Genomic DNA, 66,898 nt, shown 5'->3' on the forward strand with positions numbered 1-66,898 from the left:
TGCAACGAATTTGTTGCCGAAATGGTCGACATGCGTGTAGCAGGTGTACACTTGTCGCCTCAGGGATGACAGTTTGAACGATCCGTGTGTGCATGGTAGCACCACATGCATGCACGTACGCTACGTACTGCGTAGTACTTACATGCGTACGCTGGACATGCGATTATTCTAGCCGTGAGACCATTCTTCTTCTTCCAAGAATTCGCCACACGCAGACCAAGCTCAACCACTCAAAATGTGAGGACGACGCTGCGACACGGGCCGGATATGCACCGTACAGATGTAAATCCGGCCTCTTGCGTGTTCTCAGGAGAAGAAGAAAAAAATCCGTAGAAGAATAATAGTACAGCCTTTTGCGTGTCGTTCTCGAAAAAATATCTGACTCATGTATTTCTTTCTCTATGGGGGATTTTTATAATGTTTGAAAAAATGAGAGCCGTCCATTCAGGAAAAATCGTACGGTGGAAAGATAGAAGGTTTCAAGAAGTATTTAGAGATATCAAAAGGTAAAAAAAATTAGGTAGAAACAAATACCCAAAAATAGTGAGTTTCTATCCAATTTAATTTGATTTTTTAATTATCTTCCTAGCTCAGATCAATGTCCAATAAAAATTTAATAAAAAAATACCTGGAAGTACTACTACTAACTGATACCCTACCATCATTGTAACAAAGCTCCTATATCTATGACCTATATATCCCCGCGTCATGAAACCCACGGGGTACATTTCATTTGGACAGGATGTAGGCTCACAAAGAAAGAGACAACAGTAGTTTTGCCTTTTTAATTATCTGCATCGGTCCGTACTTCTAATTTGTGTGTAAGCCTGAGCTCTAGTTAAGTGCTGCTAGTCAGCTGGTATGTAGCAGTAATTCAAAGGCTTAGGAGAGAAAGGGATGGAAGAGAGGGTGGCGTTTGGTCAAGGCTTGAGATTTGAAGCAAGCCCAGCCAATAGCTATAGAGCCGTCATAGTCATGTCATTTAACACTACTGGAAAACTGAGCATTGGTCCTAGCCCTTAGTACCGGTTGATTTTTTATCCGGTAATAATGTGAGCATTAGTACCGGTCTAACGGCTAGTTTCCCATGAACTTAAAGGCACTCCTTTACTTCTTTTGCTATATTTTTCACTGCTAGACATTTCGTATGGATAGATTATTGAGCGGTGGGTGTTTATATCATGAATAGGAAAAGGTATACAATTGTATATGCATTTTTCGCTGTGAAGATCAATATGGTTTTTAGTTTTATTAAATTGTATATATATTGCTACTTGCGGGAATAAATTACCAAATTAATTTTATCATGCCGGGGAATAGTAGGGGAGCCGGTGCGAGTCGTGCGGCTGAGCTGAGAATATGGTTTTGAGTTGCTTTTGGAGGTATCGGCATAACCCACTCTCGGGCCGGTACGTCCGGTTAGTGGCCATCAGTCGGCCATGGCCTGAACAGCTGTTGATGGGGTGTGGCTAGGCCATGGTCATGGCCGGACGCCTCGCTTGGATGAGTGTTTGCGTGGTTTTGAACATTATTTAGCCTGATATAAATCCTTACTACTTTAATTTGTAGCTCTAGAGATTCCTAAAAATGTATAGTTTCCATGGAGATTCCTATAAAATATAGTTTCCTGGATGTTTCATCAAGAAAACACTTTATTGACCCAATTTGTTTGGTGAAGTGTCATTTTAACTCAAGTCGAAAGGAATTAGTCAATCAATCATGCAGTAACAATGTACTTTCAACTTTCTCTAGAATATAGAAACAAGTATGATGTGTTGTTTAGAATTTGTGCAATCAAACCAGCTCAATTAGCTTAAACTATTAATACTGTTAAATATAGTACTTCTCAAAAGCAATAGCACAAACATATTTATCTAAGATATTAATATAATAAAATTCAATATCTTTGATGTTATATAAATGTAGCTTAGTAGAAATTGATTGTCAAGGTAGTCAAATATGTTGCACATATAGTGTCCACTTATAAATGAAGAACAGTGTAGAAGTTAATAAGGTAATTTTGTTTGACACAATCAAGGTAAGAAAGGACTTATTACTACAGTTGACTCCAATTCACATGTCCTAGCATGCAAAACCCATATACTCCAATTTAGTGTCGGCAGCCGACTATCCAAATAGGTACAGTACATTACTACACTCCATATAAAAAACCGACGTGTCGATTGCTGAGATGGCATAGATCAGATGCATGCGATACGTAAGTGCACGAATTTTGGGGAATCAGATAAGGTAATTTTATCCGGTTGACGAAAACGACAGCACTGGCAAGAGAATTAAAACTCGATCAAGTACAGATAAGCAAGCCCTATCCTCAGCTAGCTAGTACTCCCTCCGTACCAAATTACTATTTATTTTGACTTTTCGCTTTTAACATGCACTTAGATATACATTATATCTAGATACATAATAATAAAATTATGTATCTAAAAAAGCTAAAATAAATAGTAATTTGAGACGGAGGAAGTAGCAGCTAGTAGCTGGGCAGTCCGTGCAAACACCTCACTCCTCACACCACACCATATCAAACCCTAATGTTATAAGCTAGACACACACTCTAATACGCTGCTAATTATTCAATCAGTTGTTAACCTCACATGGTTTCAGTGTGACAGCGGCCGCCGGCCATCATGCGCTTTTTCGCAAGGTCTGCTGTTGACGTGTACCGCAATTCTCTCCCGGGTTCGATGACTCGACAAACGATAATGCATCCGTCTATTATTGTATACAGGAACTTTCGCAAAGAAAAATGTGTATGTATAGCATGCAAATGTGTATGTATAGCATGCATGTCCTTTGCGATTGTCCAGTTCCTTGTAGAAACTTGTTGTGCATGGAAATCTGAAGATGGTCGATAGCTCGTGCACACACGTAACTTGATTCCACCTTTTTTTCTTTTTGAAGAAAGAAAGAAAGAAAGAAAGAAAGAAAGAATGAATGAATGAATGAATAGTGTATTATTTTTATGTGCACGTGCTGTGGTTGTGTGTTGCATCCGAATTCTCCCGATCTCACCTACCCGTGACTTTATCCCTGCCTAATCGGATGGAAAAAGGTTGTCCATGGCCCGAAAAGCCAAAAAGGGTTAGCTCCCAGTTAACCAAAGCTGAGGCCGTCGCGCGTGTGTGCAGTGCCGTGTACACGTACCCGCCGGCATCGTCGCACGGCTCCAAAAGGCCGCCTGCATTCTGCGGCGCCGGCGCCGCATGTGTCTGTGTAGGTATACATCCGTTTGAGCTAGTGATTGCCACCACTTGCTTATAGCACTCAAACATTCCAGCGCGTGATTCATATGGTTACTTGCAACAATTTTAGATTTGCTACAGTGTTTGTGCAGGAGCTGGCTGGCGAGAACTCTCTCTTCAAAGTCGTGTGCACACGTCTTTTTATCTCCTTCTAGAAACGCTGGAGTACGTAGTCAAAAAACAGCAAAAGGTACCTCGCGTGCTTTCGATCCTGACACCAACTGCGTTTACAGTTTACCGTTTCTTACCGCACGAACAGTTAGCAACAGTACGCGAGAATTGCCAGGAGATATATACGGATACTTGTTCTAGAAATCAAGAAATGATAGCCGGAGTCAGAACAAAAGCAAGAGACTGTGCCGTGTCCTTGCATATCCTGACATCAAATGCGTTTCCATTTTTACCATTTAGAGTAGTACCGTATGAACAGCGAATAACAGCAGTAAGTACTATTGAAAATAGCAGGACACGTACGGGAGGTAACGTTAACCACGGCAGGGGTATTTTTCAACGGCCAGCAGTGTGTGAAATTAGCAGCAGCAGCTAGCGACATGATCACTCCGTCCAAGCTTCTTCTTCCTAGAAATTATTGCCCTGGATCGATCTGCCGTTTACCGGAATTTGTCAAAGCAGCTACTGATCCTGTCGTGGTGGCTGCAGTCGGCACCAAAACTTCAAACCCAACTTGAACATTCGATCCCGGGGAGAGAACAGGCGAAGTCAACCGCCGTACGGCCGAAGCAACTGTTGAATTCTTCCTCTCTGAGAACGATCACCTTCTTCTTCACCTCTCGCCATCTGCCATCCAGATCGGCATTCATGGCGAGTTTAATTTTTCCTCCTCCCCGTGTTACTCGCATCGGCATGTGAAAGGGATTCTCCCAATTCTTCCTCTCCGTGGTTGACACTACGGATCGGGATTGGAATTCTTCTCCTTCCCCGGGTTGATCGATCCGGAAGGAGGCTCACGTTGTACGTACTGTGCCGCTCTGCGAGTGCGTGTCCGGAGCTCCAGATGCGCGAGGTCGCTGTCGGTCCCGGGAGATGGTGTGGAAGTAGAACACACTGCCAGTTCCTCTTACAATGTCGCCGACTGCGACGGACGGCGACGGCGACGTGCGCGTGGGCTTGTCCGGCCGGTGAGGTTGCAAGATGCCGGACACGCCCCGCCCGCCCTCTCGAGGTAACCGCGGGCCACCGCGCGCGCGGCCCCGCGGCTTAACTTAACGCGCGTGAAGAAGAAAGCCTTTTTCGTTCATTTGCTTGGCAGTAATTTCGTTCTCACGCGAACAAATGAACAATGAAATCCGTGACTGTGTGAGAGAGGCTACTGGTGTCGTCCCGGTCAGAGCCGGAGCGGGCGAGGTCAGCGAGCAATTAAGGCGTAGGAAGAGTTCAGGGGTCTCCGGCCTGTTCATGGAAGACGGGGTTTAGGGTTCAGTGTGGTTGCCGTAGAAAGATTGACGAGGAACAGAGCCGCGGCGGTGGAGCCGCGTGATCCACATGAAAACGCGACGGCGTCTGGCTGCGGCTGATGGCGATCCGCCGTGTGCTGCTAAGTTTTCTCCCTCTCGTGGCTCCGCTTGTCAAAGAGGCGGTGCCTAGCCAGAGTAGATTGTGCTTGTTGCAGGGAGCAGAGAACGGATTTCATTCGCTGGAAATTCGTGGCCGCTCCTGGAGATTTTTGTGACGCAGCGGCGAACTCTTCTTGCCGCCGGAATTACGGTGGCCTGTTGCCTCTTGCCGTCACGGCTCGTGAATGCGATTCCGATAGCGATTTGCCGGCTAGATGCCATGGCTCTCTGGTCAGATTTGATTGGAAGCAGAGGGAGGGAGGGAGAGTCCAAAAGGCCTAGGGACTCATCCCAGACTAAAATAAGAAGTTCGAAATGATTACAGGCCAGCTGCTTATGCCTTGCGTAATGGAGGCCCAAATAATAAAAATGCATAGCAAAAGGTCAGCCCATCAACGACGTCAGGGCAAGGCAACCAAAATATCAGCCCATGAACTCGCCGGAGCAAACCGAGCCCAGCCCATCAGCAACACCCATCGTAAAAATCAGCCCATGAACTCGCCGGGGCAAACCGAGCACAGCCCATCAGAAACAACCTTCGTAAAAATCAGGCAACGAACTCGCCGGAGCCCAGCCCACCAAAGCACCCTTCGTCTCCTCTCGCCTCCACGGCTTCCCGTTCCGTTTTCAAACGCTTCCCTTCACCTCGCCCCCGGCTCAACCCCAACCCGCCCGCCCGCGCAAGCGGCGCTGCAGCTAAACCCTAAGCCTCCCCGGCAGCGCAGCTCGCCGCGGGTGCTCCGTGATGTGCCGGTGCGCGGCGGTGGTGGCGTTCCTCGACGCCGTCCTCGTGGGCTGCCTCCTCTCCTGCTTCCGCCCGCGCCGCCGCCGCGGCTCCGGCTCCGGCCGCCGCGTAAGTCGAGCCCCCTGAACCTCTTCCCGATTCCTTGGCGCTGATCTCGTTACCCCGTGCTGATGACCATTTCGGTGTTCTCGTGCAGGATGCGCTCGTGCACAGGGATCGGGCCGTGGAGGTGCTCTGGGATGACGAGCGAGGTATTGCGTTTGATTTTTTTTTTTGGGGGTCGGATTGCGGTGAGGTTATGGTTATGTGGGTGTTTTATGTGCTTTGTTGTTGCATTGTGGAAGGATTAGGAAGGAGTGGGAAATCGCATGAGGACTTGACTGATGGTGGCGACATTGATGAGGAGGCGCTTAGGCAAGAGGTATGCGTGTCATTGCAGCTATATGAATTTTTTTCTATTGATGAAGTGGGATGAGACTGTGGTGTCTACTGAAAAATTCTAGGTCTAGGTTATCTCGAGAGTTACCGATTGTTCAGTTAACATTGCCTAGGGAAGTGTTCCCCAAATGTTATCTGTCAATACCTAGATGCTGATTAGCTGAACTTTTACATTGTGTGTTATGACAAGTCACCAGAGTGGTTCTGAACTTTTCTTGCACTGGGTGTGGTGGCAATCGTAATGGGGTTAGAGCAATCTTTTGATATGTTATCGTAAGGTCTGTCTTATAATAAAGGATATAATTGCTGTAAGCCTTTAGCTTATAACTACTCCCTTTGTCCCTTAATATATGTCGCCGTGGGAAGCGTGCTGGTCAAACTTTTTTAAGTTTGACTACGTTTGTAGAAAATATTAGCAACATTTATATTTTTAAATAAAGTATTATGAAAATAGATTCAACGATCTATCTAATGATACTAATTATGTATCATAAATATTAATATTTTTTTATATATTTGGTCAAAATTGATTACGATTCTCGGGAAATGAGAAAGACAGATAAAAAGGGACGGAGGGAGTATCTTTTAAAGGAGCAGTGGTTGTCAGTATTGTACTTTCTGATCATTCTTTTTTTTTTATGTTCTAACCTTTGCTCGTATGATAGGCCAAGTCTTCCATGCTAATTGATCTAAAATATTGCTGATGCTTTTGTATTTTCTGCATAAGATGTCTTTACAGATATCCATCCTCTGCGTTCTTTCCTTGATATTTTTCATTTGTTTGTTTAATCCCTTGAGACTTTGTGTAATATAACTCCCAATACATATTCTAGGGAATAAGTTTGTTTAACCTCTTTGAAATTTCATTTTCATGGCATTCTTAACTCTTCACAGGAAAATTACCTCAAGTTATGTGGCACTATATCTGAAACCCCAGCTGAACTTCAGAATGTGGTGCGAGTCCACTTCTGAGACCACCTTCGCTATTATTTCGCTTATCTGATACCTTCACTCTGGACTTGCAGTGTGATAACATGCCAACCAATGCACCAGCAACCAAACTTGCATCACTATTTGAAGCTAATTCATCTGAAGGGTACGAACTGCTCTCATTTCCACAAAAGTCTGAAATTCTGTTGCATTATCATGAAAACGCAATAAGTGCCTTCTTTTTATGCCATGCATGCGCAGGTGTGAGGAGCATCATGCACCATCTGAACTGGACATTGAAGATACTCAGCATCTTCTAGGAGTTGAATCAGTTGATCATTCAGCTTTCTTGGAAAAGAGCCCGTTTCAGAACATCCAACACAAGCTGCATGATTGCACTGGTTCACCCTTTGTGACTCCTTTAGTTCTCAGGGATGATATGCAGACCCCTGGAACAGTCTATACTTCACATAGAGGGGCTTCTATGTCTGGAAAGCGTGTGCAGACACGGAAACAATTCATCTACCCTGTCCTGAGACCCATCGAGAACAGAGTTAAGCAGATGGAACTGGCAGAAGATTCTTCACCATTGCTGTCATCCAATCCTCCAAAAAAGAGAAACTTGGAAGAAGATCATGTCATGAAGCCCAAGCAAACATCTTCAAATTCAGTGGCTAAATCAGGATTGTCCAAAACTCCACCAATTTCACGCCAAGTAAAAGAAGCACTCTCTCCTGAGGAGTTATTGGATGGTGGAGAACTATCAAAAACCAAGTCAGATGAAAGAAATGCTGCATTGAGCCTGTCTCACTGGGTGAAATCTTCCTCCAAAGATGTTGAGAATCAAGGTGATGTTAAGGTTGTCGCAGGGGATCAATCATATGATGAGTGCAGCTTTCCAGCCGAGAGACCTGTCTTCATGGCTTCTGATTTTAACTGGGATATCGAGAATCCTACTCCTAAGTTACACAAGACATTCAATGGCAACGGTATTCCCAACACCACCACCAGATACAAAGAGGTATGCATTTATCACTAACCCTTTTTCTTAAGTATGAGGTTATATGTGCTTTGGTTCTGATTACAACTGTTTTAGGATCGAAGGGTTAGTTGGCACACCACACCCTTCGAGGAAAGGCTACTGAAGGTGTTATCGGATGAGAAGCATTGCGCTCCAAGGTCGTCTTCTGCTTATCCAACCCTTTTTTTTCCTCATGCGCCATGGCACTATAATCATGCTACTTGACATGTGTTAGTCTAATGGCAATATCGTGTGTTGGACGACAGGAAAGTTTTTCGTGGAAAGTTGTTCCATCAAGAGGAGAAAGCCGAATAGGAGTGGTGGTGAGATTCCAGCCCAGCTATTCATGAACCTGTCGGCGATATCTGACGCTAACATCTAAAGCTGGTGTCCCGAGCTTTATTTGTTCTCCTTTTCTGTGGGATATCTTCCTGTGTATAAATGGTATAGGATATAATATAGTCTATGGCTGCTATGGACATCAATTGCTGCTGAACGATACCTGAATCTGATATAACGTTTCTTAGTTGCCCCTTTCTTGAACCCTTGGTGATGCAGCACAGCTGACTGAGGCTCTACAGAATCGTGTTGACTGCTCGCAGTCACCAAAATCCTTAGCGCACCGATTGCCTCCGGCACTATGTCATTGCCAAGTCACTGTATACCAAGTTTAGACTCTGGACATGTTCTTTTCTTACTCTTCCTAGTTACTTATCATTTTATCAAGTTTTCAATTCTCAAACCGTTATGATTCTGTTTTTTTTTTCTGAAGGAATATAGAGCAAGACAGCAATCTCATAACTTGCTTCATATACACTACTCCCTCCTTCCCAAATTACAATTCATTTCCGTCCTAAATTACAATTCGTTTTAACTTTTCTAGATACATAGCTCTAGATATATATTATGTCTAGATACGTAGTAAAAATTATGTACCTATAAAAACCAAAACGAATAGTAATTTGGGACGGAGGGAGTATTAAGTCATTCGAGGTGCAATTCATCGAAGAACTACAAAATCTGAACCATTTCAGGCTATACATTTTTTTCTTCGTATTATATTCATTTTCTCTATATTTCTTTTTTGTCGGAACACAGGCTTCAAGCCCTTAGGTGTTACATGCAGGCATGAAAAACAACTATTACATACAACTATATCTGGATGTCTCTGTATTTTTGACGTATTTGTAACGACTGTTACCAATCCACTTCTTAGGCAAGTGAAACCTTTGTGTTGACCTCTGTACACGTCATTCGGTAGAAGGATACACCTCTTGCCCCACTTTGATCCATCTCTCTACAATGGTCTCATCTTCTCCATCCGTACTGTCTTCATAGTTCAGCAGGATGCCAAACAAAATCTTACCCTGTTTGTGAAAAAAAAAATGTTAAGTTACAGAACAGAAAAACAAAGAAAAGCTACGCGTAGCACATTAACCCACCTTTTGTCGTCTATATGATGCTAAAGTTGCCAGTGGTTCTTTCGACTTGATCACCTGCCCTGAGCTCTGGTACAGGTTGATCATCTGACAGCGGTTACATCCTCCCATAGACTGCAAATGAACCAATCCAAAAATGAAACAAGTATTCAGCAATCAGCAAATGAGCCAAATATGCCTGAAAAGCTAGTGCAGTAGTATTAACGAAGTAGCTAACTGACTAACCCTTTTGCATTTTCACTATTGGCAAAATTAGAATTAATGTGCATTGTACAGAGTACATCAGCGAATCATCAGTTTAGTAGTGTGTATATGCAAATGTGTCCAGCAGCTAATTTTGCTTTACTGTTTTGATGGTCACCTTAGTATGGCCAAGGAACTTATCTCGTGGGCACATAAATATCAAGTCTCCTCTGACAATGGGATCTGAAGGGAAAAGAAGCACTTACAGTAAAATACGCCTCCCCAATGTTAAGCCTTTTCCAGTTATCCTCGTTGTATGGTGTGGACCCAGAGACAACAATATTTGGACGAAATCTCATTGCGTCAACAAACACCCGTTGCTTACCATTTCCATTACCTGGAATTTGTGTAACTACTAAGTTATCATAACAAGGTTATCCAAAAAAATGGTTTGTAAATTACACTCTATCTACTGATAAAGTCAAGCAATCTGGATCGCAAGAGCTATTGGTTGGTTCTGAGAGTACAAGCAATCTGGATTGCAAGAGCTATATCGGGTAATCACAGTCATTTTGGTCCCTTTGCAGTAAAACAGGGAACAGAACAGAGGGACTTTTTTTTCCCTTTTCAGTGAAAAACAAGAAAAATCGCATACCAGAACTTAACCGGCTGTTGAGATCAGTTATGCTTGCTTCGGAAACAAGTAGCAGTTGTCCTTCATTGACAAAACTAAGTTTGCTTTGAGTATCTCTACATAGGCGATCTCTCCTGCCGTTAATTGTGCAGGAACGGTACTTGGAGCTCAAGCATCTCATAAAGGTACAAGGACGTCCAATAGCATCGCTGAACCAGAAGTTTACCTTGTCACCATAAGTTTGCACCTCGTACCTGAAGCAATTTATCTAAACTTGTCATTATTATCAATAAATCTTAAGCTGTCCGTAAAACCAGACTAGGTATGATATCACCAAATAAATTCAGCCTAAATCAACCAGAGGAAAATTAGGATCCCCAAAATCCCCACCCAATACTGTTGTTTAATTTTTCAGTCAAAGTATGAAGAGTACTATATGGGGAATATGGTAAAAAAAGAAGATAGCAGAACAGATGAATGTGAAAACTGATATCGTCATACATAGATGAAATGCACACGACTCTATGACCATACCTTTGACCATAAACATCTACTTCTGCACTTAGATGAGTCCAATTCTCTAGAACAGATATTTGCAATTTATCCTTGCGTTTTGGCGACTCTAAGAAGAGTTTCCCAAGTTCCAGGTCAATCAATGTGCGGATAGAACTCAACTCTGGCACCTGAAATGAATGTTGCCTAAGATTAGATGCAATCCCTCAATACAGATTTGACAAGTAATTTTGAACAGGCTATGTTGTCGCAACATAGCAGGTCCCAAGCCCTGGTAAAGGAGGAGTTGTGATAGGCTTGACGAGCCAACGTTAAACCTAGCCATTCTAATGGAAATGAAACCCAAGAGAAATCTGTTGGGGCGTAACTCTCTTAGCGACGCACCATATCGGAACCCGGGTATGGTGTTAAATGGGCAAGGGTTGGGTCGTCTCCCCCTTGGTGACGCGCCGTGTCGTGTAGATTTAGCTCTGGATAGGAGTGCTTGGAAAACAGATATTCATGTGCCCGAACCCTGATTTGTGGCTCTTGTTGGGTTTCAACTCTAGCCTACCCTAACTTGCTTGGGACTGAAAGGCTACGTTGTTGTTGTTGTATTAAAAAAATGTGCAGTTCTATATACGTTTCGTTATAAATAATTTATGTTGCCTTGTTCATGTCTCTGTCTTATGCTATGATGGAAAAATAAGACATCTAATTCATAAAATAAAGACAGCAGTTAAGATTTTTTTTAAAAAAGTAAAAATTACTTCGCAAATAACATCCTAAAGAACATTTTTCTGGCTATCCTAAAACTATTTTGCACAAAGTAGTGGCTGGCTGCAAATGATGCCCTCACTTTGCTTCCGAAACTGTGCTTTCGAGTTTTGACAGTATAAAATCACCACCTAGATTTATAAGTTTAACACATAAAGGACAAAAATAATAATTCAGCTACCTTTTTCTGTGTCAAAATTTCACCACCTGATCCTTGGAGAAGCCACTCTCTATCATATTTTAAACCTAAGAAAAAAAGGTAACATATTTTATGAAGGGCATATGCAATGCCACCAAAATAATTGTAGCCAAAGCTACAAAAAAAGAAAGAAAGCTGAAGGTCTGAAATTTATGCATACCACCAATTGTCAGTGGCCAACCCTGCACACTAAATCCTTGGCAAGATTTCACAGGATATATAGTTATGGATTTTAAACGGATATCTGAAATAGCTTGTTGGCTCCAATCATCTACAATAAAACCATATCAATCAAAAAATTTAATCAATGCAAAAATATAAAAACACAATATATGACCAGCTTCATATTTTTAAGGCAGTTATAAAATTACCTACAAAATTAGGAATATCCATGTTCACCATGTAGCCATTGGTCAATCCTACAGCTTTGGACACAAAAGATGATTGCAGGAACTTAAGAAATTCCTATAAAAAATTAAAGAAAGAGTCATGAGTGAAAACAGCTTAGAGATGGACTGAGCCTTCAAATACATATAATAGAAAAAATACCGCACCTCTGCATCTTCATATGTGGACATGTAGCCAAATGATATCCTCACAGCACCAGTTGGTTTTCCATTTATTATGTCATTATCATCCCAACAAACATGCCCAGCCTAACATGTTGGCAACACATTACTTTATTTAGACCCAAAATTTGTAAGGTATAACATTGTTGTTGTTGTGTTGAGCAGATAAGGTTGTATCGTGTACCTCAAAATTAGAAACTAGATCTGAGTGTGACAAGCCAAGGTACTTAGCACATGCACCAGGATTACAGAAGCAGCCTGTCTGCAAAACAGCAGAGGAAGGAATTCAGCCAAGATCCCAGAAGCACTTGAAATAGTCTTGAGTTAACTGGACTGAAGTCACTGATCTCTCAACTATATCATTGCCAGATAAGGTGTGCCAGAGTGGCCAGACATACGCATATATTGCATAACCCAAAAGTGATACTTCATACATCGGCACACACGCACGCATGCTACACCATGGTGTTTTTTTCATAAATCTAAAATTGATGATAATGACTAAAATGCTTACTCTCATTCTCAACTGAGACCAGGGAAAAAAAATTAGTATCAATAAGAAAATAGGTCAGATTCTCAAACTCCCAGAACCATGATTCCTTCAAGCCTAACTATCACATGAAACATAGGTAAACTGTAATCATACGAACTCCATAAGCCACGTAAAAGGAGAAAGATGAATATGAAAACTCAATTTTGCCCTTACACGTAAATGAATTCCTGACAAGGAAGCAAGCTTCTCCACCTCGCGATATCCAAACCAGGTGCCATCTTCTCTTTTCAAATTGAATGTGATTGTAGGACCCATCTTCAGATCTTTCACCTAAAACACAAATTTCAGAGAAGTCCAGATTATCTTCATGATGTGTATCTCTTCTACTGATTGGGATAACTCCATAGAGGTACATAATAGAAGAAAGCAAAAAAAAAAAAAGGCATCAAGTGACTGGGTAATGGTACCTTAGAAGCTTGTTGTCCGTAGATTATGCAAACATTTTTCTCATTGCTGTGCTTCAAATCCATCATTTTCTTTCTCACATAAGTAGCAAGAGATGCAGTATGCCTACAAGAGAAGAACTATGTTCAGAAGTACATCATAGACAGGATATTAGGACCAAAAACAACCTCTAATAGTTACCGTGCAATAGCTGAGATAGTTAGCATATCAATTATCTCAAATCCATATCGAAGAGAGGATATGCTCAAGAATGAGATTGTTCCATCCTCAAGAACTTGTTCAATGCTTTTTCTTTTCTGAACAAAGTCAATGTCAGCAATTGAAGCAGCCACCGTTCCTATGTCATAGGAATGACAAAAGATGAATAAAAAGCAAGAAAAGAAACAAATAGACATCAAAACTAAGCAGCACATTACTAAGTGCTAACCTCCACTGAAGTATGTCTTGTTCAGTAAACTAGCAGCCTCTGTCATAGAATGAAAAATAGGGAAGAAAGCATTAGAGCACTTGCCGCTTTCTTGGGAAGAGGATCGCCAGAATCTATGTAAAAATTAGTGTAGCAATTTAATTTATATTATCCTTTAGAATGTATCTTAAAGCCTTGTATGCAAAGGAAATGCTATCATATAATGATATAAAATGATAACAGCTTGTTGCACCGGCCGCTTAGGCTTGGTGCTCAGGGTCTCGTTTTCCATGTTTTAATCGGCGCTTTTGTTGTAGTCTTTTGGTGGGCTGTTTGTGTTGTGTTGTGTGTGTTTTGGGGTGTGTTCTGTACTTAGATTGGGGGCTCTCCCCTTCTCTTTGTACTTTCTATGCTCTCTTAATGAAATGACACGCAGCTCTCCTGCGAAGTTCGAGAAAAAAAAAGATAACAGCTTGTTGCATTACCATTTTTTACAATTAAGGCACCAAGACCAGTTGGGTAGCCAAATATCTGCAAGTTCACCAGAGGATAACAATTAGTTGCATCTCTTTAACAGGGCCTTCCAAACAAAATAGCTGCACATGGATTACCTTGTAGAACGAACAGACAACAAAATCAGCAGGACACACGGTTAAGTTTGGTGGTTCAGTTGTACATCCTTTTGCAGCATCTATCAAAACCATCCAGCGGCCCCTGAAATTTAAGTACTCAATAAGCATGTCAAAGATACCAGAGTCCCAGGAAAATGGGAGGACAACTGCTAGACAGATTCAGTTACTTGTCTATTACGGCCTTATATTTGTCAAAAACTTACTGTTGCTGTGATGCACTCAAAAATTTCCTTTCCTTGATGAGCTTGACCAAGCTTAGATTGAACTTGTGTCCTGAGAAATTGCACTCTGAAGGGAATGCAAATAGATTTAAATTGTTTCCTGCATCACAGAGAAAGAGAGAGAGGGATAAGAATCACACCAGCATGGCTATAGATACACAGCTAGATTGGAGAACAGGGTGCCAAAGCTGAAAAAACGCATTAGACCTATAAGGTGCTTACCTGAAATAGCTGTCAGGCTTCCATTCTGATAGTTATGCAAAAGCACATCATCACCTCTTCTTTGGTTTGAGTGTTTTGAAATGTTAAACAAACTATCACTTCCAAGATTCTTTGATGGATCAGTAACCTCTTCAACATCAACTGCCGATACAGTAGCTCCTTTGCTCAGAGCATACCTATGATATATTAAGGACATACAAAATCTACAGAATGCCCTGAACCAATGTGAATTTTGACGCACTGTGTCAGGTTGAATTTCTCAACTATTGATATAGGCTACCAAGAAAAGAACTCATTTCAGTTTTCAAAAAAAAAGAACTCATTGCCACAGATTTCAATTTTTAAGAACTTTACAGAACCTACTCATAAAGGGAACAAAAGGAAAGCAATTGTTTTGTCGTATTTTCGAGGGCATCGGAGTATCGAGCTATGAAGATAATCCAGTGACATTAGAGCATGTACTTGCATAGTGATATATATGCATTAGCTAGTCAGTGAGTAGAGCTGTAGTCATGGTAGGATACTCTCTTATCCCAAGCACACTATTGTGATTTTCCATTGTGTACATGTAGCAGCTTTCTCTACTCCATGGAAAACATTCGCCAACAAGTTTTAGAGCTGCTGTTGCCCCAGAGGTAAATATACATTTGTAGTCCCTTGGAGATGCGTTGAAGTATTTTAGGACCTGTGAGGATAAAGTCTGCATCGTAAGCAAAAAAGAGCTGGTTTGCAATTTCTCTCAAGTGCATATAGTGTTAAGATGTTAGCACCAATTCGCAGTTTCTTCTATCAAAATGAAGCATGCAAACTATAGCTATACTCCTCTCTAAATTTAGTAGCATGTAATTGAGTATTTCTACTTTAAACCCTAGGCTGAAATGGACATGAAAATAGTTAGAGCATAACATGAATAATAGATGCCAATCACCAGCATTGGCTTTCTATGCAGAAGCTGTTGCAGCACCAGTAGTTTTTCTAAAAAGGGGTTCTTTGCATAGAATGTAAGAAAGTCTTCTTTTGTTTGCATAAAATGTAAATAAGTCTATCTGGACCGATAATTGAAAGCACAAATATAAGAAGTGATAGGTCTGAATTTTTATATTATGCAGTACCTGATGCCGCACAGAAGTAACAAGATCACTTGTAGCCATGCTTGAATCACTCTGGCTATCTAAAAAGCTTGTCAAAGAACACAACCACAACAACTTTCAATAAATGGCTATCAAGAAAAGAAAAATAGCAATTTCTCTTGTGAACACAAGTTCCAAATTTAAGGATACGAGGATTTCCATAGACATTCGACATAAGGTCTTTGGCAACATTCGCCATCTGTGCCTCTGAGTACAGCGCCGCACCAGCATGATCCAGGTAAACCATCCCTGCTCCTCAAAACCACATCATTAGGAGCTGGCAAGCTGCAAACTTCCATAAACATAAAGCTTAAGATGCAAAATTGGCATCACTCTTCTCTCAGCCACAACAAGACAGCTCAAATTTCCCAACACAAGAGTGTATGAGCACGTCAACAAACATTAGGAACCTTTTGGTCTTTCCTTTTTACAAGAAACCAACAAATTAAGATTAAACTTTTCGCATATGAATCGAGAAGGTAGCGAAATCACACCTTCCAGCCGCTTGAAATCGGCGGCCCGCAGCTCGTCGATTCCCCTGGGAGCGTCCGGGTAGCCGTAGTCCCCGCCGAACTGCTCCAAGAACTCCTCCTTGCTCTGCGCCATCTCTCTCCCGCAACACCACAAATCGAAGTTCTGAGCCCGACCAACACGATCAGATTAAGCTCGAAGATAACTTAGCAGAGCAATTCCTATTGCCTCTGGGGTTAGTTACTGGTGAAATTGGAGGTGGGCACCGAATCGGGCTCCGGATTGATAGGGATCGTGTTTCAGTTTGTCCACTCGTGCGGCACGATGCGGAGTGGGGCAAGAAAGTCACAGGCTGCGGATCTCAAATGACGGAGATGGGGCAGCGAGCAGCCGAGCTGGGTGTCGACGCCACGTAATGGCTCACGCACGGTTCAACGCCTCCGCGGTCCAGGGAAGCAGGCACGATTTGACGCAGGGGAATTTCTCGTCGCGCGGAGCTTTCTGCAAGCGTCAGCAATGGCGTCGGAGACCGGCTCACTGCTGCCCGTAGGCTCCTCTCATCTACCACAGGCCGGACTGGGCTGAACTCGTGGCAGGGGGCCATTTAGGCCCGGCCCATCCATAGAATGGGCTGTGCGTCAGCAGATGGGCCGTGGCTAGTAGGCATCATTAAATCTTGATATGCTAAACTTTCTGGTTTTTAATTCAAATTCGAATCAAAATCAAAGAGAATGCAACCCATCAGCTATATCAAATGCCCCTGGCAGCATGTTTTACATATCAGCGGCTTAGCTTATGCAAGCACTATCAGAGTGCTTATTAAGCATTCACCAGGAAAGATCACGAAGACCACAATGTATACTGCAAAGACAAAACTACGCGGCCGTGTAAAAGGAACGTGATACTTATGGATCTGAAAGTTGTACAGTTCCACAGATTTGTTCCTTGAGGAAAGTTTACAGCATTTTAGGTTGACTGTACATAAGAGGGCAAAAGCCTACATAGACTCAGGATATGCTACAGTATTGGCCAACTAGTAAGTACAAAAGAGGCTGCATTGGCTGGAGATAACGTCTACTCAAAGAAGCTTCAAAACCACCCTAGAACAGCCAGTGCTTCTTCTTGGTCTTGCGAGTCAGGAGATCTGCAGAGTGCAGAAAAGGAACCCATTTATAACTAACCAGCAACAGTGAAAATACAGAAACATCAAAGCAGGTTTCGTTAAAATTCAATGATGTAAATTTGTAAAATGCAAATTGGTGGTGCACCAGGAATAAGAAAAATACACACCGTCAATTCCATATAAGGAATTATAGTGTACTTCGCACCAGAAGCTTAGCCAAAGCTCTGCAAAAATATGTGCCAATGAAGGGTTAGTATGTCATATTTTCTGTGAGCCTAAACATACTATTGCTTCAAAAGAAACCATACGGTTGCAGCTTGCAAAAAAAAAATGGTCAGAGGTATCCCAAGAGCAGAATAGATTCTGGCAACATAAAATTCGACTCTAAACCAAATATCTGAGCAAGGACCAGCAGAGTAGTCCAAGCTCTCACCTTTCGTGGGAGTCAGATCCCTGGGGACTATTTCAATCAAGCAGGTGTCTCTAAATGATGTCAGCAAACAGATTTTGGCACCAAACTGCGAGCAGTTAGAGATAGAAGAAGTGTTAGATAATTTACAGTCTCCAGACATTAGAAATGTTGATGCTGTAACAACGCATACTAAAGAAAACAAGATATTTCCTAAGGGGAACGTAATGCAAATGAAAACCAGACTGATGAACCACGGGGTGATGTACTGATGTTAAAATTCAAATTGTATAATTCAAAAATGATAACAGATAGGAAATTTGAGGCATCTTTGATGAGGATTACCAAACAAATGCACATCAAGAGTGAGCAAGCCAATAGTATCAACCACTTTTATTAGTTTCACAACTTGACGTTGGATTTGTAGGGAAAATGATTATCAAATTACAGAAATCACAAGAAAAATTATGAAAAGCATGCAGTTAAAAGTTTTACTCAGAAAACAATCAACTAGCTTGAAACTCGTGCTATATTACCCGATCTGCGGCTGCTTGTAAGGTCAGATGATCTCCCCATTCCCCAGATCTGCAGAAAATTGCATATTAATATATGAATAAGTAACTCCAAAAGTAATCAAGTATCTCCCTGGATAGTGAATTGATGAGCAGATCAAGTTAGTGTGTAACAGGAACCTTTTCATTCTCTTCAAATACACCTTATATTCCATTGGTACATAGCTTTCATACTGTTTTCTGAATTCCTTTAGCTGAAATGCAGGGTGTTCCAGAAAAATTACATATGGATTAATATGTAGTGCAGTAATGTATCTATTGGTCAAAGGAAGCCCACAGATAAAAGTCAACAGGAAATTAAACCTGTTTCATGACAGCCTTTCTCACATGTTTGTGATAGTCAGGATTGCGAAATATCTGGTCTGCCAAAGCTCGGAACTGAAACAGTAAATCATTAAGAAAATAGAAGAGTTAATGAAGCCAAGGTACGCTGAATGGCTTAATAATTTGAGCTCAAATAACACAGGCCAATTAATGCTTCAGCGAAAGGTAACAGCAGCACTCTATAAGAGAGCTAAGCAAGCTAGCAGACTTACATGCTAGTTTGAATCAGTGCTGATGGTGCAGGATAATATATTCAATGAACGGAATGAAATGTACACTAGTACTTAAACACAAACCTGACAATTCCCATCCCCCTCTATTTGAAATTCAGCCAAACCATAAGTACCCAACCTGTCAAAAGAATGGTAATGGTAAATGAACTTAACATAAAACTATAAAAGAAAGCACACCAACACTTGTAACTCTTTTTTAAGAAAAACATACTCCCTCCGTTCCAAATTATAGGTCGTTTTGACTTTTCTAGATTCATAGATATTATTATGCACCTAGACATACATTATATCTAGATGCATAATAATATATATGAACCTAAAAAAGCTAAAATGACCTGCAATTTGGAACGGAGGGAGTATATAATTCCACAAGACTAATTCCAACAGTCTAGATTCATGTGTTGTACATATGGAGTGAGACTGCTAGATGATTTTTTACCTTTCCAGCAATCTTTCGTGATCCAGTGTTGCATTATCAACATTGGGAATTTTTCCATTAACTCGGGGAGTGTACTGTCATAAAGGAGAGTGTCACTAACTTGATCATAAAACTTAGCAGAAAACCTGCTAGTGCAAAGAAACGGACATTACAGACTTAACTGTATTATTGATTTAACAATGCATAATATAAGATTAGAATAGTTAATTCAATTTAGCACAACTGATAAAATATAACCTTGTTGCCTTCTTTCACGATATATTGTCGGCTGTCACTAACAGCAAAACATTTTCAAATAGAAATCTCATACTCACTTTTGTATCACAGAAACGTGTATATTGTTTGACAAATTGTTGGCTAAAATTTACTCATTTGATCAGGCACCTTAGCAAAAACATCAGAGGGAGTATTGAGTACTATACTGATGAAGTTATGTGAAGTTCAATAATGCAAATAAGGGTAAAACTGAATAAAGAAACAAACATTGATTGGCTCTGGATTACCGGTATTGACCCCAAATGGGACAAGCGCTTCCCAAGACTATGTCCACTGCCGTTCTTTGCTTGGGCAAGGAGGCTACCAATGGTTACACTTACTTCCTCCTCGCTCTCCTGAGTACTGCTACTGATGCTTGAGCTAGAGCTTTTACTAACATGATCCTGCTCTCCAGACATGCTATCTCCCAATGAATATTGACAATGATAAGCTTCAGAGAAAACAAGTAGTGATACATTATGTAAGACTCAAGCGGCATGCGTTCGCATGATGGCAAGAAATACTGGAAAAGGTCGCAAAGCAGCTAGAAGCAAACTTCTTTTCCCAGCATTACACTCCAAAACAGTTCCCTGTTTGCCTGATTGAAACAAGGAAGCATAATGCCTGATGGGATTCCTACTTATTATATTACTTCATGGGACCTTACATTTCTGATTGGATTTCAATGGAGACTATATTCCAATTCCAACAAGAAGCAAACAATAGAGCAGTATAGCAAAATAGGGTCCGTCACCACCGGCACAGACTTCATTAGCGTATCTTTTCACTGTAATCCCTGTGTTCGATAGATAGTTCCCAGTTCCCCATGCCTCTTTTCACACAAAATCCAATGAAACTTTCCTTTTACAGGATCAAAGAAACATTCCACGCATGTTTATCACGGTAATCGAACTGAACAACCAAGCAACCAATAAACAAACAAACAAACAAGAAACTAGTAAATGGATAGCTAGGCTATACCGTACATTTCACTCGAACTAGCAGTTCAGTATCCAAGAGGCCGCCTATTTCACCCAACAACCTCACTCGTTTAAATAGACAGTATAGAAATTAAACCAATTTAATTGACAAGTCGACTGATCGGATCTTAGATTAATCGATCCAAAAAAATGTTTTTCCTCTTTCTAGAAGGCAGTTTGAGTTCAGAACAATCGCTCTAACAGGCGATCTTAACTTTTCAGTAGAAATCCGGCAGAAGGAAGTTCAAGGAGCGGAGCTATTAATCGCAAAAAAAAAATCTAACAGGAACAGTAATCATGTGAAGAAGTTATCCAAGAAGCAGGGAAGCAGCAAGACTTCACTAGCCGGAGCCACGCTACTCAGGGAGCCGAATCGCGATCACGAGAAAGCCCAGCTCGCGAATCGGATCGGATGAACTGATGGAACTGAGGAGGGGAACTTACTAGCTTGCCGGATCGAGGCCGCGGTGCGCGCGACAAGCGGCGCTCGAGTTGAGCAGGCAGAACAGAAGCTCACTCTCCCGGTAGGGCGCCGGAACGAGGAAAGAGAAACGTCGCCTTTCTCTATCTTTTTGCTGTCGGGCTCAATTCTTCGAAAATGGGAAAGCACACCCATAAGTCAGCCACATTTTTCAGAAACACCCATGAGAATTTCGATATGCCGATCCAGTAGAGTTCAAAACTTTTCCATGATTTACCTTGGCAAAAAAAAGAGTGAATAAGATTATATATGTTTACCCGGTTTCATGTTTTAGAGAAAGTTACACAAACTTTGTCATCATGAAAATTATTTATTTTGTCACCAGAAGTAATTCACTTTAACTCATTTGACATTCACAATTTCATAAAGTGCAGTTACTTTTTTGAACGAACGGTACGAGATTATGCCAATTTCATTAGTGGAGAAGAGAGGTTTTATAGCCAACTAGCCGCTTACAACAAAAGCAAAAGAATTAATCTCACGAAGTGCAGTTGATTTGAAAGTCAAAAGAATTGTGGCTTAGTTTTTAGGTTTTCTTTAATATCACAATGTATATATTGAGTTGTCTATAAATCAAAAGTAATAAAATAAAAAGTGTTGTTGCCCTCCTCCCTCTCATTCTTACCAAGATAAGTTATTGATTTTCCCTATCAAACTAACATAAAACAAAAATTGAGATGTTTTTTGTTCCTTGGCTAGAAAAGTATGAGAAATGACGATATATTAAGACCAAATTAAAATCGTTCCATGTTCAAGATCTCCACTAAAATTGAAATTATTCAAAAAGATCTGCTAAAACTTTTAGTGATCGCTGCGACTAGATAGAGCAATTGATGAAGAATAATATTAGCAACACATGGATAGATAGCGATGTACCATGGGACAGCAATGAAGACTACACAAATCTGTGTGTTGCCTCTGCGATGTTCCTTTCCACTTACTTTTGCTTATAACACATCATTCCCATGATAAATCATATCGCGCTTTCCCTTTAGAGAGAGAATCACATTGCTCTTGTGAGTACATATGTTTCCCACCCTCCAAACATGTTTCAAGTTTGCCGGTATGGATCGTGGACCAATCTGCAACGACAAACATCGTCAAGGACTAGAGCAGAGTGTGCAACAGCCAAGAAGGATGCTTTTGTGCAGCACCAATCCAATTTCCTGTTGGTCGACCACCAAACCATGGCACTATGGCAGCAATAAGATAGTGTGGGAAATGACCGACCGCTGCCTCCGTGCCTGCTTCTCGGAACCAGCGCACGGGCATGCAAGCAAAACGCTCGAAGCATCTGCATTTCCCCGTGCTTATCCAGGACTTCACCGCAATGATCCAACATTTCACCTGCCTGCCTGCCTGCGTGGAACCTGCTCACTGCTCTGCTCGACTGCTCTGCTCAGCAGCAGAACGCCTTAAATTTGTTCTTTGGGCTCAGGATTCTAGCGGAATGGCAGCCTGTTTCCTCTTTTAGAACTTGCAGCGTCTGAAACTCTGAATTTCTAACAAGTGGGGGAAAAATGCAAGTTTTGCATCAGAGATCACCCCTCCCTATCAAGGTAATCATCGACCTGAAGGAAGGCTGGAGCAAGAGCAATCAACTTCATCGGCACAGCTTTGTCCCTACCTTATGGGCCTGTCCAGCAACAGCAAGCATGCGATGCGATCCTTTCTGCTCGTCGGAAAGCCGGCACCAACCGAAAAAGGTTTCGTGGATTCTGCAGCGCAGGTGTTGATCGATGAGATCGACGGGGGAGAACAGTGTCCCCGATGGCAACAGCCGGTGCCCAACAAGTGGGAGGCCGCCGGCGGCGGCAGCGGCAAGCAACGCTTTTATAAGCGGGCAAGTGAAGGTCTCCGTTAGGACTAAACTTTAGTCCATCTATTTTAACTTTAACTTCTTCCTTAAAGTGCTAAATATGTGGACTAAATCCTTTAGTCCTCTAGTTCAAGGGGTGGACTAAAGTGGACTAAAATGCCTAGAAGACACCCCTATCCCTCATTTATTGCTCATCCCAACCGTCCCGAACCCTCCCTCCGGCTGCTCAGCTATCTCGAGCGTGCCTAGCGGCGGCGGCGATGCCGAGCTCGCGGCGGACCACCGGCCGCGGTGGTATGGGAGCGGGACCACTCCGCCGCCGCTTCCCCCGGCCACCTCCCGCCGCTAGAGCGGCGTGGGACCCCTACCCGGACACGGAGGACGACCTCGATCCCACACCACCGTATCGACCTCCGCGTCGAGCTCGAGACCCCGCCAGGCTTCGGTCGCGAGGAGGTGGAGCCGGACGCGAGAAGGAAAGGAGGAGGTGGTGGTGATGGTGGTGGGCGCAGGAACGCGATGAGGAGGAATAGCAGCGTCGAGAGGGATCAGGTGGCGCCCAATGCTAGCCGGAGCGGGAATGGCGTGCTCGCAGACGCTGAGGCGTGGAAGAAGGCAGAGGAAGCGGAGGCAAAACGGAAGGTGGAGGAGGCCGAGGCTAGGAGGAAGAAGGAGGAGGAGAGGGAAGCCGAGCTAGCCACGTACTACCAGGAGCGGTGGACGAACGAGGAGGAGGAGGAGGGAGCCGCGGCAGAGACGGCGCCGTTGCATGGGGCGTCAGGACTCCGGTGCGGCATCACTGAGAACCCCGGATTGCGATCTGCATTTTGAGCAGCGCGGCCAGGCATGGCATCCTGAGCAAAACATGGGTGTTTTCATCTTCAGAACAAATGGTCACACACAGTAAGTGATTAGGGGTAATATCGTCTTTGTTCATCTGCATTAATGGACTTTAGTCCATGGATCCAAACAGGGTACGGACTAAAGGAACCAAACAGGATCTTAATTTGAGCCTTAATTTGCTTTCATGATATTTGTAGTTGTAAAGTAGTAGTAACTGGTGAGCGAAAGGATGAAAAAGCCATGGCCCTGGGATCGGATATGTTTCCAAAAGAAAGCAAATAGAACCTGAAGAATGAAATACAGTAGTGGCAGGTGATTTAGGGTGTCCCTTCCTTCTGTTCCGAGTTGCTCATGCAACTAAAGATTAAGAGAACGGAAGAGGACACTTCATTTTGTTGTCCCGTGTACACTCCAGCAACTCCAATAACTAGAGATGCAAGTGATAACTAGTACCAGCAAGTTGGCTAGCTAATTCATTCATTCTATTTTAATGAGATTTGGATCGACCCAATGGTTAAGGTAGTAATACAAATAGAACATATGCTTGCGACAATACAGTTATGGTGGATTAAGACGAGTTTATTGAAAACAAGAGTCGCGAATTTGCAAGTATGTCATCTAGACTTCCTCTGTACTTTATACTTCCTACTTGTACTTTCTTTATACTCCCTCCACACTAAATTACTATTCGTTTTAATTTTTCTAAATTACTATATATTTAGTTAAAACAAATAGCAATTTGGAACAGAGGGAGTAAACAAGTATATGTCGTTATGAGTTTATGACCGATGAAGTCTCATTTAAACCTTTGGTCGGAAACGCTACGAGTTTATATATCATATGGAGTCGTAATGTTTTGACTTTGCATGGCGTGCGCTTTTGAGTTTTGGCGCTTTTTGAATCCGTTGAATCCTTCATCAGAGTTCCGCGCTCCTGATGTTTTTCTTTCTAGAATCATAATAACTCTCTCCAATCTGCACGTAGCGGTAAAGGAATTGAGTGGAAAATTAGATCAATTTCACTTGAGACCTTACATAGATTAGGAGAAACTGCGTTTTACAATACTGAAAGCTTCAGTCCACGTTACACGGAATGCGTGGACGTACCACCACCAAAGTTTTAAGCCTCTCAGATTTGTGATGACGTGTAAGTTGACAAAGCAAATTTTCGAAGCTCTAGCACTGAACTCCGTGGTCCACTTACAACTGAGGAAGGCTGCCTACCTAGGTCAACCAGCACAGTACCTACCATCAAAAAAACCTTTGTGACCTCCATCATCATCAGTTTTCATCACACGCAGGACGCGCCTTACGCCACCCCGCCGGTCCACGGCAGCACCACCAGCGGAACGGAAACGCGAGGGGCGTGCCGCGTGCGGCGAGGCACAACCGTCGCTCTGGCACGGAAACCCAACCAACGAAACGCCCCGTTCCCGAGGCGCCGACCATCGGGCCACACCCGGCAGCGTCCCGGCGCTAGCCGACGCTCCCCTCCGGCGGGCCCCGCCCGTCGGCCTCGCCGGACGACGCTTGTGGCCAGCGGCGCGCGAGCGAACCGCCCCGAAGCGTGACGAAACATCCACATCGCACGCAAGCGCCCGCGGCCCGCCCATTTCCTCCTCGACACACCGCCACCCACCTCCTCCTCCTCCTCCTCTCTCTCTCTCCCCCCTGATCCTCTCCCAAAGTCCCAACCCAAGCAAGAAGACCCCAAATCAACTCGTCGCGAGTCGCAAGCCTCACATCCAACTCAACTCGCACGCACCCGAGGGACGAGACGAGAGGAGGAAAAAAAAAAAACACACACCAGGCGAGCAAAACCCTAGCCCCGCCGCTCCCCGACGCGCCACCACCGGCTGATGGTTTCGATGAGCACGACGCCGAAGCCGCTCGACTCCGCCGCCGCCAACGCCGCCGCCGTCGTCGCGGGCGGGGACGATGGGGAAGGCGGGGGCGGGAAACAGCAGCAGCAGCAGAGGATGCAGGGGGCGGCGGCGGTGATGGCGCCGCCGCCGATGGCGGTGCCGGCCCTGGCGCCCGCGCCCGCGGCGGGGGAGGAGGTGCGCAAGGTCAGGAAGCCCTACACCATCACCAAGTCGCGGGAGAGCTGGACGGAGCCGGAGCACGACAAGTTCCTCGAGGCCCTGCAGCTGTGAGTGCCCCCCTCCGATTCTGCCCTCTTCCGTCCCTTAGCTCTGGTTGCTGGACGAATTGGTGGCGGTTTCACGTAGGTTTTGCTGTTTCGCCTGTTGGGTTGGGTCGAATTCGATGAGGAGGGTTCAGTTGAATCTGTAGATGGTCCCCCAGTCTTGGTTGGAGCACATTTGGGTCCGTGCATCCATTTCCCGGAGGTTGTCTGGTTTCTTGTGCTAAATTTTGGTGGAGGGACTGGTGGCAGTGCGTTTAGTTGGATATATAGCGTGCTTATTATCTTTATCAAATTGATTGATATATGTTGTTCTAAGACTGTATTCAGGTATAACAGTGGGATGGCGGGATGTTGTCTGATTTTTGTTTTATCAAAAAATTTGCGAGTTGGCATGGATTGTTGCTTAGTCTAGTTAGCTAATGGAGTGTGGGAAGGTTGCTTGTTACTTGTTGATCTGTGTGGCATTGCAGTTATGTTAACAAGGCACCTTGGTTGCTTGACAGCATTTTAATAAGGCTGCTGAGGACATCAATTTTCTATATTTTGGATCACATTGTTTTAATCTTTTTTCTGTAATGCTTAGTTGCCATCTTGCGGTAATTAAAGACAAGCATTTTATGCCTATGGCAACGGTTTCTGCTGAACTTTTAAGCTACATATTATCAGCATGATTGGATCCTTAGACAAGGTTAGGAGGGAGAAAGCATATTTATTCCATGATTGTGAAATTTTTTGGTAAGGTTTTCTGTCCTCTAGCAAGGATAGGCAAGATTAGTTGAAGAAATCAAACAAAGCTAGTGTATTTGAATATTTATACCCTTTTCCTGTGATTGTTTATAATTATGGGCTGTAAGAAATGCTACTGTGAATTAATAGTACTTGGGAATGCTTTGTGCGAGAACTAGGATTATTGGACCTACATTTATCAAATTTAATTCTGGATTATTGGACCTACATTTATCAAATTTAATTCGTTCTTTTCTTTGCTGTAGTTTTGATCGTGATTGGAAAAAGATTGAAGCATATGTTGGCTCAAAGACAGTTATACAGGTACTGCTCATATCCACCTTAAGTCCTTTACAGTTAACATTGAGTTATAGAAATGCTTGTGATATTTTGACTTGAGACATTCAATAGTTAGCTAGTAGGCAATGTATGAATTATTATAATGTGCTCAATCTTTATAAAAAATGTTCTTTTTCACAGATAAGGAGTCACGCACAGAAGTACTTCTTGAAGGTTCAGAAGAATGGTACAGGCGAGCATCTGCCTCCACCCCGGCCAAAACGAAAGGCAGCTCATCCATATCCACAGAAGGCCTCTAAAAATGGTTTGTATTATTCAAGGACCTAGCTCATTGGCATGCCCTTTTTCTAGTTGACCAGTGATGACCATAATTTATTTATCTCCTGCAGTGTCTCAAGCTGTTTTGTCACAACAACTTTCTCCTCGGAGGGAGCAAGGCTCTGTCATGTCTATGGATACATCTACTGCTGTTAGAAATGCGAATGCAAATGCAGCAGTGCCTTCCTGGGACAATACCCTTGTTCAACCTTTCAGTGCAAGTCATGTGCAAGGTCAGTTATTTATAATTGTCGCAACCAGCATAAAAAGATTAATAACTTGTGGAGGAAATTATAACTTTTCACATATTGGTGGTGCAGGTGCTGTTGCAACAAATAACTGCTCTAGTAGCATAGAGAGCCCATCCGGAACGTGGCCAACTTCTGAAGCAGTTGAGCAAGAAAATGTGGTTCCACCACTCCGTGGTGAGCACTCCCTTCTGCAGTATACGCTTTGCGAGTTTGCCTTGGCAATGGTTTTGTTAAGGACCTAGGTGCATGCCATACTAGATAGCAGGCTGAATCATTGGGGTTTGGGTTTATATATTCTAATCCTTTTAGGTCATTAAGTTTATTCACTTTGAGGCTATGATGTTAAGAGAAAAACATGATTTTTTTAGGTGAAAATTCCCGGGGATCTTAGTTTCCATTTGCCTGGTTTTGTTTATTAAAACTGAGAACATAGCCCTCACAAGCATATGTTTGTCTTATCTCAAATATGGTTGAGCAACTCAAGAAACATGGCCAATCTAATAACCTCATGCTTCTCACTTCTCAGAGGGTTAGGCAGCTTGACCTTTTGGCCATACATGCTAAAACATAAGGAATCACTCCCTCCAATCCAAAATATATGTTATTTTAACCTTTTAGGATTCCTACCAGTCAAACTATTTTAGCTCTTGGCCATCAACGTATGAGAAAAAGAGTTGAGTGTCAAAGAATACAAGATAGATGTTGCTAGATTCATTGTGTTTCCATAATATTTAATTATCTTTATTTAAAATGTAATATTTTTATAATTGCTAGTAAGTGTCTCCTTGTACAGCATGTAAGTATCATATGTTTTGAACTGAAAGGATTATCATTATTTTAATCTCTTGATGTCTTCCAGTAGGGATCTTGTCCTTAATTCAAGCAGTAATACAGAATGCAATTTTCTAATATGTTCAATATATATCATTGTATCTTTAAAGTAGATATCTTGGTGTGAAACAAATATATTTTTTCACTACAAATATACCCTTACTTCTGCTTCTCCCTGGTGACACATGCAGCCATGCCAGATTTTGCCCGGGTATACAGCTTCCTGGGAAGCATATTTGATCCTGATACCAGTGGGCATTTGCAGAGGTTAAAAGCGATGGATCCAATTGACGTTGAAACGGTACATCTTCTACTGCATAGATCTGTTTCTTCACTTCACGATCATGTTACCTTTTTCTGTCTCCATTCCAACGCATCCCACTTTTCTGTGCGTAACTATTGTTTCTATTTTCTAGCTTGTGCCATCTTGGTTAGTATTTGCTTTTTATTAAAGATAGCTGGTGATAATTTCAGAACATTCTTGAGCCTGAGATGATACTTTCTGAATATTCTGAATCGATCAATGAAAATCATTAACCCTTAGAGATCGTTGAATAGGTTTTAAGTTTCAGTGAAGTTCTGTTTCAGTCTTGCTATCCTTAAAACTGTAGCAAGCTCCATGCCTTTTGAATTCCAGAGGTTGGAAATATGCATGTCTACCATTTTTTTTGTCGTCAGTTGTTTTTCTTCCCAAGAAGAAATTCAGATTTTACTCTCTCTGGTAAAAAAAATACTTGGCTTTTGGACAAACAGAGTCTAATTACTAGAATATATTTGTAAAATCCAACAAAAGCATGAGACTAGGAAAGTATTTTCAAGACAAATTTACACATGCGACTTTTCATGTTTTTAAACCAGATATTTTAAAAGTTACTGATAGTACTTTTTTTAATAAGTTTGATCAAATCTTGTCCAAAATTTCAAGTATTTGTGACTAGAGGGAATATGTTTTTTGACTTCGAAATTGCTTCTTCTTTTTCTTCCATTCATATTTGAGAATTCAGGGAGTCCTGATTTCCTTAGGGTTATTAGTAATTTCCCATGCTAATATGTTCTGTAATCTAACAATTTACTTTGGTTTTCAATTGATATATGCAGGTACTACTGCTTATGAGAAATCTATCAACAAACCTTACCAGTCCCGACTTTGAAGAACATGTAAGTTATTTTGTTTGTTCTTCCTCTGATCCACCTTATATTCTCTCAATACTTTTGCAGCTTCTAGTCGTGCATGAACCATATCCCAAATTTGTGTTACTACTACCATTAGGATCACCATAGTTTTGGCCAATACAGATACACTGATAATTTAATGTTTCAAAAAACAGTCACATGGTCTGCCTTGGCAGTAAATACTTGCTGGGCACCACCCTGCTGTCCTTGCGTGTAAGACTTTTCAGAATGCTTGCTAGAGACACTGTAAATCAAGTTCCAGCAATTGTGATCGCTATTACACCTTGAACTCCTTGAAATTCCAGCACGCGCTTCATAACAATTATATCTGACATACGTGGACTTTTCAGATAGTGCACATTTAAGGGCATAATGTTTTTTTAGACAAATTATGATAGCCTGTAAATTTTCAATCACAAATGCTTAGCTGGATAATTTCATTGCTACCAGTCAGTGTTACATGGGCATGGGTGCGGGTATGTTGTCCAACTTGGGTGTGAGTATCCAATTCGGCAGACCTTTTAGGACACGCCAAATGCCACTTGGAATCTGACACGTGTGCGGGGCATCTGACTCTGCAAAAAAAATTAGGATACGGGTGTCCGGGTAGCACTGCTATCAGTGGGATATAAATCGTAATTGCAAATTTATAATGTCATTCGGTGGGTTTGTGATCAAACTACCATCCATGGAACCTTTTTTATATGTAGCAAACCTTAATTCTGGTTCCTTACTTCCTTCAGATGGCTTTGAATGCATGACTTCTTTTGTTTATGGCTTTCCACATTAGTGCGTAGTTTGTTCTACTGCTCTTTTCTGGAATCCTGACTGATTCACTCCCCCATTGCAGCGGAAGTTGCTATCATCATATAGTTATGGCAGTGACGACCACATTAAATCTGAAGGCATGGACAATCTTGGATCTCCTCAAAGTTGCCATCTCCCGTTCATGTAAACCTTCAGCTCCTTCCCTGTTCATGTGTGGTCATAACCTGATTTACTGCCATATTGACTAGGCCAATTTACAATTGCCAGGGTAACAAGTGAATGAGAGCACACTGCCCATTTGCGGTCGAAGCTTCAGTTGTTTCCACGAGGCGTTCTTGTGTGCTCTCTGTACTGGAGTCGTGGACGGCTTGTCTAGCAGTTTATAAATGCTAGAGACGTGTTGTGGCAGTGACATCTGTATAGCTTCCAATAATGATATGGTCTAACCCTAGGCTAGCTTTGCTCTCCATGTTCATGTAGATAGCCAGTTTTGTGTGCTCATGCAAATTTTTTTTCCTGGGTGGGGCCTAGATCGATATGTTTTTGTTATACACACCTGTGTGCGTGTTTGTAAATATGTGTGATCATGTAATGGTCGAGATACTGGGAGATTAAGGTGTCATATACTGAATAATCATGGTCGGTGATCATCCTCAACGGCTATATAATTGAAGTTTTTCAATCGTGGACCTGTGTAAAAGCGTCCTCTTAAGAGTTGCATATATGGATATGTTAATATTTGTTGTGTTGTTGAGAAATGGTGCCAATTGGTTAGTTCCGTGCTTGGGTTCTTCTTGTTTTTGAAGTTCAACATTCATGCTGTTTGAGCCTTTACCTCGGCAGCTCGGCACGTCCTTTGACTACGGCTTCGCTGCGGCTCCGGCAACTCGGCACGTCCTGCGACCACGGTTCTGCTGTGCGGTTTTTTAATGGAGCTGAAGCCATTTTGAGTCTTGCGATTACGGCTCCGCTGCGGCTCCTTCAGTGAAGTGTTTTTTTTTTGATGGAGCTGGCAGAATGACCTCCTGTTTTTCATTATGCATGAAAGAAGTCTGTATCCTTTAACTTTCTTTTATCAATTTATAATATGACTTCATATGAACAAGAACGATGAATAAAAGGGACATGGTTTCTTTTTAAATCTCCTTTTCCTTTTCCCCTTTTACTCTTCCTTATCCACCATCTCCCTTACCTAGTCATTTTCTTCCTTATCCATTCACTCCATCGGTTGAGTCCCCTGAGCCCTTTCCTCGCTGGCCTTTCCAAGCCTGCTCTGCAATGCTGCTCTACCACCGCCCCTTCCTACTCATGCTCCTCTGTCGCTGCTGCTCTGCGTTGCTGTTGCCCGCGTCTGCCGAGCCGTTGCTGTTGCTTGCTCGAGTCCTAGAGAACCCGCCGGGTGACATGGCCCCAGCGCGATCGTGCCAGCGAAGGAGGACTCGCCCTAGTCAAGGAGGGAGCAGTGGGGCAAGCGTCTACGCCGGCTGCTGTCGCTGCTCCATGCCTGCATAGGGAAGTCTTGCTTTGGCGTTTGGTAGAAGCACCATCTCCAGAAACCCTACAAAAGGGGCGCAAAAGCTTCTGACCTGTGATCGATCAGGGGGCTCCTACGTGGCACACGGAAGCTATATAAGCTTCCTAGCTTCCGGCCCAACAGAAGCTCACCATCTTCTTCATCCTCCACCCGACCATCGCCCCCTCCTCCACTCCCCCGGTCGGCGGCGGCCGCGCCACCCACCCACTGCCCACTCGTCCCCTCCACCCCGCCCTTCGGAATCCTTCACCACCTCATCTCCGCCGCCGGTCGAACCGCCACCGCCGCCCCTGACCTTCTTCTCTAAGGCCGGTGGCCATGGGAACCCCCAAGAATCCCGAAACTCGAAACCCTAACCCCGCCGACCTCGACCACCACCCCGGCGACCTCACTGCCGGTCGCTCCCCCCACCACCCGCCCGCTCCTTCGGACAAACCTCCACGATGATGCAGGACACAGTGACGGCGGGGGAGGTAGCGGTGGCGCGAGAGCGGAGAAGAGGATAAGGCAGCGGCGGCGGGATCGGACGGCCTCTAGTCCTTGCAAGAATTTTAAAGCACCGTGTGCCAAGTAGCTACCTGGCTTCCGGAAGCCAGATAGGTTTTCGAGACCGATCATCCCTGAGCGCACGTGGGCCCAAATGCGAGTCTATCTTTTCTTGCGGGCGTTAGGAAAACGAGAGATTTCAGTATTTGGTTCTGCAAGACCTCTGACACTCAATTCGTATGCCTTTCAAAATTTGACATCAGACTTGCGAATTGTTTCAGTTTAGGTGTTTCTGTCCCATTTTCTTCATTTTCCTTCTTTTCTTTATTCTGTTCAATTTCCAGCCCATGTAAAAAATCGATTTTGCCCCTATCTTATCCTTAGACGCTTCTTCTCCTCCACTGTACCGCCCCGGCGAAGGTCCCTTGGGTAGCCGTGGCCGGCTGGCCGCGCATGAAGGACTGCTTCGCCCGCACCGCGAGCCCTCGACGGCGGAGCAGCCCAGCGGTGCGTGCATGTTGGCCTAGGAAAATCCAAAGCCCCTCCGCTGCCCGCTGCTCTTTTACCGAGCTAGCACCAAAATCCAAGCTCAACTCCCATTAGTTCTTTTCCCTGCTCCATCCATCCTCACGCAATTAGCAAAGCAGCAACCAAGCAGGGAAGCAGCTGCACTTCAAGCACCGCATCCTCACGCGAGCATACATACAAGCGGCCAACTCCGGCCCACGCGCGACACAGCAGTGAGCAGGGGAAGGGCATGCGCCGGTGCTAGCGGGTGGGATGGTAGGCGTCCGGAGGGAGCACCTTTGCCCTGCAGCGATGGCGGTGACGCTATTCTTCACGCGAAAGAAAGATATGCACGACCGGACGCTCGATCCATTGTGGTGAAAGATATTAGGCAGGGGCAAAGCTGTCTTGGAAAAGGAAAAGAAAAGAAAAATTGAAGAAAACGGGAGATACATAAACTGAGACAATTCACTTGATGTTAAAATAGGAAGGCACGCGAATTGGATGTCAAATACTGAAAGGCCTGCGAATTGAGGACCTGATTGGTTGGGTTCCAATTTTTACCCAACCAAAATCATGGTATGCCTAAAAATTTTAGCTATCAATTGGTTCATTAACAAAAATTGGCATGCCAATATTTATAATTAAAACTAAGGCAAGTCATTACTCAAAATGGTGGAAAATATTAACCAAATGGATACCAACATTTCTTACCTAACTTTAGCATACTCTGATTTTGACAAGTCTTAGATTTTGGCACGCCTTTATTTTTACTAGCACACCTACCCGTGCGTTGCAACGGCCACGAAATTGCAGCAGATTCGATTGTGTTTTCAGGCTACGGTTGTGCTTCTTTGTTGTTTCACCATCTACATTTACGAATGAGTACGATCTAAAGATTTTGCTTGATAAAAATGAAGAAATCTCTTCTCATCATAGCTCTTAGTAGTGACATTGGGACCGTCAGATATCTTTCCATCGTAAAATGTAACACCTGGAATTTTAATTTGCTTATTTTTAGATGTATTCCGTTTCGCACATGGAGAAGGTGCTTACCGTAGCGAAGCATACCTAATTAACCTCTCAAAAAAGCACTTCGCCTTAGCATTGTCAGATACCTACAGAATCACATTACACGTCAATACATCGCTTCCAAAAGGAAAAATTTTTGAAATAAAAGGATAATCAACCGTATGTAGCTTACTTTGCTTTTCATCGGAGCAGGTAATAAAAAAAGCCTACCTAATGCCAGGCAGCTGCAAGGGAGTTACGGTCTCACACTCGTTGAGCTGTGCAGTTCCATCGATAACCAGCAACTCCAGAAGATTTGACTTTTTGGACTTCTTGAGCAATTGGCCAATACCAAAAGCAAATCTGTCCGTCAGCACACCATACAACCTGAAAGAGCTGGAAACTGTGCAAAGAATGCATTTCGTTCTCTGCAGAAAATACAATTGATTTTGCCTCGCGTTGCAATAATTTGGAAGCTCAAAGTTTTTGTGAAGATACGTCAACTCTCGCACATACAGGATCTGGCCAGCTTGGACTTGGATTTATTGCATGCATTACCGCGTGACACCCGGGGCTCGTTCGAGGTCTTCAACCCTTCCTCCTCCGCCGTCGACCCACCCTCCACGTTCCGCCTGGCCGCCGCCGCCAAGTCCACCTGCTCGCTCATCTAGGAAGTAGCTGGCGGCATCGAGTATGTCGGCAAGCCGACTCAACAGGCGGATGAGTGGGAACTCGTGCAGATCAACCAGCAGACTGGACGGCCGCACGGCGTGTCCGCCCGCTCCTCCGGCGGTGGGCAATAGACACCCTGCGCGCCTGAATAGGCAAGGCCCTCGGGCTGCAAGCGTAAAAAATTCAAGACACGAAGCAAATTGTGAGAGATTGGAGTCGATCATGGGATTTTTTGACGAATTCCTTGGCAGAAGTTGCAGCGAGAGGGGCCTCAACATATCCTTGAAGGACGCCGGTCGCGCCTGGGCGTGACGGCGTGTTAATCTCGAAGACGACGGTGGCGTAGCCGACCTTGAGGCGCATCGCGGCGTCGACCCACACGTCGTTGGCGAACCGCACTTTGGGGCCCTCCATCGTCGCCAGAGCTATCGGAGAGGACGCCTCGCACATATCCAATTCCAAACCGATCTCTCTGATGGCTCCTTGCCGCCTGGGCCTCACGTCACGTACGAGCTCACGTATTTGACTGCAGTGCAAACGTGTAGGATCGAGTCGGTCAGTTCCTTCTCCTGCCCGGATGAAAGCCCACTCCAGGCCGGTACGGACAAAAATTTTGCCAGGATGACAACGGACAAAGAACGGACGCGTTGCGACTTGCGTGCGAGAGGGACGGACTGCGGGTTGATTACTGAAAACTTGAGGGGGATTTCGCAAAATTACCAGTTGAAGGATTGAAAGAAACATCCTCTCTTTAATATTAGGTATAGATATAGATATAGATATAGATATAGATATAGATATAGATATAGACTTGGTTAGAAACGGAAACCAAATGGAGTCATCTTTTCTTGCGGGAGCTGCGAACCTACCCGCCGAAGGTTTACCGCAAGGCCGCCGCACGTGAGATCTGGAAGCTTCCTTTCCCGCAGCGCAAACCGAGTCTACCTCCATCTTACGTCTCACGCCCACCGACAGCGTGGTCCCACATTGCGCAGGGCCCACAACCCAGCATCGGCTGCGGCGCATCAATCCCCACCTCAAATTGCCCCCCACCGCCAGCGCCTGGCGCCGAGGAGAGAGAGGAAGAGGGGACAGATTCTCCGTGTCGTCGCCGAGTTTTGTCCGGCAGAGAGGGCAAGGGCGAGCAGAGCAGAGGCGGCGAGATGACTCATATCCTTCCCAACCCCGATTAGATCTGCGCGTTTTCATCATCTCTTACGTTTGATTGCTTGATCTGTTGTTGTTTCGATTCCGTTCTTGCTCTGTTGCTTCCTCCTTGACTCGGCGCGCACGCGGCAACCAGAGGGAACGCGACCGTGAGCGCGCGGCGGCGCGGAAGCCCAACGCCAAGGGGTCCCAGGACGGGCTCACCCCGGAGCAGCGCCGCGAGAGGTGCGTGTCATCGATTTGATTCCATCCCCCCCTTACGTTTTGCTTGACTCGATCGGTCTCCGATACGGCCGAATCTCGGTCGGTTGGTTCTGACCCTCTTCTTTCCGATCCGGTTTGTGGGATCTTTGCTGGCAGGGACAAGAAGGCGCTGGAGGAGAAGGCGGCCAAGAAGGCGCAGCAGGCGGCGGGCGGCGGCACCGGGACCTCCACGGACAACAAGAACAAGGGCGGCGGCAAGAAGTAGGGGCCGCACTGGGCGCCCGCGGCGCAACTCTGTACGATTATCGATGCCATTAGCTTGTGTGCCTTCGCATCCACGTAGATGCGATGTTTGTTGGGTCATAAACTCATTCGTCGTCTGCAAGCTTGCAGTTACTCTGATACATCATGAATTTGTGATGGCAATAAATACGTGGCGTTTTGGTTTTGTGGGTTATGTTCTGTTTGCCTTTGCGTTCCGTGGTCTGTGTGATTGTGCTATCGTTGGACCTCTTGAGTATCACAACTAGCATACAAGATGCATGATAATAAGAGATGTCTTGCTACTTGTAAGCATCTGTCTACTAGCTTGTTGAAACTGGAAAGTTGATTATGCTGTTGTGCTGTCTATTTTTTTTTCACGGTACTGTCAACCCCATTCGTAAATGAATGCTGTGAGTAGAGCTGCTTAAATAGCTTATGCTTGTTAACGTCTGGCCGGCCGCACCGTGAGAGCCCCGTCCTCGCGACACAAAGGCAAGGTGCATGACTGCCCCTCCAAGCACAGGTACGTACCTTCGTCCTTATCAATCAAAATTGGAAGCACGCGGCGACCGCGTTTCATTTGATCTCCCAGGACGGAGTTCGTCGATCTGATCGGAGCAGCGACAGGCAACGGCGTCTGCGTGGCGACTGCCACCGGTGTGTTGGAGCCGCGCTGACTTGAGTTTCCCATCTATCTGCGCACGATCAACAGGACCGTGTCAGAAGAGCCAATCTCCACGACATAAGGGCGAGGTGCACGAGCAATGCCGTGAGTGGCTGATGCAATTCTAGGTCAGTCAAACTGCATCAAAATCAAAATCAATATTTTTCTGTGTGCTTCTTTTCTTATCAAACTGTCAAAAATATTGTTCAGTCTAGGACCAGGTCTCATTTAACTGGCAAAAATAGGATGATGGCAAGCAGTCTGAGAATGTACATACATGATTAGATTGGTTCAGTGGGGATTAGATAAAATCCTCATGTTGAAAGAATCTGCTTTCTGAAACAATTTTTTGTCTGAATGTAGCAATTGTGGAGCCATGGTATATTGCCTACCAATTTTAACTTTGTTTCACGGATAGAGATTTCACTGATTATTACAAGTACAACCCCCTTTTACAGAAAGAGATTGGTGTCCTGGATGCTGTTCGGCTCTTGAGTTCTTTATGCATATCAAAACATCTGTCTAGATGTTGTTCGGCTCTATGAATGGTATTTGTAACCTCTGAATTTCCATTCATTCAAGGTTGAAGGTTGCAATGATGGTAGCTTAGAAGAGGTAAAAGACCCTTAGCACTGCTTAAATATTCCTTGGTAGTAAGTTAATATCGTTGCTGGCAAACACCCTATACACTTCTGATCATGCTGGACCAATTGTTGAACTGGGTCCGATGTCAGAGTGGCAATTGATCAAGAAAGATGGCATTTTGCGGTTCTTTTCTGATTTAGAACTGATCAAGGGACATGTACTCCGATTGCACTGAAGTGGTTGAACTTCAGTTTCTCCGATGTCAGAGTGGCAATTGATCAAGAAAGATGGCATTTTGCGGTTCTTTTCTGATTTAGAACTGATCAAGGGACATGTACTCCGATTGCACTGAAGTGGTTGAACTTCAGTTTCTCTGATGTTTCAACTTTCAATATGGTATCTGTAGCTGAATCTTTTTTTTTAGTTTCTGAAATTCTGAAACCAGGATGTACTTGATCAATACTAGCTATTCTGGAATTCTGAAAACACTATTGTCGAATAACTAGCTATTCTTCAGGTCAAGAAGGAATTGGAGGGTTTGAGACAGCCCGTAGAGTAGCCTAAACATATCCTAGCTTCTTGAACAAGTCTCTTGCTTCTTGAACAAATGTTTCTCCAGGTGGCCTGCGAATGGAGGGAGTATTCTGTTACAGCATGTGTGGCTGTTTTATGAAGGTCTCAAGACACATCAACATCAAAGTGGAGAACAAGATGGTAAGGACAGGTTGCACAGGGAGCTTGATGGCATTCAGGTTGAGCTGCAAGCCTCTGAAGAAGCTACCAAGATGTTACTACCTTTGTCAACTGAGCTAGTAGCTGATCAAAAGCTTTGTCTGAAAGTTCCAGTATTCTGTTCGGATTCTTTGGGGGTATGAGCCATAATGACGTGCCTGTAACTAACTATTATCATTTCAGAAGGGCCATCCTTCAGCTAATATTTGGCCTAGTTCGTTTTGGAACTAATTCATTGATATTTGGTTCATCTTGTAAATCATGTTTGGTGCTTCTTGGAGCTTTACAAAAAATGCCTGTCAATTGGGACTGGGCTCCCAAATCAGCAGACCAAAGACAGAACCGCTGCTAAATCACACAAATCCTGTACAAATCAAACAATGCACTTCGAATCGCCAACCAAAAAAAAATCATCAAACCAAACAATCCGCAATAGATCAAACCCTAACCAGATCAAGCAGATTTGAAACAAGCTGATCGGAGAGAACTTCAAATCAAAAGCCAACAGCAAACCCTAGAGTTCTTACCCCACAAGTCAGTCATAGACGCAGATCAAAACTCGGATCAGCGGTCAACAGATGCCGGACGGTGCAGATCAGATGGGGCGCGCCATCGGACAAGCATAAAATCAAGGGCACACGAGTGCAGATTTCCGTTAAACATTGGTGCTCAACCTCGTTACAGCATAAAAAAAAATGCCGACCACCACACCCACGTTAAAAATGCCGACGCCCACCGACGTTACAGAATATAGAAAAATGCCAACCCTACAGACCGAGCAGTGCTATAAAGCACCAAATTTTCAAGGATGAACATGAGACTGAGAGCACAAGTCTTACTAACACAAGCTAGAGAAAATAACTTAATAGGGGGGACACCGGATAGATTCTCAACAGAGTTTAGGTTTAGAGTAAGGGGTGCTTGGTAGCACTCCACTCCATAAAAAATAGCTCCACTCCACCAATTTCACAAAACTTCCTACCAAACATGTCCTGCTCCACAAACTCCAGCTCCAGAAAAAACGTGGAGCTAGGGTCAGATCCACGTTTTTCCTAGAGTACCTCAGGGGTGCTCCAAAAACATTAGTTTCAGTCTTCCTCGTGGAGTTGGGGGTTATTTACCCACCTTTGCCACTCGTTACGCAACATATCGGTTTGTGAAACAAAACAAAACACCGTTCTCCCGTCGTCCCCTCCCATTCTCCCATCACCCCCTTCTCGAGCTAGCGCCGCCGGCCCCAATCTCCGGTGAAAATGGCTACCGGCGCTGCCTGTGCACCCCATGCCGCATCGTGATCCGTGCATTTCCACGTCGAACGCCGACAGCGCGGGGCTAGACACGTCCTCGAGATCAGCGGGCGACGGCGCGGCGGGCACCGGTGGGCTCAGCGGCCGCGGCGCCTCCGTGGGGGCCTCCTTCTTGCTGTGCTGCTTCCTCCTCCTCTTGTGCTTTGTTCTTGCCCTTGGACGACGCCTCAGCCGGCAGCAGCGTCGCGGGCGCCTCGGTTGGGGGCGTGGCTGTTGGCGGAGGCGTCGCGGCGAGCAGGAGCACCGCGGGCGGCATGGAGGGAGGTGGCGTCACGATAGGGGGAGGCGTCGCCCGCGGGGGCTTGGCCGGTGCGACCGCGGGCGCGGCCGACGGCAGCTTTGACAGCGGGACCGGGGTGGCAGCCGACGCGGGGGTCACTGGGGTCGGCGGCAGGTTCACTGGCGTCGGGGCTGCAAGCCGCAGGGCCTTATTGTAGAGACGAGCACCAGCATCATTGACGGGATCGAGCATGGAAGGGAAGGGGGCGCGCTTGCTACCCGCAGGAAGAACTCCAATAGACACTGACGTGGATCCCACAACACAAGGGTATAATAGACAATGCACACTAAATCCTCATATTTCTGGAGCTGGAGCAATACAATCTGCAGCTCCATATTTTTCTGGAGTTGTGGAGTGGAGCTAGTGAAGTGAAGCTGGTTTTTTGAGGTGGAGTGCTGCCAAACACCCCCTAAGTTATACCCTACTTACAACATATTGCTCCATTGCTCCAGATTATCTCATCATATTAGCTAGTTTCACCAACAAAAGTTCCTAGAACTCTGCAATTAACAATTATTACCAAAACACAATTGCATATTGCCAGATCGTGATAAGCACTATAGCTTGTGGCAGTACAACACAACAATAACTGACTAACAGGAATCGGCGTACGGATAGCACAGGAATTCTCAGAAACTAGAAAGTGTCAAAACTGGATTTTCCCAATACACTTTCAAGGCTCAGGCATTTTGATAGTGATGCAGCTTGTATAGTAGAACTTTCCCACCAGCGTGTCCAACAGATAGAAAACCGCTGCCTGGACTGAAATCCAGGCACCGTGGATAATGAAGGCTGAAACGAGGCCCTGGCCAGTTCTGGAACACACTGAAGGATGGGACGTGCACGAGCCTCATTCCATTCCTCTCCTTTCTCGAGGTGATCGCCAAAATCTGGGCATCATGATTGAACTTCATCTCGCCAACATCGGTGGTTAGGTTTTCAATTGTCTTCAGTGGCTTCCTCTTCCCACCAAGAAAATCATCCCTCTTGTACACGTTCACAATACCACTAGTGGAGCCTGTGGCAAACAAAGAGCTGTCCTGTGAGGTGCAAAGTGAAACGCCAGACAGGGAACCGTCGTCCATCGCCTTGTGGATACACTTCCTTGTTCCAAGATCCCAGTGATAAACATGCCCATCTCCACCACTGCTCAGTAGCTGGTTTCCACCATCTGCAAATGCCAACGAACGCACACTTCCATTCATCTTGAGGGTTCCAATGAGCTGCTTTGTCTTGGCAGAAATAAGGAGGATGTATCCTTCATTACCAACGAAAGCAATGGTTCTTGAGTCAGGTGATATCTCAAAGCTCTCCAAGCTTTTCTCCTCACGCCCTGTCAAAGGTCCAATCTTGCTAACAGAAGCATTTACCAGATCAAATGAGTAGAAGAACTTTCTCCTGCCTGAAAGGATGACTTCAGAGCCATCAGGTAGAAACGAGGCCTTGAGTACTGGACAGTCCCCAATAAATATGCTCTGGATCTTGGGGTTTCTCTTTCCATCAATTTGGAAAAACCTCAAATGCTTATCCAACCCAGCAGCAAGCATCAGCTGCCCGTTCCTATGAAACTGCACTGAATTAATAGGGCCACTTGAAGGATCCTGGATATTGGCATCTACAAGCCTTGAGAACTCCAGCATCCCAGGTAAAAGCTTAACAGTATCCTTGACAACAAGCTCATCGTTATTCTGAAGGATATCATCAACACCCCCCTCATCATCAGACTCACCATCTGATGCTCCAGGAAGAGGAGTCTTCCGGTCCATATCAGCCCAAGCAGTGAAGGGGTTCAATTTGGCATGCTGACCACGCAACCGAGCCTCATATTCTTTCCCTGATATTAAATGCTCATCAGCCTCTTTCCTGAGCTTCCTCAACCTTGCAACCTTCACAATGTCCACCTCTGTCCTCTCCTCTTCCTCATCTACCCACACAGGCTTTCTCCCCTTGATTATCACCCCATCTTCCTCATCATCATGAGCCAAGTCCTCCTCATAAATAGGCAAGACATCCGCACCATCAGCAGCAGATCTATCCGTGAAGAACAAAGGCGCACCCCTGTCAGGAGCTGCCACTGCAGCCCCTACCTCAGTGCCAAAATCCAGTGGTGCGTAAAGGGCACCAAACAGCGAGCTCTCCAGCTGCCGCATCTCCTCTTCCTCCTTGTTCTGCTGGGCCTCCGGCATCTTAGTCCTCTTCTTCCTTTCTTTATTGTGATTCTTCAACTTGGCTCCCTTCCCAACCTCTCCATCGATAGCAACAGGAGAGCCGATTCCCTCATTTCCATCATCAGCTCCACTTTTCTCAAGGCGACGCTTCTGGGCGTTCTGGGATATCAAGCTCATCTTGCCTCGAGAATTGGCCTGCCAAAACAACAAAATTCAGTCAAAATAGTTGCATAAAACAAATGTACAAAACTTCTAATAGTTGGGCATTAGGGAACATAAGCTACTAATAAATATCAAACAGCCTTAAAAACTGAGACATAACATGCCAATAAAAACGATTTTACCACACAGAGATGAGTATTTGCCAGCATCTATGAACAAATGATATAGTACATCAAGTACCACTCATTGACATAACCATATCACGAACAATCTAATCCTTGTCATGCTTCTTAACGAGCAATTTCTCATGGAAACCTAAGAAGCTAGCATTCAGAAAATTAACTCGTAAAAGTTTATAATCCAATGCATATAACCTGTCAAAGTTCGCTTGGCCGAATACTCCAGTGACCTTATCTGAAATTGCTACTAGCTTGTTCACTGAGCTCAAACAGCACCACACGGCAAGCGAAACTAGTAGCTAATATATTATAACTGGTTCATCCGAATACAAATAGATTATACTAGCGTTTGGGTTGCTCCGTTTCGCACAGGCACAACAGGAAGGGAAGAGAAGGGGTGGGCATACCTGGTGGGTGCTCGTCGCCTGCTCAGTGCTGGTGGCCGCGCGGTGATGCCGGCGACCGCGGCGACCGGCAATAAAGGGGAGGCCGGGGGGCGGGAGGGGAGAGGAGGGGCCGCGGACCGCCGTCGAGCCCGGCGGAGAGGAGCGGCGGCGGCAACGGAGGGGGAGGGTCGGAGGGAGCAGCGCGCGGCGGCTGCTTGGGGAGGGCTGAAAAATGAGTGGGCTAGGGTTGGGGCAACCTTTCATATTGGCCGGAGGGGGTGCGGGCCCTTAATGGGCCGGACAACGTGCTCAGCATCAAATTGGGCCGGCCCACATACCGCATATCCCTTCGTCATCGACTCATTCGTCTTCCTTACGATGCTGCTCGCTCGACTCCTCGATCTGGAGCAGTAGAGCAGCTCCCGCGTCGCGGCTCCGAGGAGGCGTGCTCTCGGGAGGTGGAAGAGGAGGTTAGGGGGTCTTCGTTGCCGGAGTTAGGCAGGGCAACCGCGCAGCTACCTTCCGCTACTGGTGGGTCCGCTTCAACCTGCACGGTCTCGGCGTGCGTCGGTAATGGTGGTGGTGGACGCGTCGGAGTTTGGGGCGGAGGGGTTCGATCCGAAGCAGTGGATCAACGCGGCGCTGGACGCGCGGCACCCGTCAGAGCCGCTCGATCGCTTCCTCGCCGACGCCGAGGAGCGCCTGCGGGCCGCGGCCGACGACGCCGCGGCCGCGCTCGAGAGGGACAGCGGCGACGCCCTCCGCCGCGTCCCGCTGGCATGCCGGGACGCGCTACGCCTCCGCGACGATGCCGTTGCTCTACGCGCCCACCTCGCCTCCGTCCTCCAATCCCTCTCCCTGGTACGCGCCTCCGTCCCTCTTCCTCGCTTTTTATTGGATCTAAATCTCACTGTCACTGGCATTCTCATGCGAGCATAACCCGAAATCGAGACGGATTACCTGGAGCTTTGAAATAGCTTGCCGCGCTTAGTTGCTTTGCACGTATAGTTCTACTGGATCTGGATCTCACATTCCCTGTCCAGTCATGCCCCCCTTTTTTTATCTAGTCATGTCACGTATATGACCTGCATACAATTATAGCGTACTAGTAGTGCCAAATTCACGACTGAGGCATTACTTTGATCATTCTGGTTTCAGGGTTTATTGTCTCATATTGCTACTAGTTAAACATTTGGTCTCAAAATGTGCCAGGTTTTGTGAAACCAAGCTATATTCTGACATAGCTCCATTAGCAGACGTGTGATAAAATTAGTTTGGTGTGTAGCCATTTTATACAAAAGCTAACATTCAGAGGAATTCAGACATTTAGAGCTGATGTCCATACAACTTTCCATATTTTTCATGAAAAAAGACAATGAGTCCTGGAGATCCAGTAATGTTTACTTACTTCAGATGATAAAGTCCTGTAGAACGAGATGCAAAATCCAAAAAAATATCTCTCGCCCTTCAATGCTGTGAGCACACTAGACTGAACTAATCTCTCAGGCCCAGCCTCTCCCTCTGACCCAGCTCGGTCCATCTTGTTACATTGTATCCAGTTCCAGCTATACTTTGTCAAGGTTGCAGCTAACAAAGTATTCATGGTTATATTTCCAACCAGGCTGAGGGCTCATCTGCTGAGTCAATAGCTGCACTAGCGCAAATTGATACTGTGAAACAACGCATGGAAGCGGCATATACAACATTGCAGGTAATGTCTATGTAGAGTTATGGGCCGTGATACCTTACTGGAGTATGTTCTACTAACATGTTCAATTCTTGTTTATTATTTATAACATTATGTTTGATGGAATGGCAGGATGCAGCTGGGTTAGCTCAGTTGAGCCAGAGTGTTGAGGATGTGTTTTCTAGTGGCAATCTTCCAAAGGCTGCAGAAACCCTGGCAACGATGAGACATTGCTTGTCAGCAGTTGGAGAGGTGTTTTACTCTCTGTAAAAAAAACACAAACTGCATAAAACCTGTTCCTTTTGCTTATAAAAAAGTTTCTTTCAGGTTGCAGAGTTCGCAAATGTGAGAAAACAGCTTGAAGTATTGGAAGAAAGGTTAGATGAAATGGTGCAGCCTCGTTTAGTGGATGCACTTTCTAATCGCAAGGTATCTCCCCCACAAAACAGTAGTTTATATTTGTTAAATGAAGCATCTCTATTTTACTCAAAAACCTGATTTTTTTGAAAGGTCGATGCTGTGCAAGATCTTCGTGGTATACTGATACGTATCGAGAGGTTCAAGTCACTGGAGGCACAGTACACTAAGATCCATGTGAAACCTCTAAAGAAACTTTGGGAAGATTTTGACCTAAAGCAAAGAGCCAGCAGGGTAGACATGGAGAAGCTTGGTGGTGAAAGCATTAATGCTCTCTCATTCTCAAGCTGGCTGCCTAATTTCTATGATGAGACACTGCTTTACCTTGAACAAGAATGGAAGTGGTATGCTCATTGTGATCCTCTCCCCCTTTGTTCTGAGTTAAAATATGCTAGTTCTAAAATGGCTAAACAGAAGTCAGTTTTTGGAACCAGCTTTTAAGTAATATATTTGGCACAAGCCCCATCAGAACTGCAATTTAACCTGTGGATGCTCTAAAATGGCAATGCTAATGCTCACAGGTGCTTGACTGCTTTCCCTGAAGAGTACAAATCACTAGTACCAAAAGTACTTGTTGAGACCATGAGTGAGTTGAATTCAAGTTTTGTTTCTCGTGTCAACATAGCAACTGGGGATGTTGTTCCTGAAACCAGATCTGTTTCCAAAGGTAATGCATAAACTGCTCACTAATTTCGTAGTTCTATACCCTGGTTGTATCAATTATCAAACATATTTTTCTGCTTTGACGAGATATTAGTTGTGGTGCATAATCATGCTTGTTTTTTTCCCCTCACAGTGAATTGCATTTTTCTTTCTGTACCCAGGTATACTGGACGTTCTATCAGGTGACTTACCAAAAAGCACCAAGTTGCAGAATAAGCATCTTCAAGCACTAATTGAACTGCACAATATGACTGGCACTTTTGCTAGGAACATTCAGCACTTATTTTCAGAATCAGATCTTGCAGTTGTGCTGAATACTTTGAAAGCTATTTATTCCCCATATGAAACCTTTAAAGCAAGGTAAACACTTAAACAGTTTTGGCCTATGCAAAAAACAACAACAACATCATGTTGCATCATATTACCAGCTGCATTTATGATTCTTTGACACAACTGATGTTACAAAACTAAGCGTTTAGTGCTGCATTCTATTTTTTGGGTGTCATGTAGGTATGGGCAGATGGAGCGTGCTATACTTTCTGCTGAGATGGCAGGTATAGACATCCGTGGGGCTGTCCCTCGTGGTGTTGGTGCACAGGGTATAGAGCTGAGCGAAACTGTTCGCAGAATGGAGGAATCCATCCCACAAATGATAGTACTTCTTGAAGCAGCTGTGGAGAGATGCATTAGTCTTACGGGTGGTTCAGAGGCAGATGAACTGGTAGTTGCTCTTGATGACATCATGCTTCAATACATATCTAATCTACAAGAAGCATTGAAATCCCTGAGGATAGTCTGTGGGCTAGAGAGTGATGCCTTGAAGAAAGATGCAGGTTTAGAGAAAAAGGAAGCACAACGATTAGTAGATGTTTCTGAAGAGGAAGAATGGTCTATTGTCCAAGGTGCTTTGCAGATTCTTACAGTTGCTGATTGCCTAACAAGCAGAACCTCAGTATTTGAAGCTTCTTTAAGAGCCACGCTTGCCAGGATTGGAACAAACTTTTCTCTTTCCGGCTTTGTTTCAAGCCTGGATAAATCACCCGCAGCAATTGCTGATGAGAATGCAGACTTGCCTCTTGGAGGACGGGCCGCACTTGATATTGCTGCTATTCGCCTACGTGATCTGCCAGACAAGTCTAAGAAGCTCTTAACTGTGCTAGAACAGGCAAGTGTTGTTCTAAATTTCCACATTTATTGTTACAACACAGGGGTAATCACTTGTGTCTCTTGACTGTCACCAAGTCCTGAACTATTGTATCTTTGGTCTATGGTCCAGATTGCATCGATTCTTATTTCCCTGAGTCACCATGTGTCTTTCTTGCAAAAGACAGATTAGTTGTGTTGGATGAAAATAATGCATTGTAGACAAATGACAGATCCGTTGCTTTTCTATGTTTACTTGTTTCAGTAGTCACTGTAGAAACATAAGGAGTACATTTTAGGATTCATCCAAAATATCTGCTTTGACAGGAAATTGAGTTCTAATCATTTTAACTTGCCTTTTCTGCTCTACTAGTTATTTAAATCTGTGTTATATATTAGAACCTACTTGTGCCCTGCAGATTTTCCCACCCAAGTTTATTTACCCTGATGTTCTACTACTAACATTTCTATTTATTTTTTACAGTCAAAAGATCCAAGGTTCCATGCTCTTCCTCTCACATCACAGAGAGTTGCGGCCTTCTCAGACACAGTAAATGATCTCGTTTATGATGTGCTCATATCTAAAGTTCGGATGCGTCTCAGTGAGGTTGCTCGCCTCCCAATCTGGTCATCGGTGGAGGAACAGGGTGGTCTTCCTCTTCCAAGCTTCAGCGCCTACCCGCAAGCTTATGTGACCAGTGTTGGAGAGTATCTCCTCACTTTACCACAGCAGTTGGAACCACTTGCAGAAGGTATCTCAGGCAACGAGACTGGCAACGATGAGGCCCAGTTCTTTGCCACTGAGTGGATTTTTAAGGTAATATATGCAACCTTTCTACTTATGTACCTGTGAAATGCAAAAAGCAACCATCCTTCAGTGCTTATTGGGACATTATATAGGAAGAGTAAATTATCTTTGAATATAATGATCACAATTTAATAGAAGGTTACTTCCTATCTTCCAAGATTTTATCATAATTCGTAACATCATTCCTGTATCGATGTTTGAACAATCCAGTTTTGATTCTCATCTCTGCTTCCATGTATCAGGTTGCCGAGGGTGCCACTGCTTTGTTCATGGAGCAGCTGCGTGGAATCCACTACATCACTGACCGAGGCGCGCAGCAGCTTGCCGCAGACATAGAGTACCTGAACAACGTCCTCTCTGCGCTCTCAATGCCGATTCCTCCATTCCTGTCCACCTTCCACGCCTGTGTCTCGACCCCGAGGGACCAGGTCCGTGGTCTGATAAAATCAGATGGCGGAAGCCAGCTCGACCTCCCTACTGCTCATCTGGTGTGCAAGATCCGGCGGATCTCGTTAGATTAGTGAAGCGAATTTGTTGATTCTGAGTTTTGTCTCACTTCTCACGCTTTGGTTTTGATTTTTTTTGCGACAAATGAGTTTGACTTGTGTAAGTTGTAACCGTACTGCTTGCAGATAGGGAAAATAATCATATAGGAGTACAGAATAATTCATTGCAAATTTCGAAAAAAAATGAGGACCTGGATTTATGTGCACTTTAAAATTGGGCGCTAATATTTCACTCAAATGCGCATCTCATAAGATTAACACAAAAGGATGGTGATGCATCATGCATGCTTGAGAATTGGCATGAGAAATGGACGGTCAGGATGATGCACTAACCAACCATTAACATAATTCTCAATCTCAGCAATCATACTCAAGGCAGCTCAGCCCTTTATTTACTAAGAATAAGAATTTATTATTGATGAAAAAGGAGTGAAAGGGAAGTTCTTATAATAATAAATAAAAAAAGAAAATTCCTTCCCCCCTTACCAATCTCAGCCCGTGCCCAGTCTGTCCGTCTCCCTTCCCAATCGCTTTCGATCCGCACCTCCTGTCTCCGCCGCCGCTTCATCCCGCTGCGGCCCTCCACCGCCGCTTCATCCCGCCGCGGCCCTCCTCCGCCGCCGCCCCCAGCGACGACGCTGCTAAGTGGGCGGTTCGTGCAGAGGCGGCGACTTCGGCTGCCGGTATTCTCTGCAACCACTCCGTCCCTCGGTCTCACCGCTCTGCCGCCCCTTCCTCTCCACTGCTCCGCTGCCTCCCGGTGGACGGATCTGGAGTCGGCGGATAGCTAGTACTGCTCCTACCCTGGCCTCCAGGTGGCGGCACCACTTCCCCGGCGGGTAAGAGCAATTGAATGGAGAGTTTCCATAGGATTCTACTATTTTCTGCGAAATTCCTGGAGAATTCCGGTGATAGTACGGTATTGCGTCGAAAGTTTATCTAGAATGTTTGGAACCAGATATAAAACATGCGCTTGTTGCCCCCATTTATTTTTTAATCGGTGAGCTCCATTTTGTTAAATCGACTCCATGGCACCAAACCCATGCATTTAACTGGCTTAAATGTGCTTTTAGAGTTCTAGCAAGGAAGCGAATGCTCAAATGACCCATTCAAGCTTTACTCGCCTCATTATTTCAGCCACTTTGGCAGAAGAGACTTGCTATCCGGATTCAAATTTCGAAATCATCTTTTCAGAACATGTATACTGTGGTTCCTCAGATTGGTGACCTGGAGCCACCATACTCATCTGTACTGCTATTTGCGAAGAATAAAAAGAAAAAAAATGCATGCATACTTTCATCAACCTTCTTGGGAAAACCAGCGAGTGTATTGAAGTTTCCTGGGGACATGAAAACAAGAGTTTTCCTTTGTAAAGCATGCAAGAGTTATAGTAGCACTGTGTCAATTTGACTTATTATTTTATTGCATATGAGGTACTATCATTTTCTTGTAAGAAATATTTTATTTGGATCAATATGTGAAATGATATACTTATCTTACAGGAACCCCAATAAGTTTACTGCTGCCATCAAGCTAAGCGAGGAATTGCCTGTCTCCTAGAACTTCTCCTGATCTTCCGTGGCACAATCATCCTCTGAGAAAATGCCATCAGTTTATCTTTACATACCTAATATTATTGGTACGCCTCTGGATGGTTATCTATTTACCTAGCATTTGCCAAACCCAGTTAATAATTTATATTTTTTCCTCTTATTTATATCTTGAAAGTAACTGGATAATGACATTAATGACTAGTGCAACTGGAAACATTCGGAAGCACCATCTGTATTGTAGTTCTGTTCCACTTTGCTACCCAAGAATAGCAACACAAAAGAAACCAGAAATTTAATAGTGTATATAATTCGACCAACAAGGCAATATGTGACTTAAAATTCAGGAATTGTCATCGTGCAGGGTATTTTAGGATCATCATAAATTTCATTGCTTTTGCTGTTTGCTATTCCAACAAGGCGCTCTTTGCTATTCTGTACTTCTTCAGGTGAGTCACTTAGATTTATCTGCAGACTAGTTGTGTTCGATATGCTATGCAAACTATTTATGTTTGTGGTTCTCACATCCTTGCAAACTATTTATGTTTGTGGTTCTCACATCCTTGCAAACATGTCAGCTTTGTTCTTGATGGCGTGGATGGTTGGTTTGCACGGAAGTTTAATCAAGGTAATAATTCAAATTTCCCTTGTTTTCGAATCATGTAGCTTGTCCTTGCATCAAAAAGGCTAATTTTAACTTCTTTGCTATGATGAAATCTCATTGCATAGTATGCTTAAGAACTTTAAATGGTTATGCTGAAACACTGATCTCATCTAAATCTCCTTATTCCTGTTATTTTCCTAGTGTATAAGCTATCTGGTAAGTTGTTGAAGTATCTGATCAGTTTATCTCATTGTATGAATCAGCATCAACATTTGGAGCTGTGTTGGACATGGTTACAGATAGGTACTCCTTGAATTAATCTTTAAACTCTGGATACGCGGGGTGAATACATTCTACCGCCTAAAATAATTTCACATCTCACATTGCACTTCTTCAGGGTTAGCACTGCTTGTTTGTTGGCCCTTCTCTCCCAATTTTACAGGTATTAAATTGCTTGTACCGATTTGTCTTGAACATGATACCGGTTACAAATTCTAATTGCACATATTTTTACAGACCTGGCTTAGTCTTCTTAATACTTCTTGGGTTGGATATTACAAGCCACTGGTTTCAAATGTACAGGTCAGTTTTCTCTAACATTTTTTTTTCAGTTTTTGCAAGTTCCCAGTTTGTTTTTCTAGTCAGCACCTCCCATTGTTAATATAATCGAGGGATCATAATAAGTCTAAGTGCCAATTATGTTTACAATAATTGCCAATGCTTTCATGATGCATGTGTTATGTGCTTATTTGTTCAAGAATTTCTTTTGTTCAAATCAATTGTTACTTTATAACCTTCTAACTATGTACTGACATATTTTCTGTACTAGTTCTTTCCTGTCAGGCAAGAGTAGCCACAAGGATGTAAAGCACACAGGCAATTGGCTTCTGAAGTTATATTATGGGTACAGACCATTCATGGCCTTCTGTTGTGTTTCTTGTGAGGTATGTGATCGTTCATACATTACACTATCCACAAGATCTATGATCCTGCTGTGCAGTTTCAATCCATGTGAATGTAGAAAACTTGACAGTTGGATGTTGTGTTGTGGACTGAGCAACATCTCTACAGTCAGCACATCCAGCTAGCTTTTACTCAGCTAACAAAACAATCCTGTATGTTTCACCCTCTAACCTATTTCTTTTGCCTACAGGTTTTATATATCATTCTCTTTCTCTTTGCTGATGAGAAGTCGACAAGCTTGCTTAGTGTAAGATGGCATCATTTCTATATTTGCCTTTTTGAATTGACATCTGAGTGACTGAGTCGTATAGCATATGACATTTCTGTATCAACTTTTTAACAGGTATCCAGAGGTATCCTGAATCAAAGTCCCCTCATTGTCTTGGTGTTTATTTCCACTCTAGTTGGCTGGGCCGTGAAACAAGTTACCAATGTCATCCAGGTATTCACACTTTTTTCCCAGCAGCCCACTGCTATTTGCACATTTGCATATAAAAGCTGTAATTGTGGCACCACAAGAGATGTAAAAAAGGTGAAAAAGGACTGCTGACGATGCAGTATTTGGCCCTACGGTGTAGTCAGGTTTTCCATGACTAATCTTTGAGAAACTGTCATCATTCCAAATTTTAGGTCTGTGGATGGTGCTAGAACTGTTGCATGTTCTACATGGTTCTTAAAGTGCACTAGTGAATTCAATAAGCTCAATTTTGACACCGTGTATTTTCCCGAATACAGATGAAAACCGCTGCAGATGCATGTGTTGTGTATGATCTGAAGCGCGGGAAGTGAAGCATGAAGGCACCTGTTTTGTGTTTTGTATCAACATATCCAATTCGTGAGGCTTGTGCACCAGGGTTCGTACGTACAGTGGCTACTTCTTATATGCCTTGACATCTTTCTGATGATGCTTATCTGTTGGGGCGAGACGGCGATCTTGCTGTGGGAAGAACATAAAGAAAACGGAGGAGATAAATGTTTTGAGGAGAAAGTGGAGGCTGTTTAAATTGTTTGCCAGTGTTTAATTCGGTTATACAATGATGATGCAATCATGATCTTTGTTAGGTAGTGTAGCCTTTTGAGTTGACCTGAACCATGTTTGCAAGCCACATGTTTCAAATTTCAGGAACACTAGGATCGTGATACATAAAAATTGTTACGGGCATGAAAATTGATATCGCTTTAATATAATATACACACTGTCCAATTAAATTTAAGATGATACATGTTATTCAAATAAAATTCAGAAATAATAGGAAATATACATGTGCTTTGTGATGAGCGAAGGGCCAACGATTGAGGCTTTATTTTAACCTATTTAATAGATAATATTTCAAAATAAATCAAATCGAAAAGGTATTAAGTCATCGTGATAATTTGCTCGCACCCTTCTCAATCTGGGCTGTCAAAAACCACCACGGGCACCACCTCTGAATGCTCCGTTGCCTCAATCACATGCACAGAGTTCTGGCATTTTAGTTGTGCCTATGGATATGTTTAGAAGTTCCATCCAATTATAATAAATTGAATTGCGCGAGGACTTGGATGGATATTGCACCTTTTTTTTATTAAAGTGTAATGACACGCTATCTTATAAATTCTCTCTCCCTACGCGTATTAATCATCATCTTATAAAATATTTGTAAAAAATATATAGTCACGGAGATATATGTTTTCCCTTAAACTAAAGTGCGAATAATGCCAATAGAAATAAAAGCTCGAGGAAGATGGACAAAACTTCCAAGTTGCGCCTCATGTAGAATGGAAAGCGGAAAAAGACGAGGAGACGTGTGGCACTGGCTGCTGAATCTGCGAATTTTCATTCGCACAGAGTGAGCATTGTAAGCTCGCCCTGGCACTCGGCAATTCTTGTTCTCTCGATACCTGTGGCTACATGTATTCTACCACACACTGCACCTGCTATTGTATGTATACCTGGGCTGGAACTTTGGATGTGCTAGAACTAATTTTTTATCAGACTTTTTTTTAGCAACTATCGATCGTGTTTGGATACATAAATTAAAAGTTAGCTATAATAATGAGAATAGTCTGCTCTACCTTTGCCTTCTCTTTTCTCTTTCACACGCGCCAGCGCCTCAGCGGAATTCACCACCCCAAACCAACACGCGCGCGTGACCTCTCTCTGTCGGCGAGATGGCAAGCGAAAGGGTACCCCAAGAGAAACCACAGCAGCGCAAGTGCTCAACTCCTATCTCACGCACACACAGGATGACAAAAGAAGCAAGCAAGCATATCCTTTTCTTCACGATCGACAGGCAAGCAGCAGCAGCAGCAGCAGCAGCGACTAATTTCACTTAACCCTCACTACTTCTTTCTCCAAGCGAGAGAAATTTGCAATTTCGCCATCTTCAAAACTGGGCAGCAAATGGATTTCGCTACTTTGCTATTATGAAACGGTGTCTACCTGCTAAAATACCTTTCCTTCTCTTTCTAATTTACTTTGTGATTTCTCCGATCTTTCACCATGCGACTGCACTATTTTACCCCTAAATCCTTGACCGAAAGGATAAGACCTGGCCTCTGCCGAGCCGCCCGTCTTCTTGTCTCCTCGCCGCCACACTCCTACTCGTTGCGGCGCGCTCCTCCTCCTCCTGCTTCGCCGCAGGCACCGTGGTGCAAACGCTGGTCTGCACCGGTGGCTCTGGGCTCTGGCCAGGGCTGCCAACGGGTGCTGGCAGGGACGCATGGCGTCCCAGGACGCCCCATCATTAGCCTGGGTGCATACTGTGCCATCGAGGACACCGTTTTCCTAGCTCGCCCGCGGCCTCACGAACCCAAGGCATGCAATTGCTTTGCATGGAATGGATTTGGTGCACGGAAAAGGGTGGCCATCTTGCTAGTCTGCTGAGTGTTGGATTTGTTGTTAGGTTGGCATTCCATTTACTACTGCTCGATTGGCCCGCTTGCTGCTACTCGATTTGGGATTGCTCGATCCAAGACACTGCAGTATTGTCCGGCGGCAACGAAGAGGAGCGAATATGCGACTGCCCTGTCTCAACCGCGCGTGCGGCCATGACATTCGCGCCGCGCCGTTGGCGCCGGACTCCATCCACGGCCTGCGCACACTTGGCCGCGGAGCTCGCCCAAACGCTGCTCGCCACCACCGCACGGCACGTCCGGAGTCGGGGGCCTCCGGGCCCATGGCGTGGCCGGCGGCGTCAGGGGCTGGCGCAGCGGGCTAGCGGCGTCGGGACCTGGCGTGGCGTAGCGCTCGTCTAGCGGGAGAGGTTTCCGGCATCGGGCGTTTGCGACGGGCGATGTCGGCCTGGCGGGCGGAACACCTGAAGTCCCGAACGCGGACAAGGATCCGGTGCAGCGGCAGTAGCGACTGCAACTCAAGCAGTCCCGGAATGTGAGAAGGTGCACTGTCCACCTTCTACTGTAGCGATTCATCTGGTTCGATCATCTGTGAAATGGATGCTCCACCATGCGTGCAGTCTCTTATTGTGATCTGCGTCCCCCGAACGCACTGGAGAAGGACCGAGTAGATAAGGATGGCCACAATGGTGCCAAGGGCATATTGCTCCGTTTACATGGTTGAATAGATGAGAAAACACAAAATGATGTAGAAAAGCACGAAAAGGCATTCTAGCAGGTTGCTAATGTTTCATAATGGCAAAATGGCGAAATCTATTTGCGGAATGGCGCTCTGATGAAACCCACTTTTGAGGATGGTTTCAGTTTTATCAGATTGCAATATAAGCTAGGTAGTTAGGCAATACACTGAGGAACACTAAGTTGTTGAATCATATTCCATCCCGTGGTTTCGAACTTTTATTGATCAGACCAACGTTTTCAGTTGCTCATGGTTGAAGATTGCAGTTTCATTACATGCTAATATCCAAATAGTTCCATGATTACATTTTAGGTGCGAGCTGCTATCGAAGTTGATGCTTTATACATCACTTGCTTCACGTCTTCTGGAAGACCTACAAGGTAAGACAGAAAAGATTTTCTTTATAGGCATTTCCCCCTTTGGAACAATAAAGCCTTGACTTCTTTTTAGTTTCTGACAGCCTTGTATTCTTTCTTGCAAGCAAGACAATCACTTTTAGATACAGGAACTCTCTCCGATGTTTGCTAATCCACAACGACTTTCTGTTAAGTCAATAAATTTCCGAGACACATGAACCTATCTGTAATTATGGTCTTTATTCCATCCAGCCCATGTATCTTATACTCAGTTATGTTTGAATAGATTGCATAGATTTGATTTTCCATTCTTTACGCTATCTCATTTTCATGTTGCATTAACCAGTTTAGTTAATCAATCTGCCTTACTATTCCATCCAACTCTATTGCTCTACTCCTGCACACCAAGTGTTTCAGGATATATACATATGGCAAAGGAAAAACAGAATCTCTTCTAATTTTTCTTTTCAATTTCTAATTTGCCATTTTCCTAATTTGACAACGCTGATGTTATGTTGCAGAATGAGAGGAACACCTGCTATCAAAGATCAGATATCTTCGTTATCTTTATATGTAAATGAAGACTATCTAAAGTGGTTGAACAGAATTGTAATAACACATGCTACTACTAGGGAAATGGTTTTCTGTACCGGTTGGGAACCCCTTTTAATACCAGTTATGAACCGGTACTACTAGTTCGGTACTAAAAGGTATTAAAAAATTTTAAAAAAAGAAATCCCTGCTTAGGCCTCCCCTCCCGCCGGCCTCCCCCCGCCGCCCCCGGCCCCGCATCCTGCCGTTGCTGGCCCGCATCCCACCGCCGCCGCTCCATCCACCGGATCCCACTGCCGCCGCTCCATCCACTGCATCTTGTCGTCGCTGCTCCATCCACTGGGTCTCGTCACCGCATCCTGTCGCTCTCAACCTCACATCCCGCCAGCCGCTCCGTGCCTCGATGGTCGCCGCAGCCACGCCTCGCCCCGCCGCCGCTCCTCGCCTCAGGCACGAGGTGAGGGGCGAGCGGAGGGGGGAGGAGAGGGGAGGCCGGGGAGGAAGGGAGGGGGGTGGTGGAGGGGAAGGAGGGGCCGGGTTGGCACCGTCCTCCTGGAGTGAGGGAGCTGAGGGAGGGGGCCGGTGCGGAGATGGAGAGGGAGGCGAAGGGAGGGTGAGGGAGGCGGAGGGAGGATGAGAGGATAAGGCTAGCTAGCAGATGGAGGGAGGGAGGGGGCTGGTGCAAATTAAAGTCCTTGCGTGCAGATGGAGGGACGCGGAGGAAACCCTTTAGTACCGGGTGGGGACTCCACCCGGTACTAAAGGCCCTCAGCAGTACCGGGTGGAGCCTCCACTTGGTAGTAATGAGTCACCTAGTACTGGGTGGAGCCTCCACCCAGTACTAAAGGGGGTCACAGGGGGCTCCTCGGGAACTACTGAGCCTCGGGGTGAATGCTCAGTTTTCCAATAGTATGAGAAATGGAGCGTATTTCCGTGAGATACTCATTTTGACCGGTTGAGTGGCCCTTTTCCTCCTGGAGCAAGCTTCACAATCAAACCTCCTGTCCCATTGAAACTGTTCCACTAAGCTTAACTATTTTCTATTTAACCGGTTTAGGTGATTTATGTCATGTTTAAAGTAAATTATTGTTCTGCCATATTACACCATCCTCTTAAATCACAGTGTGGCTCTTGGTGGGTCAACTAATGCTAGCTGTACTGCATTTGATTGCCATTGCTCGGTGGGTTGTTATATCATCTTGTATCACATGTGCTTATTTGCTTAGGTAGACTAAGGCTTATTAGTTGTGTTTCAGGTCTGTAGGTCTGCATATGACTCTTATGATTCTGAGAAGGTCAGTGAACAAGTTCCTTTCCTTCCGGAACTCAAGCCCAGTGGCAAATATGTCATGGAAGAAGGTAAATGCTTAATGCTACTAAGATTTATTTGGTTTTGAGCACATGTCAAATCCACCTTAAGTTGTATGATGCTTAGCTTGTCTTTTCATTACTATTCTGTTAGGTGATATTTTTTTTCATGCAATCACACATTTAAGTGATTTTCTTCACATAGCCTCTAAGGAAGTTTAAGGGCTCAAATAAACAAAAGAGAAAACCCCAAAACCAAAATTAATCAATACAATTAATTTAAGAATAAGGCATGTTACAGATTAATCAATGTCATGGTATTACATTACTGTAAGAATGGTTTTGGAACAGAGGTAACTTTGTCTTAGAGTTGCTTTCTGATTCAACCTGGGTTCATCAATGAGCTATACAATATAGTTCTGGAGAATTCAGCTGTAGTAAAAATAACTTCATGGTTTCATGTGCAAAACCTTACCTAGTTCCTTCACGGTTATTAGCTTGATTTTTTCCGATCACGTGCCAATAATTCCTTCACAGTTATCAGCTTGTTCTTTTTTTGTTTCCGATCAGGTGCCAATGATTCACGAGTATGCTGCCCAACACCTGTGCTAACCATTAATCATGTGATCATGCAGGAAGTACAAAACAACATATGTATTGGCCGTATGTGGGAGGTGAATTGGTGATGGAGGCGGAAGAGGTGGATTGAAACCGTTCTCCTAGCCGCCAAGCCGGCGTGGGGTTGTAGGCAACGTCGTCCTCAGCCTGGGGTTGGAGACGATGAACGCGCCGGGGTGGGATTGGAGGTGACGGCGGCCCCGGTGTGGGTGTTGGAGAAGACGGCGTGGCCATGGTGGGGTTGGAGGTGACGGCGGCTCAGGCCTGGGGTTGGAGATGACGGTGCGAATGCCGGAGATGACGGCGCGGCCGTGTTGGTGATGGAGACGGCGGCGGCGGGGGTGGGTGTGTTGATGGCAATTAGCATGCCAGTTTGTGAACCGCAAGCGCATGGATCATCGTAGCTTTTTCCTCAGAGTATTCCATCCAAGGTTTATCAATCCGTGGATCAGCAGCGAACTAATTAGGATTTTCCATCTAAGCTAATGGATCTAATCCTAACACGAAGCATAGATTGCATATGAAGAGGGTAACCTTGGTGTAAAGGTAAATCATGAGAACAAGTAGATCGCATCTGTGTATATGATAAAATACCACCAAGGGTAGTAAGAGCCTATCATCTTCTAGTTATAGTTCTAGCTAACAAGGAAGCACAACATGCATCTCGTCAGACGAATCTTTAAAATACTACTTCCGGTCAACCTCCCAAAAATCCCCACCTTACACAAGCTAGATCCTGTCACGATCCTCTTTATCAGCGTAGGCAGTTTAAGGGCACGAACACAAGTGAACATGTTTAAATATCATGAAGGGTCAACATATTAGATCTAATCACCATGATTACATAAAGCATGCTATGAAGTCTAACCTCGAATTAGACTAAGGAATAAGCATATTCATGATAAGAAGAAAGCATAAAAGGAGACAACAAGTTGCTAATAGATCGGATGGCATGAAAAATATTGCTCATATAATAGATGTATTCAGATTATCACCACTGAGTACATTCCATTAATGATCATAACTAGCTCCTAAACTCCACCATGACACAACTGCGCAAAGAGGCCATGGTAGCTAGGGTCGGCCTAAGCCATCTCCTAGACAACTTCGAAGACTTGCAGCAGCCCTCAGCTCCCTCTGGTGGATGTTCTTCATTTCGTCGAGTTTCTCGTGGATGGATGCTAGGGCTCGATGAATTTTTGGGGTACTTATATTCCGGGGAGCGCATGGCGAAAATTAGAAGGCGAGAGGAGCAAGGAAAGCCTTAGGTCGATCGGCCTGGTAGGCCGATCGGCCGGGGTCCAGGCTGATCGGCCTGGCCCTTCCTTGTGGCCTCTCGCGCTCTCCTTCGTCGCCAAATCTTCTTTGATGATATGAACACTTATTTTTACTTGCATGCGGGAATTGCACGTCGATAGCCTCGGGATAAGGATGGATCTTGATATCGTTCCAAAGTCCTGCTTACTTCCATCTTTGATCATAAAGTGAGTTTGCCATATCTTGTGAAACTTAGCCCCTAAATATTTTTGAAGGAGTCCTCGCCGAAGATGAGCATGATCGGGGCCCTGAAGACCCTATGCTGATTGGCATAGGCCTCTATAGGCTGATCGGCCTAGTCTCCTTCTGGGTCCATTGGCCTTCGTCTTTCTCTGGGTTGTTGTTCGTCGAGGGTCTTGTCCAATTATGCTCCAACATAGTCCAATTTTCTGTGAAAACAGAATGTCCTCCAAAATACAATGCATATGCGAAAATAGGGTTATTTTAGGTGCCAAGTGGCGGGTTAGTATAAGAATATGTATGAAAACACCACTTAAATGGCACTAAAAGTGTGTCAATAACGAGCGTCAACAGGTGATGGAGATAGCAGCGGTGTCGGGGTGGGTGCTGGAGATGGTGGCGGCGCCGGGGTTGGATCGAAGGCGAGGGCGTCCCCAATCTACGTGCTGGAGGCGACGACAGCGGCGGGGTTGGAGGCGAGGCAGCGGGGGTGGAGGTGTGTGGGATCGGAAGACGTTGCGAGAGTTGCGTGAGGGTTTAGGGTGGGCGCCCTGGCCCGACCTCAATCGGAGGGACATGGCGTGGGCGTGCGAGTTGAGGGATGGCTGGGGTTGATCTAAATGATCCACGGTAAAACGCGAAGCACGGGGTGGGATGAGGAGAAAGTGGACGGCGTAAAATGGGGCGAGACAGACCGATCGGGTGCAGTAACATAGTACAACGACGTTTTTTCTTCCTTTTAGTTTTTTTAGCTGTAGAGAATAAAGCTTTATAATTGCAAAACTTATTTCCTCCTTAAGCTTAATTATTGTTGCAAATGTGAAATGCCCCCTCATAAGAGGCAACTGCCTCCTTTAGCGCTCACCACCGGCATGTTTGCTGCGTAAATAGGCAGCTGATTTTTGGTTATTTCTCGTTCGTCCTCCGTCCTAAATTACTATTCGTTTTGCCTTTTCTAGATATATTATTTTTACTCTGCGTCTAGATAATGTCTAGATATGTAGCAAATACTATATACCTATAAAAACTAAAATGAATAGTAATTTGGTATGGAGGGAGTACGTGATGCTGCGCTGTTCACGCTAACACTCGTGTACTTGGTGGCACAACAGCTCCCGGCCGACACGAAGAATTCTTCCTAACTTTTAACTGAATTTTACATATGCGGCCACAAGACCCACGTGTGCAAGACATCAGTGGCAGTGCTGGAACGCCTGATGCTGCAATGTGAAATCATGAATTCCCCTGGGCGACACGACGACACAAAGGAAAATGGACGGCTGGGTTACGAACAGCTAATGCCACTACCAGCCAGGCATCGGCACTTCTTCGCCTAGTCGGCCAGAGGCCGTCCTACCTGAAGTGAGTTCAGCATCCACGACACAGAAGACCCCGAACTCCAAGCCTCCAGCCACAAAAAAATGACCCAAAAAAAGCCCCGAGATTTTTCACTTTCTGATATTTCCTCATCCCAGGTAGGGAGGGGTAGGCAACAGCAAGCCTGCACAGCTCCCGTCTATGTGGGCTCATCTCTTCCTTATCGACGCTGTGGCCGCCGAGCCGCCCACGTCGCCCCACCCTCTTCCTCCCCGAGACAATCCCCACGCAACCGCGCACCGGGAGCCGGATGAAACGGAACTAGCGGAGGGGGAGAAAAATCTGCGACCCGTCCGCCTCGCCAGTGTGCTCGCCTACTTATACACTCCGCTCACTCCCTCCATCCCCTAGCTCCGCGGCCTCGCTCCCTTCCCCTCTCTCGGCTCCGGTCCACGCAGACAGGTGCGTGCGCGTCTCCGATTCCCTGATTCTGCGTGCGCGTTTGGGTTGTTGGTTCTAGTAAGTAACCGGTCTAGTGCCGTGTAAGATTCGGTTCCTGAAGCTTCCTTTTATCTCCTCCCTTATTTTGGGATGGGAGCATGTGAGTGGTTAGTTTTTTTTAGCTTCAAGAGAGGGGGAAAGGTGAACTAGGAGTGTTGGTGTATCGTGCTAAACTAGGATCTGCCAGTAGGGTAGCGATTGCTTAAAGCTCGTTCTGTTGAATTAGCTTGTCGATTTTCAAGGAGAGAGGAGAAGGCATAATGGTTGACTGTATATGGATGATCATATTTTAGTAGCCTGATGATTATACTTGCAGTTGAGTAAGGATTAGAATGGTTTGGGGCGCTTGTAGGTAGTGGAAGGAAGCACTAGTAGCTCTTGAATAGAAACTCTTCTAATGAACCATATTCCGTGTTTACTTGCTCCGAAGCATTTCGCATCATGTGGTTCTCCAACGTGACCTTCCATATACCCTTTTGCGATGCAATAGGGACTTAAAATTGTACCTGTGCTTGTTTCAGTCAAATTGAATTGGAACTGATGAATTACAACAGTAAACTAAGCTCCTGGATGAACCCATTTTCTTTTTAGCTTTGCAACAATTGTTCTTCTCTCTTGTTGACGAGGTCTCCCATGATTTTTTCAGTGAGCAAAGATGGCGCCGCCATCTATGAGCCTTGCTGCAAAGGGTGTGCTTCCCTTCTCAGCCCTTACTTCAAGCGGCGTTACGCAAAGGCCAGTGTCAGTGACTGCTTCCTTGGACAAGACCAGCGATGCCAGAAGGAAGTTCCTAAAGCTTGCGCTTGGGAACCTTGGTGTTGGGCTGCCCACCCTGTTGGGTGCTAAGAAAGCTCTTGCTGATGAGCAAGGCGTCTCTTCCTCAAGGATGTCTTACTCGAGGTTCCTTGAGTATCTTGACAAGGATAGAGTGAAGAAGGTTGATTTGTTTGAGAATGGGACCATTGCTATCGTGGAGGCCATTTCTCCTGAGCTTGGCAATCGCGTGCAGAGGGTCCGTGTGCAGCTTCCGGGTCTAAGCCAGGAGCTTCTTCAGAAGTTGAGGGAAAAGAACATTGATTTTGCTGCACACAGCAACCAGGAGGACTCTGGTTCTCTTCTGTTCAACCTTATCGGAAATTTGGCATTCCCCCTTATCCTTATTGGCGGTCTATTTTTGCTGTCAAGAAGGGCACAAGGTGGCCTTGGTGGACCCAATGGTCCTGGCTTTCCCCTTGGTTTTGGTCAATCTAGGGCCAAGTTTCAGATGGAACCCAACACCGGTGTTACATTTGATGATGTTGCTGGCGTTGATGAAGCAAAGCAAGACTTCATGGAAGTGGTCGAGTTCTTGAAGAAACCTGAAAGGTTCACTGCTGTTGGTGCTCGCATTCCTAAAGGTGTTCTTCTTGTTGGTCCACCTGGAACTGGTAAAACTTTGCTTGCCAAGGCAATCGCGGGAGAGGCTGGTGTGCCATTTTTCTCAATTTCAGGCTCTGAGTTTGTGGAGATGTTTGTTGGTGTTGGTGCTTCCAGAGTTCGTGATCTTTTCAAGAAGGCCAAGGAGAATGCTCCTTGCATAGTGTTTGTTGATGAAATTGATGCTGTCGGTAGGCAAAGAGGTACAGGTATTGGTGGTGGAAATGATGAAAGGGAGCAAACTCTCAACCAACTGTTGACTGAGATGGATGGTTTTGAGGGAAACACTGGAATTATTGTTATTGCTGCCACTAACAGAGCTGACATCTTGGATTCTGCTTTACTTAGGCCTGGACGCTTTGACAGACAGGTTAGTTTTTTAATTTGGAATTTTGGATGTTAACATTTGTTCGCATTCTGTCTGGCAATGCATTCCATTCCTAACACAGTTACGTGAGTGCTTGTTACAGTTAAAGTTGTTCGGTTCGATCATGATTTACTAGTGAAGTTGTCAACTGCTTGCTTGAAAAAATTAAGTCCACCCATTTTATAGCCAAAAGTTCAACACCCATATTGTTTCCTTTGTAGATTACTAAGCTGATCGCCTCCACTTAGTTCCTCCTAGGTTTGCCTTGGTTTCTTTCTTTCTTTCTTTTACTAAGCTGATCGCCTAATCCATTTAGTTCAGAGCTTGAGTCATCTTTCATTCAGTACCTGAAAGCTATCTAGATCTTAACTTGAAATTTGTTACAGGTGTCTGTCGATGTTCCTGATGTCCGTGGAAGGACAGAGATTCTGAAAGTGCACGGTGGCAACAAGAAGTTTGATCATGATGTTTCTCTTGATGTCATAGCAATGAGAACACCTGGGTTCAGTGGAGCAGACTTGGCAAACCTTCTGAATGAAGCAGCCATACTGGCAGGCCGACGTGGGAAGACAGCAATTTCTTCAAAAGAGATTGATGATTCAATTGACAGAATAGTGGCTGGCATGGAAGGAACTGTGATGACTGATGGGAAGAGCAAGAGTCTTGTTGCTTACCATGAAGTTGGGCATGCGATTTGTGGGTAAGAGATGACATTTTCTTTGAATATTTATCTTTGCTGATCTTTTCTCCTTTGTCTTAAGCATTGGATTGGATTTACTTTAGGTTGCTGGGTTTCTTAGATGTCCTGTTATGCATTTGAAGTATTTCTGAAGTATTTCAATTACTCTACGTACATTTGAGTGCTAATATGGTTTGTAAAGCTGGCTAGCTAAATTTGTTCTCTTAAATGCTCTGGTAATTGGAAGGATGATAGGGCAGTTATTTTGGTGTTGGAATAAAGAACAACTTGTACTTGATATTTAACTCAAAATGTTTCAAAAAAAATATTTAACTCATGGCCCATTCCTTTGGTGTACTCCCTCTGTCCCAAATTACTATTCGTTTTGGCTTTTCTAGGTACATAGCTTTTGTTATGCACCTAGATATATATTATGTCTAGATACATAGCAAAAATTATGCATCTAGAAAAGTCAAAACGAATAGTAATTTGGGACGGAAGGAGTATGTACTAAGTGGCTCCTTTTCTTTTTCTGTTTTTTGCTCTCTGAGAATTATATGGTATCTTTGCGGTTTCAGTTTTGAGTTATTTATGTGCCTCTTTTCTGTTCTTTTGGTAACCGTCCCATGCCCTTTTTTTGTGCAATCTCATTCATTTATGGAAATCTCTTCGCAGAACTTTGACACCTGGCCATGATCCCGTCCAAAAGGTTACCTTAGTTCCAAGGGGTCAAGCTCGTGGTCTTACATGGTTTATCCCGATGGATGACCCAACACTGATCTCCAGGCAGCAACTCTTTGCGAGAATTGTTGGCGGTCTTGGTGGTAGAGCTGCTGAGGAGATTATATTTGGAGAGCCTGAGGTGACTACCGGAGCTGCCGGTGATTTGCAGCAAATTACCGGCTTGGCGAAGCAGGTATACTTTCTTTATGCTGCAGTTTTGTCAGCATAACTTTGCAAGTCTTTGTGAACCATTTGTGGTTTTATTACTGATATCTTTATGAGTTCTAAGAACAAAACTATGCTGCAAGCTCACATGCTATAGTGCTATAATTGGTAGCAATCCGTAGGCATCTTGTTTTACTACTGAACTTTGTTGCCAATTGTACTGAGACCACAATGATCCTGCAGATGGTCGTAACTTTCGGTATGTCTGAGATCGGCCCATGGTCTCTGATGGAGGGTGGAGCACAGAGTGGGGATGTCATCATGAGAATGATGGCAAGGAACTCCATGTCGGAGAAGCTCGCAGAGGACATCGATTCGGCAGTGAAGCAGTTGTCAGATGAGGCCTATGAGATTGCTTTGATGCACATTAGGAACAACAGGGAGGCAATTGACAAGATCGTTGAGGTGCTTATCGAGAAGGAGACATTGAACGGAGACGAGTTCCGGGCAATTCTTTCTGAGTTGTGGAGATCCCTGTCGAGAACCGGGTTCCCCCAGCTACACCGGCGGCGGCTCTCCCCGCCTAAACTCTAGTTTTTTTAGGGACGATGTTTGTTGTTGTAAGATGTTCATATTTTGGATTCTTGGTATACACTAACTCTACTTCACCAGCCGGATTTTTGGTACACTACATGTAACTTACTCATGGTGAATTATAGTAACTGTAATTAGCTTAAAAGGCTCTGCGCAACATTTTAAGTTTCTAGCTTCTGGTCGAGTGAAAATCTCTTGCTCGTCGGACGAGGCAATTCCACGATTCCTGCTACAAGACTTTGTGATAAAACTGACTAAAAAATGGGATCATCAAATGCCACGATCTTAACAACAATTCTGCTTGCAACTGCCCTCACACTGTTAGGTATGATCGCATTGCAAAATTTGCATCTCAATCCGTTTCGATCGTCCTACTCCTTACAAAGCCTCACCGGATTACCCAAAAATGAGGCTTCTTTATTCACAAGTTGCTATGGAAGTGATGCTTTCCAACAACATGCTTAGATCATATTATGAAACTGACCTTATCAATAGCTTATCAACAAGCCAAGAAAAGTTGCCTCCAAAAACAAAAAACAAGCCAAGAAAAGGAATAAAGCGCACAACACCAACACATCACAATTTCACAAAGGGAAAGATGACAACACAAAATACGGACCCATATGTAAAACTGAAGAAATATACGTATCCCAATGCAAAAAGGTCCTTCCTCCGCAAACCGAGACGAGACCAGACCGGAACAAGTCTCCAGGCCCACCACAGCGGCCACTCCTCCCCATTCCCGACCAACCACCGACGCGGCCGCTCCACCATGGCGCCCGCTTCCGCCTCCGCCTCGCCGCGCACCAGGCAGGAGCTCATGGACGCCCTCACCGCGCACCTCTCCCTCTACCACGCCGCGGCGAACCCTAGCCCCGCCGCCGCCTCCTCCTCCACCTCCTCGTCACCGCGCGCCGCGATCCTCCGGTGGCTCGCGTCCCTCGCCCCCGCCGCGCGCGCCGCGGCCGCCACCTCCCTCCTCGGCCCGGCCGCGTCCGCCGCTCTGCTCTCCATGCTCCGCCGCCTCCGCCTCCGGGGCCACTCCTCCTTCTTCGTCCTCCACTCCCCGCCCCCGTCCACCTCCTCCGCGCGCGGGGCCGAGGAGCCCACCGTCCTCTCGCGGCTCTCCCGCGGCCTCCTCGCCCGCGCCGCGGCGGGCTCCCGGGCGCACGCGCTCCTCTTCGCCAACCTCCTCCTCTTCCCCTCCTCCCCCACGTCGTCGCGGTGCCCCGACGCGATCACCGTCGCCGAGGCATTCCTCGCCGACCTCGACGGCTTTGTCGCAGCCATGGACGAGATCTCCGGCGGGAGGTTCTTGTGCTCTGGGGAAGGGGAGGTGGACCTGGCCGCGCTGGCGTTCCAGGATTTCCCCGAGCTGCCTTGGCTGAATGATAAGGGCTACTACGTGATCGAGGAGTTTGTGGCCAACAGGTTGGAGATCGCGCTGCGGATGTCGTGGGCGGCAGCGGGGGGAGGTGGAGGTGGAGGCAGGAAGGCGGTGAGAGTTGGGAAGGGTGTGAAGGAGAAGGCTGGGCTCGCTGCAAACGCCTTCTGGAGGGAGAAGGGATATGTGGATTGGTGGATGAGGCTGGAGCCTCGGATGAGAGCAAGGATCATGGGGGCATTCTTTGGAAAAGGTGCAGTGGCCCTGGTAATATGCTTTCTACTCTGCATTTTGAAGTAACTTACAGTCATGGATTTCAAATACTATGGGGTTGGATTTCTTAGTTGTTTGCCTTGTTTGCATAAGTGAACTCCAGATTTTAGAAACGTTTCTGCAATTTCCTTAGATTTTTTTGGGTATGATTTTAATTCAATTGAAATCATGGTTTGAGATAAGATATTTGGTTGTTACATTACATGAATCTATTATTGAACTGTGTTGTCTAATTAAAGGTGATTTAGTTATGATGTGCATGAGGCAATAAATGTGATTTGAGTTTATTATGGGTGGTAGATTCCATACTGATGCATTTTGGGTATCTATTGTTGACTTGTTATTGTAATAAACGAAAGGTGGAAAGGCCGTTGATGGTGATGGAAGAATGGAAAAGGTGACAGAAATAACATGGCATACACTAATTCCTTGCCATCTTATTTCTGAACTCAGTTGAGGGAAAACAAGCCAGCATGCTTAACCATGTTATAGGTCCTTGGAAAGGAAGTGGCAGCAAATTGCCTTTCTTGTGTTGATGTTAACTTATGCAAATGTAGGTGCACCTTTAAATAAGAAAACAAGCAAGCAAATCTAGCAGGTTCTGAAGAATTTTTGTCCTGTAAAAGTA

The 66,898-nt window shown here is 44.8% G+C and overlaps 10 protein-coding genes and 2 long non-coding RNA genes across 20 annotated transcripts in view; 7 read left to right on the forward strand and 5 right to left on the reverse strand.

The window, feature by feature from the left end:
• Positions 1-5,477: 5,477 nt before the first annotated feature.
• LOC101766103 (protein JASON) lies at positions 5,478-8,697 on the forward strand. Of its 5 annotated transcripts, none has more exons than XM_004967206.3 (8): positions 5,478-5,690; positions 5,779-5,833; positions 5,927-6,003; positions 6,915-6,974; positions 7,046-7,116; positions 7,212-7,971; positions 8,047-8,129; positions 8,238-8,697. In XM_004967206.3, exons 1-8 carry the CDS (start codon positions 5,583-5,585, stop codon positions 8,284-8,286), a joined length of 1,263 nt encoding a protein of 420 aa, XP_004967263.1. In that variant the 5' UTR covers positions 5,478-5,582; the 3' UTR covers positions 8,287-8,697. The 5 variants fall into 5 exon arrangements, with proteins under 5 accessions (XP_004967263.1, XP_022681712.1, XP_022681713.1 ...); XM_022825977.1 differs by having other exon boundaries at positions 6,915-6,971; XM_022825978.1 differs by having other exon boundaries at positions 5,933-6,003.
• A 235-nt stretch (positions 8,698-8,932) lies between these two features.
• On the reverse strand, positions 8,933-16,818 carry LOC101770290 (molybdenum cofactor sulfurase). The gene is made up of 22 exons (XM_004966246.2): positions 16,328-16,818; positions 15,984-16,082; positions 15,816-15,874; positions 15,228-15,388; positions 14,704-14,879; positions 14,464-14,581; positions 14,240-14,342; positions 14,114-14,159; positions 13,650-13,688; positions 13,403-13,559; positions 13,225-13,327; positions 12,971-13,087; positions 12,449-12,526; positions 12,250-12,351; positions 12,067-12,160; positions 11,856-11,966; positions 11,678-11,742; positions 10,762-10,910; positions 10,249-10,481; positions 9,860-9,990; positions 9,414-9,524; positions 8,933-9,338 (listed from the first exon to the last, which is right to left on the reverse strand). Exons 1-22 carry the CDS (start codon positions 16,437-16,439, stop codon positions 9,222-9,224), a joined length of 2,481 nt encoding a protein of 826 aa, XP_004966303.1. The 5' UTR covers positions 16,440-16,818; the 3' UTR covers positions 8,933-9,221.
• Positions 16,819-17,163: 345 nt separating this feature from the next.
• On the reverse strand, positions 17,164-21,211 carry LOC101770696 (OTU domain-containing protein DDB_G0284757). Of its 2 annotated transcripts, none has more exons than XM_004966247.3 (10): positions 21,084-21,211; positions 19,908-20,110; positions 19,405-19,478; positions 19,029-19,083; positions 18,712-18,786; positions 18,529-18,602; positions 18,373-18,421; positions 17,861-17,945; positions 17,595-17,651; positions 17,164-17,448 (listed from the first exon to the last, which is right to left on the reverse strand). In XM_004966247.3, exons 2-10 carry the CDS (start codon positions 20,076-20,078, stop codon positions 17,405-17,407), a joined length of 684 nt encoding a protein of 227 aa, XP_004966304.1. In that variant the 5' UTR covers positions 20,079-20,110; positions 21,084-21,211; the 3' UTR covers positions 17,164-17,404. The 2 variants fall into 2 exon arrangements, with proteins under 2 accessions (XP_004966304.1, XP_012700603.1); XM_012845149.2 differs by having other exon boundaries at positions 19,908-20,079; positions 21,084-21,210.
• Positions 21,212-25,383: 4,172 nt separating this feature from the next.
• Positions 25,384-31,017, forward strand: LOC101771222 (protein REVEILLE 6). Its single transcript, XM_004966248.3, has 9 exons — positions 25,384-25,933; positions 26,923-26,980; positions 27,137-27,260; positions 27,346-27,507; positions 27,595-27,699; positions 28,548-28,657; positions 29,455-29,514; positions 30,380-30,480; positions 30,565-31,017. The coding sequence occupies exons 1-9, from the start codon at positions 25,641-25,643 to the stop codon at positions 30,578-30,580; spliced, it is 1,029 nt and encodes a 342-aa protein (XP_004966305.1). The 5' UTR covers positions 25,384-25,640; the 3' UTR covers positions 30,581-31,017.
• Positions 31,018-31,352: 335 nt separating this feature from the next.
• LOC111257115 lies at positions 31,353-32,575 on the reverse strand. Its single transcript, XR_002677513.1, has 2 exons — positions 31,884-32,575; positions 31,353-31,801 (listed from the first exon to the last, which is right to left on the reverse strand). It is a non-coding gene; the product is annotated as an uncharacterized LOC111257115 (long non-coding RNA).
• Positions 32,576-36,147: 3,572 nt separating this feature from the next.
• LOC105914321 lies at positions 36,148-38,362 on the forward strand. The gene is made up of 2 exons (XR_001163954.2): positions 36,148-36,934; positions 37,265-38,362. It is a non-coding gene; the product is annotated as an uncharacterized LOC105914321 (long non-coding RNA).
• Positions 38,363-39,473: 1,111 nt separating this feature from the next.
• LOC101766510 (classical arabinogalactan protein 9-like) lies at positions 39,474-39,902 on the reverse strand. The gene has a single exon (XM_004967207.1). The coding sequence runs from the start codon at positions 39,900-39,902 to the stop codon at positions 39,474-39,476; it is 429 nt and encodes a 142-aa protein (XP_004967264.1).
• Positions 39,903-40,153: 251 nt separating this feature from the next.
• On the reverse strand, positions 40,154-42,807 carry LOC101772287 (U3 small nucleolar RNA-associated protein 18 homolog). Its single transcript, XM_004966251.3, has 2 exons — positions 42,627-42,807; positions 40,154-42,073 (listed from the first exon to the last, which is right to left on the reverse strand). Exon 2 carries the CDS (start codon positions 42,053-42,055, stop codon positions 40,391-40,393), a length of 1,665 nt encoding a protein of 554 aa, XP_004966308.1. The 5' UTR covers positions 42,056-42,073; positions 42,627-42,807; the 3' UTR covers positions 40,154-40,390.
• Positions 42,808-42,991: 184 nt separating this feature from the next.
• Positions 42,992-48,021, forward strand: LOC101772695 (conserved oligomeric Golgi complex subunit 7). The gene is made up of 10 exons (XM_004966252.3): positions 42,992-43,466; positions 44,227-44,316; positions 44,425-44,544; positions 44,620-44,721; positions 44,803-45,053; positions 45,231-45,376; positions 45,534-45,732; positions 45,883-46,537; positions 47,000-47,332; positions 47,566-48,021. Exons 1-10 carry the CDS (start codon positions 43,179-43,181, stop codon positions 47,842-47,844), a joined length of 2,463 nt encoding a protein of 820 aa, XP_004966309.1. The 5' UTR covers positions 42,992-43,178; the 3' UTR covers positions 47,845-48,021.
• Positions 48,022-48,314: 293 nt separating this feature from the next.
• LOC101773105 (CDP-diacylglycerol--inositol 3-phosphatidyltransferase 1) lies at positions 48,315-52,160 on the forward strand. The gene is made up of 11 exons (XM_004966253.3): positions 48,315-48,668; positions 49,332-49,468; positions 49,744-49,828; positions 49,958-50,007; positions 50,247-50,286; positions 50,381-50,425; positions 50,500-50,565; positions 50,813-50,927; positions 51,137-51,193; positions 51,290-51,388; positions 51,682-52,160. The coding sequence occupies exons 2-11, from the start codon at positions 49,432-49,434 to the stop codon at positions 51,733-51,735; spliced, it is 648 nt and encodes a 215-aa protein (XP_004966310.1). The 5' UTR covers positions 48,315-48,668; positions 49,332-49,431; the 3' UTR covers positions 51,736-52,160.
• An 8,239-nt stretch (positions 52,161-60,399) lies between these two features.
• On the forward strand, positions 60,400-64,788 carry LOC101773515 (ATP-dependent zinc metalloprotease FTSH 2, chloroplastic-like). The gene is given in 6 exon segments (XM_004966254.3): positions 60,400-60,630; positions 61,316-62,455; positions 62,839-63,152; positions 63,807-64,047; positions 64,263-64,539; positions 64,542-64,788. Coding segments are annotated over 5 exon segments (2,028 nt in total). The 5' UTR covers positions 60,400-60,630; positions 61,316-61,324; the 3' UTR covers positions 64,607-64,788.
• A 528-nt stretch (positions 64,789-65,316) lies between these two features.
• Positions 65,317-66,898, forward strand: part of LOC101773929 — a 9,746-nt gene continuing 8,164 nt past the window's right edge. Inside the window, exon 1 of one of the 4 annotated variants that reach the window (XM_004966257.4) lies at positions 65,317-66,264. In XM_004966257.4, coding sequence (XP_004966314.2) covers positions 65,386-66,264 — 879 coding nt within the window. In that variant the 5' untranslated portion in view covers positions 65,317-65,385. The remainder of the gene's footprint in view (positions 66,265-66,898) is intronic. The other 3 variants (XM_004966255.3, XM_012845523.2, XM_012845522.2) reach the window with 3 other exon arrangements.

This window comes from Setaria italica, chromosome IV (assembly GCF_000263155.2).
Source record: "Setaria italica strain Yugu1 chromosome IV, Setaria_italica_v2.0, whole genome shotgun sequence".
Lineage (NCBI taxonomy): Eukaryota > Viridiplantae > Streptophyta > Magnoliopsida > Poales > Poaceae > Setaria > Setaria italica.

What these genes read in the sequence shown, in the direction of transcription:
- LOC101773105 (XM_004966253.3), top strand. Translation starts at nt 49,432, where the DNA reads ATGCCATCAGTTTATCTTTACATACCTAATATTATTG. An exon ending in GCTATTCTGTACTTCTTCAG is followed by an intron (nt 49,829 to 49,957) that starts GTGAGTCACTTA and finishes CAAACATGTCAG; the next exon opens with CTTTGTTCTTGATGGCGTGG. An exon ending in AGTCGACAAGCTTGCTTAGT is followed by an intron (nt 51,194 to 51,289) that starts GTAAGATGGCAT and finishes ACTTTTTAACAG; the next exon opens with GTATCCAGAGGTATCCTGAA.
- LOC101772287 (XM_004966251.3), bottom strand. Translation starts at nt 42,055, where the DNA reads ATGAGCTTGATATCCCAGAACGCCCAGAAGCGTCGCCTTGAGAAAAGT.
- LOC101770696 (XM_004966247.3), bottom strand. Translation starts at nt 20,078, where the DNA reads ATGTCTGGAGAGCAGGATCATGTTAGTAAAAGCTCTAGCTCAAGCATC. An exon ending in TATTTGAAGAGAATGAAAAG is followed by an intron (nt 18,422 to 18,528) that starts GTTCCTGTTACA and finishes AATTTTCTGCAG; the next exon opens with ATCTGGGGAATGGGGAGATC. An exon ending in GGATCTGACTCCCACGAAAG is followed by an intron (nt 17,652 to 17,860) that starts GTGAGAGCTTGG and finishes ATATTTTTGCAG; the next exon opens with AGCTTTGGCTAAGCTTCTGG.
- LOC101766103 (XM_004967206.3), top strand. Translation starts at nt 5,583, where the DNA reads ATGTGCCGGTGCGCGGCGGTGGTGGCGTTCCTCGACGCCGTCCTCGTG. An exon ending in GCTCTGGGATGACGAGCGAG is followed by an intron (nt 5,834 to 5,926) that starts GTATTGCGTTTG and finishes GCATTGTGGAAG; the next exon opens with GATTAGGAAGGAGTGGGAAA. An exon ending in CAGCTGAACTTCAGAATGTG is followed by an intron (nt 6,975 to 7,045) that starts GTGCGAGTCCAC and finishes CTGGACTTGCAG; the next exon opens with TGTGATAACATGCCAACCAA.
- LOC101766510 (XM_004967207.1), bottom strand. Translation starts at nt 39,902, where the DNA reads ATGCTCGATCCCGTCAATGATGCTGGTGCTCGTCTCTACAATAAGGCC.
- LOC101772695 (XM_004966252.3), top strand. Translation starts at nt 43,179, where the DNA reads ATGGTGGTGGTGGACGCGTCGGAGTTTGGGGCGGAGGGGTTCGATCCG. An exon ending in ATGCACTTTCTAATCGCAAG is followed by an intron (nt 44,722 to 44,802) that starts GTATCTCCCCCA and finishes TTTTTTTGAAAG; the next exon opens with GTCGATGCTGTGCAAGATCT. An exon ending in TATGAAACCTTTAAAGCAAG is followed by an intron (nt 45,733 to 45,882) that starts GTAAACACTTAA and finishes GGTGTCATGTAG; the next exon opens with GTATGGGCAGATGGAGCGTG.
- LOC101771222 (XM_004966248.3), top strand. Translation starts at nt 25,641, where the DNA reads ATGGTTTCGATGAGCACGACGCCGAAGCCGCTCGACTCCGCCGCCGCC. An exon ending in ACAGAAGGCCTCTAAAAATG is followed by an intron (nt 27,261 to 27,345) that starts GTTTGTATTATT and finishes TATCTCCTGCAG; the next exon opens with TGTCTCAAGCTGTTTTGTCA. An exon ending in ATCCAATTGACGTTGAAACG is followed by an intron (nt 28,658 to 29,454) that starts GTACATCTTCTA and finishes TGATATATGCAG; the next exon opens with GTACTACTGCTTATGAGAAA.
- LOC101770290 (XM_004966246.2), bottom strand. Translation starts at nt 16,439, where the DNA reads ATGGCGCAGAGCAAGGAGGAGTTCTTGGAGCAGTTCGGCGGGGACTAC. An exon ending in AAGCCTGACAGCTATTTCAG is followed by an intron (nt 14,582 to 14,703) that starts GTAAGCACCTTA and finishes TCTGTGATGCAG; the next exon opens with GAAACAATTTAAATCTATTT. An exon ending in TGTCAGGAATTCATTTACGT is followed by an intron (nt 12,527 to 12,970) that starts GTAAGGGCAAAA and finishes GCTGTTTTGCAG; the next exon opens with ACAGGCTGCTTCTGTAATCC.